Here is a 72,089-nt window from a genome sequence, read left to right on the forward strand (position 1 = left end):
GTTGAACCATGGATTTCGTGACCACAACACCACCACTACGTGATAAGAAGTTTGAGCAGTCCGATGTTGCTATGGAGAAGAAACATAACATGTTCCTAAAAGTTGTTCATGTTGTGTTGAACCTTGAGGACAAGATTCTTTGGAGGGTGGAGCAATGATAAGATCATGGTCAAGGTTGGGATAGAGATATGGAACGTGGGGCTCATATATTAGTGGGAAGCCTCCGATCCCACTTGTATAACATGTTTCTTATTTGCGTAGTTGGAAGTTATTTAGTTGATCCCTTTCTTTGTATATTCACTAGTAAAAAAATTCCGCATAGCCACGGTAGTACCACTACAAAACCGTGGCTAATTTAAAAAAGCCACGAAATAACCACGTTTAGCCATGTTTTTAAAAAATAGCCACGATTACAGAAAAAACGTGGCTGAACCGTGGTTAAAATAGTCATGGACTGGCCACGAAAAAATACTGTGGCTACAATAGCCACGTTTTAGCCATGAAAAATCAGTGGCTAAACAACTAGCCACGCCTTTGCCACATTTACTTCCGTGGTTAGCGTGTTAGCCACAGCGTAGCCATGAAAAAAAATAGTGGCTATATCGAAGATCCTACTTTTATCCCCAAAACCCCAAACATATACCCTAAACTTAAACCTATCTACAAAACAATAAATCTAATTAAAATTTATCTAAGTTACCTAAGTCTAATATCCAACATTTCTTTATACCATACACAAATTTTAAAAACATTAACCTCATACCATATATCTAAACCTTATCACTTTAACACACCAAACTCTAATTTCACAACTCCATATTATAAAATTCACTTTACAAACTTATTATTTTCAAACTTCATTCTCAAATTCATATTCCAAACCTTATCACAAACACTAAATTTTAAATCAAACCTTTAAATACATGTATACTTCAAGTTTTAAATTTAAATTCAAAATCTAATATTTTCAAAATTTAATTTCAGATCTTAAATATAAACCCCAAACACTATAATTAAACCCTATCTCTTAATCTAAATCTTATACCCCAATTCATGTTCTATTCATATCAAATATTAACATTATGATTTAATTACAAATAAAAATACTAGTTGCAAACACACAAAAAAACTAAATTAAAATGTGTTTGAATATCTTTTTTTGGTCAAACTGTCTAAATATCATAAACACAATAAGAAAGGAGACATTTCTATGTGTTGTCGTGTACTCACTCCCATGTGTTTTTCCATTGGCTGATAAAAAAATGCAAAAGAGAAGATAAATATATGATTGGTCGATAAAGAAAGACTTGGATTGACTGAAATTACTCTCAACCGTTAATTGTAACATCCATCTAATGGACACAATCATATGTGTTTCTTTCTTCTTCCTTTTTTTCTCCTTTCCTCTCTCCTTCCTCTGATTTTTCTTCTTTCATTCTACTCATTCTCTGTAACAATCGACTTTTGGCTTCACCTTCTCATAGGTTTTACCTACTCACCATAACCACCGCCCACAAGGCCACCTCTCTTCGTCTTCCTATTCTCTGTTTTCACCTCCGCTATTTTTAATTGATTTGTTTTGTTTTGTTTATAGATCTGAGGAGCAGTGATGAAACCTTAAGGAGAAGGTGGGTGACGGAGCAGACGGTGAAGAAGACGATGGTGAAGACGACAATGTGACGGAGCAGAAACTTGACGGCGGTGGATAAGAGATCTTGACAGTGAAGAAGACGACGGTTAAGACAATGGTGTCACGGAGAAGACGCTTGACGGCGGTGGTTTAAGAGATCTTGACGGTGAAGAAGACGATGCAGGGGAAGCTCCACAGCTTTTTAGGCGGAGGAAGGCGGTGGTTGATAGAGGAGGACGGTGGTTGAACTTGACGGCATATATACATATATGGATGTATTTATGTATTTATTTATGCATATATTTTTGTAATATATACTTTGTTTTCTAAATTATAAATAATTAGTTTAATAATTTTTTTTTTGTTTTTTATTTTGTTATAGCTACTGTTAAATAGGGGTGAAATCGTGGCTATGTGTAGGTACCACTAATTTGTGGCTCAACCGTGGCTAAATTAGCCACGAAAATACAGTGGCAAAACCATGGCTATTTTTTGTATAGCCACGATTTTTAGCTTTATAGCCACGATAATGTAGTGGCTATGCGACAGATTTTTACTAGTGATTTGAGCAACAATTGTTTTATGGAATGATATGAAAAGAAAATTGTTGTTACTTGTTTCTTAAGTCTTTGGGCTCCATCACGTACTTGTTCTAAATGACATCGCATGGTAAATACAACATATGTAGCTGTATATATCATATGGGCCAGTCCTGATAACCGCTTGAAATTTGTTGGAAATTTTGTTTAAAGTGTTAGAATATTCCCAAAATCCCCTTGATTGATATATTATTAACTCCTCTGTATATACTCTTTCCTTGTATTCTTTCGCTACTCTTGTATATAAGTCTATGACTTCTCTATCAATAAACCTATCTTCCATATTCAACATGGTATCAGAGCATTGACTCCTAAGACCTAATTTTTTTCTTTTTTCCTCCGCCACCATTCTCTCTTCTTCTTCTTAGTCCTTTTCTACGCTCCTCTATGTTTCTCTGCATCCTCTGTTTTCCTTTTCTGTTCATCTTTGCGAAACACCATGAACACTACAAGCTCAGCATCCGTTGAACAAACTTCTGTGTTCAATGTTCAAAACCCTCAAAGCACGTTGCTTTCGGTGAATATGTCGAGTGTCACCAAACTCACCAACGTGAACTATTTAATGTGGAGTAAACAGGTTACTACTTTACTTGAAAGTCATGAGTTACATACCTTCCTTGCTGACACAGATCAGGAACGATCACTGTCGACGGTCAATCCACCGTGAATCCGGCGTTTGCAGCTTGGCGCCGTCAAGATCGTCTCCTCTTCAGTGCCATGATAGGATCCATCTCTTTACCATTGCAGTCCATCGTCTCCAGTGCCACCACATCAACCGAGATCTGGAGCCTCTTGGCTACTGCCTTTGGAAATCCGACACGGGGTCACATCCGACAACTCAAACACCAGATCAAGAGCTGCACTAAAGGCATCAAAACAATATCGGAGTGCTTACGCACCATCAAAGCTAAGGCTGATGACTTAGCTCTACTAGGGAAACCAATGGATCCCGAGGATCTCACGGAGCAAATACTTGCAGGACTTGGTGAAGAGTATAAAACTGAGATTGATGTTGTTAATGGCAGAGATCAACCAATCTCGTTCTCTGAACTACATGAACGCCTACTCAATCGAGAGGCTATGATCCTCTGCGCAGAAAATCCCCCGCCAGCACCCATCGTGGCAAACGCAACTGACACTCGGTCATGGAGGCCGAACAACAACCAGCAAGCACGCGAAAATCAACAGTATCGCTCCAACAACAATCGAAACCACTATCACAACAACAATCAACAACGTGGAGGTCGTGGCCAGTATCATGGGAGATGCCAAGCTTGTGGCGTTCATGGTCACAGTGCCAAGTTTTGTCCTGAATTTCGTATGGTCCGTAGCTCCCAAGCTTCTCAGTCATGGCAGTCCTTTCCTTACCCACCGCAGTGGCATTCCTCTCCACAACCATGGCAGCCTAGAGCAAACGCAGCCATGCTTTCCGACTCCTCTACTTGGCTGCTTGATTCCGGTGCCTCGCACCATATGACTTCTGATCTCGGAAATCTCTCTCTCCACTCACCATACAGTGGCAACGATGACGTGATGCTTGGAGACGGTTCGGGTCTCCAGATATCACACACGGGTTCATTCTCTACTCCAACTTATTCCCGTCCATTTTTTATTAACAATGTTCTATGCGTTCCATCTCTTGAAAAAAATCTTATCTCTGTTTTTCAACTATGTACAACTAACGGGGTTTCTGTGACATTTACACCGACTTACTATCAGGTGAGAGACCTTCAAACGGGGACTCTTTGACTGGAAGGCAAGCCTAAGGACGGCACATACGAGTGGCCAACTCCGAGTTCATCACCACGCCCATCTCTTGCTTTTGCTTCCACCGCCAAAACCAACCTATCGGATTGGCATTCTCATTTAGGCCATCCTGCTTTTTCGATTTTAAAGCACATTGTTTCAGCTTTTAATTTACCGGTTTCATCAAATGTTTTACTAAACAAGCCCTGCAATGCTTGTTCTATCAATAAGATGCATAAGTTACTTTTTTCTACTTCAACTTTGCAATCCAATCATCCTCTTGATATTGTTTTCTCTGATGTTTGGACCTCACCAACGGTTTCAGTAGACGGTTTTAAATATTATGTCATCTTCGTGGATCATTTCACAAGATACATTTGGTTTTATCCATTGAAGCAAAAATCTCAAGTCTTTGATGTTTTTACAAAATTTCGGTCTTTGGTTGAAAACCAGTTTCAGTTCAAACTTAAGACCTTATATTCTGATAATGGTGGTGAATATATTGGTCTTTCGCATTTTCTAGCTACTCATGGGATTTCTCATTTTACAACTCCACCGCACACACCTGAGCACAACAGACTAGCTGAGAGACGCCACCGACATATAGTTGAAACTGGCTTATCTCTTCTGTCCCATGCTTCAATGCCTCGGTCATAGTGGACCTATGCATTTGCAGCAGCGGTTTACTTGATCAACCGCATACCCACACAAGTTCTTCAGCGCACATCTCCTTTTCAAAAACTGTTTTCTCGCAATCCAAATTTTGAAAAACTAAAAGTTTTTGGCTGTCTGTGCTTCCCTTGGCTTAGGCCTTATACCTCTAACAAGCTTGATGGTCGCTCCACTCCGTGTGTGTTCTTAGGCTACTCCATTACACAGAGCGCGTACTTCTGTCTTGATCGCAACACGTCTAGAATTTACACATCTCTTCATGTTTTATTCCACGAAACTGTTTTTCCTTTCAGTGTTGCAGGCAGACTTACTACTACTCCATGTTCTTCTCAATTTGAGGATGTCTCGGTCACCACCTCCTCAGTAACTCCTACTCAGATATATCGACAACCAGAAGCACCACCAGCTCCATCACCACCAGCCGCACATACTGAAACTACTGCAGCGACAACGCCCTCTGGAGCACAACAAACAGCTGCACCTGGACCACCACCATCTCCAGCGCCTACTGCAGAAACCACAGACACATCGTCACCTGCCGCACCACAACAACAACCAACACGGATGAGCACCAGAAACCGCAAATCTGTCCAAAAGCTTAATCTTCATGCTACTGTACAACATCCAAATGAAACAATTCCAACATCAGTAGCAGAGGCTCTCAAAGATCCTCGCTGGAGGGCAGCAATGCAGGCTGAGATTGACTTTTTATTTCGAAATAAAACTTAAACTTTGGTCAAACCTGAAATTGCTTCTAATATTGTTGGATGCAGGTGGATTTTCACCATAAAAAGATTGCCAAATGGAGCTGTTGACAGATTCAAAGCGCGGCTGGTTGCTAAGGGGTTTCATCAACGACCAGGCATCGATTTTCATGACACCTTTAGTCCTGTTGTCAAACCTGCTACCATCGGACAAGTCCTCAGTGTTGCTGTCTCACGCCAATGGCCACTCAGACAACTAGATGTGAACAATGCATTTCTGCAAGGCAAACTAGAAGATGATGTGCTCATGACTCAACCCTCGGGGTTCCAAGATCACTCAAACCCAACGGCTGTGTGTAAGTTACACAAAGCCATATATGGCCTTAAACAAGCCCCACGGGCATGGTACAATGAGCTCAAAACATTTCTTCTCCAATCTGGCTTCACCAACTCCTTGGCCGATGCTTCTCTTTTCGTCTACAATCACAGCAACGTCCTTCTCTATATGCTAGTTTACGTCGATGACTTGATCATCACAGGGAGTAACACTGATCACCTTAATCGCTTCATACAATCTCTAGCAACTCGTTTTTCTCTTAAAGATTTTGGTGCATTGTCATATTTTTTAGGAATGGAGGTACAACGTAATTCACGAGGTCTCTATCTAACCCAGACTCGTTATATTGCAGATCTCCTCCACAAGACAAAGATGTCGGATGCCAAGCCTATGCCAACACCAGTGTTCCCATCGACAGTACTCACACTTCAAAGTGGCGACCCACTACCATCTGGAACAGAGTACCGCGCAGTCATAGGCATTCTACAATATATCTCCCTTACACAGCCGGACATTTCCTACTCAGTCAACAAACTCTCCCAGTTCATGCATCTCCCACGTACTGAACATTGGACAGCAGCAAAATGGATACTGCACTACTTAGCCGGCACTATCCACAAAGGCATCTTCTTCTCGTCCAACAACACACCATCACTACACGCATTCACTGATGCTGATTGGGCTGGAAACCGAGACGACTACACCTCCACTGGCGCATACATTGTTTACTTTGGCAAACACTCTATCGCATGGTCATCTAAGAAACAAACTGGTGTGGCACGCTCATCTACTGAAGCTGAGTATAGATCCATTGCTTCGACTACTGCAGAAGTATGCTGGATCTTGTCACTGCTACGGGAACTGGGGATCAAGGTGGCTACAACTCCTACCATTTACTCAGACAATAAAGGTGCAACATACTTAAGTGCCAATCCAGTTTTTCACTCTAGGATGAAGCACTTAGCCTTAGACTATCACTTTGTCCGCCAACAAGTTCAGTCCCGCACGGTTCGAGTTACACATGTCTCATCACATGATCAGCTGGCTGACATTATGACAAAACCTCTCTCCCGCGCTCGCTTCAACGATCTGGCTATCAAGATTGGAATCACCTCCGGTGCTCCATCTTGAGGGTGCATGTTAGAATATTCCCACAATCCCCTTGATTGATATATTATTAGCTCCTCTGTATATACTCTTTTCTTGTATTCTCTCGCTATTCTTGTATATAAGTCTATGACTTCTCTATTAATAAACCTATCTTCCATATTCAACATAAAGTTTTTCACTTAACTACTGCAGAAAATAACTTTAGGTAATTAAGAGGTAATTTAAGACATGATGTCCAAACCTCGTATGGTTTTCAGTGATTATCTACTATAGTACACAGACTCGTTGTTAACCATAGGCAATTTAAATCTTTAAAAAGATGAAAACATAAGCAGATGTGAAGGAAACCCACAAGCAAGCGATGTGAATTTTATGGAGTCATGCACTTTCATGATTCATGTTTTGTTTTTTTTTTGAGAAAGGTCATACTTCATGATTCATGTTTTGAAATTAAATAACAAAAAGCCGATCTTTTATCACTTGACGTTCGACCCAACCAAACACTGTCTTTTCCATTCTTTATCTTCTTCGTTTTCTTCTTGTGTCTTTCTTCACTAGCCATCTTCTATATAGTAAAAATAAAATAAAAATTGTATTATTTGGATTTAAAATGTCAATAAATACGCGACAAAGGGCAAAAAGAACAAATTATTCATTAGATACCTTCGTTGACAAAAAAAAAATTCATTAGATACCTTCTCCATCACGTGAAAATGCTGCCCAGCCTGCCGTAAAAGATTTTTAATCATGGAGTCTCACGTAGATCTTCCCAAATTCTTTTCAAAAATCAACTTTTTGAACCAAAAAGTGGATATTTCTGAAAGGAAGGGAGTACTACTTTGTTTTGTATTAGTTAGATGATGTTTTACCTTTTTTTTTTTTAGCAAAAAAAAAAAAAAACTTTTTGAACTGAAAAAATCAATTTATTCTTCTTTTTAAGGTATGATTAACCACATCCACGCTAACCATATAAAACACATATAATCTCGGGGTAAAAGATCCCATTTTAAAGAAGTACGTATTCCATTTGAGTAAAAATGTGACGAGTAAAAATGTGACTGGATATATTTTTGTAATTAAGAATCTTGTGACCGGGAACATAACAAATTGATTATTAATAGTTTCATGTTAATTCATATATTAGATGACTGAACATAACAAATTGATTATTAATAGTTTCATGTTGTTTCATAATATATATGATGTTTGCACAAATATAGATAACTTTAATTTTATCAAAAACTGTATAACTAATTATATTTTTAATATATTTTTAATATATTTTTAATATATTTATATTTAAAGTAATTAGTTTTAAATTATATTTAAATAATACTTTTGATTAAAAGTAGTCTTCTTAATATTTGTGTATTAAGCGAAAACATAGTATCGTCAACAAAAAAAAGGTAAAACATCATCTAACTAATACAAAACAAAGTAGTACTCCCTTCGTTTCAGAAATATCCACTTTTTACAAAAAAAATTGTTTCAAAAAGATACATTTTTTACTTTTTAATGTATTATTTAATGAAAAATTGTAAATTTCAAAACAAATAATGGTGTTTATTGGATTTCTATTGGCTAAAAGTTATAGAAAATTGTTATTCACAAAAATAGTGCATTTACAATCAAGTTTTAATATGTTTTTTTAATATGTGTGAAAAATATAAAATATGTATCTTTTCGAAACGGAGAGAGTAGAAACTAAACTTTTGAGCAAAGCGCTTGAAAGGAGTATATAAGATGACAATTCGAGTAAATGACGATAATGATGATGGTATGCATGAGACGCATATGCATGATAGAAAAGGTGAAAAAGTAAGGAATAAATTCGCCAAAACATAATTATGATTTGGGCTGGCGACTTGTAATTGTTTTCTTTATTAGCATCTAATCCACTAAATCAACTTTTACCAACCTTTTTACCCCAATGTCAATGTTATTGAATCGAACGAACTGAGATTTTAGCTGATATGTGTTTCAAATGTTTTTTTGTTGTTTACTAGTACTATTTAGTAGAATTTTAAAACATTTCCAACCTCATTCTTTTTTTAATTTTCTATCTTCGAATAGAATTTAATTAAAAATATTTTAATGGTATTTTATTTTTAATTTTATAATAGAATACCAATGAATTTATTTCATATATAAATTAATTCATTTATTTTTTTTCATCAGTTTTATTTTTCACTTTAAGATATAGTACATATAGAATAAAACTTAACTCTATTACAAAATAATTCTATTTTGAAGTAAAAAATAAAGTAAACCATTAAAAATAGTCATGTATCACACAGTCATGTATCACACTGTGATTCACAGTTTTACTACATTGATCTTGATAGATATTAGTATTGAAGTCACACAGTTCCACATATTTCTACGACAAAAGAAAATAGTGTTTTTTACATTGTATTGTCAACTTTTAATATACACAAAATAATAGAATAAAACGATATGAAAATTGTCTAAAATTTCTAAAATTTAACTAATATATATATTAATTTTAGAATAGTTAATTTTACCGTATATATATATAACTAATATATATATTAGTTAAATTTTAGAAATTTTAGAAAATTTTCATATCGTTTTATTCTATTATTTTGTGTATATATATATATATTAGTTATATATATATATATATACGGTAAAATTAACTATTCTTATTTTATTGAAAAAAAGCAATTTGAAAAACAAACTTTTCTTAACTAATAACTTTATAATATATTAATTTTTATAGTTTTTACTGTATATATACAGATACAAATGTTGGAAATTTTTAAGAGATGCGCATAGGTTTTTCTGCAGTATGTACGTACCTGGCCATCTTTGTTTTCCTACTTGAGCAACTTCTATGAAACATGTATTTTTGATGATTCAATCATACACTGTCACCTTCAGAATCCGAACCCAATTTTCAGTTTTTACTTTCATTATCACTGAATGCAAAAATCAAACGACTCAATCTCCACCAAAGACCTTGGTTGTTCACATATTTCTTCGTTAAACCCTATTTCATAAATATGAAAACCCAAATAAAAGACTACGTAGACGGGATGTGGTAGCTCGTTTGGTAAGGACCTTGGGAGCCAATTGTCATGCTCTCGGATTCGACGCCAGGCGGAGGGGAACTGCCCATCTTGTCATCAAATGCGGTACTGGGTGTTGGGCCTTGTCCCCAGCCCAGGTATAGCCCTCCCGGGTGAAGTGGACCGCTGCATAACCGGGCCCAGGGAATGACCCACGTAAGTGGGGAACCCGGATTATCAAAAAAAAAAAAAAAAAAAAAAAATAAAAGACTACGTACGCAACAGTAAGAGGAATTCATAGAAAAAAACATTGTTAAACATTTCTACCTAAAAAAACTTTTCTAGCTATCTATTACAAAGTACGAACATATCTCGTACATGGTTTTCATGCTTTGGAGATTTGTATATACTTCCCCCCTGTTCCACAAAGATAAACTTTTGGTATTTTCACACGTATTAAGAAAACACATTAAATTACCATAATAAATGTATCGTTTTTTGTAATTGTCAATTTTCAATAAGTTTTAACCAATAATAATTTAATAAAGTCAATTAATTTTTTTGAAGCGTACAATTTTTTCAAAGAAAACACAAAAATACATCTCTGTGAAATAAACTTTTTTTCTAAAAAATCTGTTTTAATGGAACGGAACGAGTAGTTTTAACTGTCAGACAAAAAGACATCCATTAAGTGTGTGGTGTAATTTGATAGTATAGGAAACACCAACAAAATTTAAGTTACCAATGTTTTAAGTGAACTCTTAACACTTAGAGCATCTTTATCGCTGGGCTCTTAAGTGGGTTGTTATGGTAATTGTAATTAAAGAAAAATCAAAAACATAAAAAAGTTAGAAAGAGAAGTTGCAAAGGTTCTTATTTTGCTACGATAGTAAACGTCTCTAACCCAGTTCTTCCACCTGTCAAGGTATGTGTAGCTTAGACATTTTATTTATATTTAAATTTTTTTGCTTAAACATAATCAACTAAAATAATAATATTTTGTTATTTAGAATAAAATTAAGAGACCTATTTAGAAGATGTAGGATAATGATGCTCTTAAAAGACACAAATTGGAGTACTTTAACAAAAGAAAAGTTTGGAGTAAGAGGGTTGATGAAAAAAGAGTAAAAATATAGTGGAGGGATAGACTTTGAGGCAGTAAATAGTGTGCATCATTATTATGAGTTGGTGCATTTAATACCTTGAAGTGTGCATCTGTTATTCACACGGAATTATAGCAACTCTAATTCCATTTTGTGGGAGTTTGTTCCTTGTTTTCTCGAAATTAAAAGGAAATGATTTATGTGAAAGTTCTTTGTAAACGAAAGTAAAGATATTTGTCAAAGCAAAATTGTCGAGAATATTTAACATACAAAAAAAAATGTCAAGAAGAATAAAGGATAATATGCAGGCCGTGGGAGTAATGAGTGCAACATATAGCATGCCCGGTCCGGAGCACAAACAAAGGAACCGGCTGTTTAGGACATCCCAATTATTTTACAAAAATTTAGTTGTATATAGGATTTTAAAAAAAAATTATACGAAGAACATAAATTTGTATTTTTGAGTAGGACATTACAAGTTTTTTCTAAAAGTTAGACCGGCCCTACATAGGAAAGAAGTTTTAACTCTCATTACTAATCTGTAATGTTTTCAAATTGATTAGTAATATAAACTGGCTATCTCTAGAAAAAAGAGAAGAGATTGACTCTTTTTAAACCCAAAGATTTACCCTTCTTTTAATGAGCCCTAGAGAGTTAATTTAGACGTCTTACCCTTATTAATGCTTTTTACCCTGTGCTTTGGATTCTGTAATCCACTCCCCTCTAGGGGACTAGTAAATGGACCCATCAACTGAAAGTTGTCTTGTACCGTCCGTCGCATGAACCAAAAGTGAGAAAATTGTTAAAAATGTTAATAACTTAATATAATTCGCCATATTGTACTAATAAATATTATGAACAAGACGTTTTCTCCGTTTCTTCGGATGTGTTCCGGATGTGTTCCGTAACTTCGGATTTATTAACGTTACAATTGATAATTTTAATAGTTTTCTTGTTAAGTAACGGTTGTAGTGATCACGGATCAACGTGACGACATCACGTGCATGGTACTCACGCAAGATTTTTCTTTTATTACAACTCACACAATGTATCATGTTTAGTTTGTATACTGATCAATTATTTTTTCTGTCAGATTTCAACGTTTATATAGCTAATTAATATTAAATTTCTAGTCACGCATATGATGAAATTGATTTTCAGTCTCAGATAAAAAATGTAGTGACTATTCGACTTTTAAATTCGATATATAGTGTTTTAAAACCCGACATATAGTTTAGATTCAAATATCTTATTCTGCCCTCGAGAATGAGCTTGGTGCTAACAAAACGAGTACGAGTACCAACTTGGTTGTAAGTCAAAAATGAAGTAAGCTAAACTCGTTATTCGTCCAGCACTATTGTTTTTAAGAAAATACTCATTAAAATTGGTAGAAAAATATGCAGCGGGTAGTGGTAATTATTTTTATTTCTGTTAGCTTTTGTTATATTTTAATTGATATTTTTGGGTCACACTGCATATATTGCCAACGTCATTACGTCAACGTTTATTTATCCGTAAAAAAGCTGAAAAAGAAACGGAAATGGTAGGCGCAAAGGTGAACCCCGTTGAAAAGTTGCTAACTATTTTTGGTGAGAAACCAAACGAAATAAAGAGCTCGAGAAACAAAACTATTCACTGTCGTTTTTACAAACAAAAATGAGTTTATTTTTCCGAGAAAGCCGCAGATATATTTTCTTTTCTCATCTGCTTTCTTTTTGTTATAGTCTCTGTCTTCCTTGATTACCTATTTTATGTAGTCTTTTTAATTAATTCCCAATCCTATCGTCTTCTCTTATTTCATCACAACCCATCTAGGGTTTTACTTTTATGTAGTCTTTTTAACCAATCTGTGTCTCTCTCTCTCTCTCCAATAAATATACTTCCACCTTCCCCCTCTCACATCACTGAACCATTATATTTACAAAACCCTCTTGTGTATCTCTCCATCCTTGTGGTGAATACAAATAGAAGAACGGAAAACAAACTGAATCTTAATTTTTCTGTTCTTTTCCTTTCACGAGGGTTTGGCAAAGAGTTTCTTACAGATTTCTTTGGCATTCTGTCCACCTCCTTTTGTATATAAATGTATGTATATCGGTTGTGTGTGAAAGAAGGAGGTGGTCATACTGCCAGTAGACATCTGTTAGGGTTTCTTTGTAAAACCCTCTTGATATACATATCTTTCAATGTTTGGAATCTGGTAAGCTTGATCTGTCACTTATAGCGATGACAAGCCTCCTCTTGATTCTATCATATCTTTGGTTATGTTGCTCCTTCTTTCTTTGAATTTATACATAAGGTCGTTTTTAATATTGATCCTTGATTATATATAGATATGTTGATCTAGATCATTATATTACATTGATTTTTTTTTTTTGTAAAAGCTTCTGTAACCTTTGGTAATTTTCCTAGCTCCTCTATCGTGTAGAAACGTTGACTAGTGCGATGTTTTGATGTTTCGTCTTCTAGAAAAGGTTAAACACAAAGAAAAAGAGAAGGTCCCAGAATTCCCAAAAGGTAACAGTTTTTTTACTTTGACAACGTAGTAATAGGGAGAAAGGAGAAGCATCTTGTTTTGGAGTCTACGATGTTATTATGATGTTACCTTAGAGCATCAGTATCGGGCGTCCTTATGGACGTCCTTATTAATTTAGGCCCAAAAAGAAAATGAAAAAGGGAGTTAATTGTTAAGGATTGTGTAAGTCCCATAATAGGAAGTTTGTGGGCTCGTCCTGGGCTCGTCCTTCGTCATACGTGGCGAAAAAAGATTGGAGAAGTGCGGTATAGGACAACACACGGTTTCGTCTCATCACAACTCTCTCTCTTTCTCTCCTTCTCTCACGAAACTCTCTCGACGGCGATAAAGGTAGATGGCGATCCTCCCCTGATTTGAAGAGCCGATCGATTATTTCGCGATCTCGAGACCGATATATTGTCCGACCGAAAGCTTCTCCGCCGATTAGAATCAGAAAGGTATGTCTTTCTCTACCCTAAACAAGAATGCGTTAGAGGTTTATGTCGTTGTTTGGTTGTTGTTGTTGTTTGTTGTTATTGCATGATTGAAGGAGATTATAGCCATTGTTAGTTGTGCTTTCTTAGATTGGCCGATGAATTTTGATGAATCATTATAAAATTGTTGATGAAAGAGTAGTTCTTATTGTAATATGGCCGACGAACCTCTGTAGATTCATTTCCAATTAGAGTAGTTGTTATTGTCTTAGCAAATACTCTTTTGCATTGACAATTGTAGGTTATGGTTACTTGTCATGTCAGGGAACTGTAAGTATTAATGGTAAAATGAAGGAAACCAAATACTCTTTTGCATTGCCATGATTGATTGTGAATAGTTGTTACTTAAATGCCTAGTTACAACGATGTGTTCGTAGTTATATTGATTTGTAACTAAACTGCATTGCCATCTCTGATTGTGTAACGAAATCTCTTAATAATTTAATGAAAATGTAACCGAGAACGCTTCACATAGCTTTGTACTTGTTAGATGGTAATAACTCTTGATTAGACTTAGGTAGATAATGGTTAGGTGGTTGTGAGTTATTATTCCTCCATCAAATGTGAGCTATTAAATCCCAACCTTATGTCAGCTTTGCTAATTATCTCCATACTCTTCTTTTTCTCCATACTCTTCTTTCTCTCCTATTACTTGGTATGGCTTCAAGGAAACCTGATATGGATTCAACGAATCCTGATATGGATTCAACGAATCCATATAGCCAGTATCGTAGTTACGTAGGGCTTCTTAACTCTCAGAATCAACAAACCTTTCCATCTACTGTAAACATTGGAGCCTCACAAATCCCTTCTTTTGGTTCCCAACAAACTGAGGCTCCTGCTGTAGGTTCAGTCACACCAGTGGACCGTTGGGGGAGAAAGACATGGACCCCATCTGATGACGAGGTCCTAATGAGCGCCTGGCTTAATACTTCTAAGGACGCTGTAGTTGGAAACGACCAAAAGGGAGGAACCTTCTGGCAACGGGTAGGAGATTACTACGAAGCAAGTCGTAATGTTGGTGAGGGTGGTGATGCGAACTCTCATACCCATTGGAAGCAGCGGTGGTCAAAGATCAATGATCAGACCAACAAGTTCGCTGCAGCATACGCTACTGCTGAGAGACAAATCAGTAGTGGACAGAATGAAAACGATGTTCTAAAGTCGGCTCATCAGATCTTCCACTCCGACCACAACACAAAGTTTACACTGGAGCATGCGTGGTGTATCTTGAGGCATGAGCAGAAATGGTTGAGTCTCAACACTGCTGCACAAAAAAGAAAGGCAACTGAGTCCTTTTCGCAAGCTACAGACAACAATGTTGGTGACCAAGAGATGTGGCCTGAAGGTATTAAGGCGGCAAAAGCAAGCAAGAACAGTGGTAAAGGGAAGGCTTATGGAGATTATAAGAGCATGTGGGATCTGAAGATGGAAGATTTGGCACAGAAGGAGAAGCTATCCAAGCTCGCGATTCTTGATACTCTCCTAGCTAAGAAGGAACCACTTAGTGAGAGTGAAGAAGTCGTGAAGAATAAACTCCTTGCCTTGTATTTTTAAACTAAGCCTTTGATGTTTTAAATTTGATGTTTGAACTTGTTGTTTTTTTTAATTTGCTGTTTCAACAACTTGCTTCTGTGGTTTATGAAATAATATTCCTTGTTTTAAATCATGGGAGTTTATTTACTTTGTTCACTGTCATAATGTATGCTTGATGTTATGTGACATACAAAACTTACGTGTGCCGTTTTTATTATTGACAGGTTATGGGTTTGGATTATAGCTACACGCAGCCGTCTGATTCGGAGGATTATGGTTTACGGAACTCAGCAGACAGTGGAAACAGCTCGACAGAAATGAATATCATGCTAGACCAAGCAGAGATCGAAGCCGCGCAGAATCAGTACCCTCTGCAGCCTGAAGTGGAGTTTGGCTTCCCCAAGGAATGCTACTGTGGCCGCGAGCCGCTTTTAGCTACTTCTTACACAAGAAATGACCCGGGGAGAAGGTTCTACACCTGTGACAACATCGACGACGGAGACTGCCATGTATACAAGTGGTGGGATGTCGCGGTTACAGAGGAGATCAAAGCCTTAGGTACACAGTATGCTCAGCTTTCTGATAAGGTAGATTACCTTTTGTTTCTAAGTGACGACGACACCCATATGCGCGAGTTTAAGGATCTGCAGTTTGATTTAGAGCAGAAGTTGTTAAGGGCTGAGAGAATTGGTTGTGACTTAGCGAGAAATACATCTAGGTTATTCAGAATTGCTTGTGTTATGGTTGTTGTCTTAGTGCTAATAGGCATTGGACTAGCTGCTCGTATGTAGGTTTTATGGTTCTTGTTGTAGGTGTTACTCATGTGTTTTTTAAGTGGAACTGAGCAAGGATTTACTCATGTGTTTTGTAATATGCACTTCTGAATTCGTATTTTAATATGAACTCTTGTAGTTCTACCTGCTCGTTTTGTAATTTTAATGTGATATCGTATTCTATTATCAACCAAACAAGAAAGTATAATTGTTTCTTTCATCACCAACCAATGAAAACGAATCAATCACATGTATCTCCAACACGCTTTTCTTAATAACCCGTGAATACATCCTCCATCAAAAGTCTTTCTTTCTTTCATCACCAACCAAAGAAAAGTATCACACATCTAAATCACAACCTCACGGACTTTCACACGGGTCTTGTTTCTTTCTCAAATTCATTTCTATAAATATGAGCTTCTCTTGTGTTTACAAATACATAAATCTTTCCTCTCCTTATTTCCTTAACAATTACACTATTTCTCCCTTCTCGATATATTTATAATGGCATCTTCATCCCATTATCATTACCACAAAGATGATGATGATGATATTGATCTTGATACCCCTTTTGAAGATTTTTTTAATAACTATGCTCCTATTCCAGAACCAAAAGAGAGAAAAAAACGTATTGTGATAGAGAGAAACTGGGAAGAAGGCCACAACCACCTTTGGAATGATTATTTTAGCGAGAATCCAACATACTCTTGCAGTTTATTCCGGCGACGGTTTCGAATGAACAAATCTTTGTTCCAGCGTATTGTGCATCGTCTCTCCACAGAAATACAGTATTTTCAACAATCAGAAGATGCAACCGGACGGTCGAGTCTAACTCCGCTCCAAAAATGTACCGCAGCAATTCGACAATTGGCATACGGTGGTGCGGCTGATACAGTAGACGAATATGTCCGAATTGGTGAAACAATAGCTCGAAAATGTTTGCACAATTTTGCCGCGGGAATAATCACCTTGTTTGGCGATGAATACCTAAGACGGCCCACACCGGAGGATCTAGAAAGACTACTACATATCGGAGAAGAACGTGGATTTCCGGGGATGATTGGAAGCATCGAATGTATGCATTGGGAGTGGAAGAATTGCCCCACCGCTTGGAAAGGAATGTATTCACGGGGAACCGGAAAACCAACAATTGTGTTGGAGGCGGTAGCTTCCTATGACCTCTGGATATGGCACGCATTTTTTGGAGCTCCAGGTACTATGAACGATCTTAATATTCTTGATCGATCACCTGTTTTTGATGACGTTATTAACGGCATCGCGCCACAAGTAATCTTCTATGTTAATGGTAATCCATACCATTACGCATATTATCTCATGGATGGTATTTATCCGAAATGGACGACTTTTATTCAATCTATCCGACTACCACAAACTCAGAAGCATTCATTATTTACTCAAACCCAAGAATCAGTTCGAAAAGATGTTGAGCGTGCCTTCGGAGTCCTGCAAGCTAGATTTGCCGTTGTCAGAAATTCGTCTAAGTTATGGGATAAAGAGAAAATAGGAATATTATGAGAGCATGTATCATACTCCATAATATGATTGTCGAAGATGAACGGTCATCATTCAGTCAGTTTAACAAATTTGAGTTTCAAGAAAGAGAAGAAGTGGATACATATTCCGTCAACATGCCTTCGAATCTCGGCAGTACAATGGATCGTCGAACGAGCCTTCGTAATAAACAAGCCCATGAACAATTAAAAAATGATCTGATTGAAAATATATGGGGTAAATTTGGACATTTTCAATGATTTGAATAAGTTGTTTGTTTCCTTTTATTTCAGAAGTTTGGAAGTTTTTTTTTTATGAAATGTAATAAAATGTTTGTAATTTTCAATTAAATGAATAAATTTGTTTTTCTTAATAGTTATTCAACTTAAAATGGTAATATGTTTTATCTTATATATGTTACTATTATTTCAAAAAAAATAATAATTACCTAAGGACCAACAAAAAGTTCCATCTATAATCACCATTTTCATTAAAAGTCCTTAACAATGTCCTAATCTACAAATAACAATATAAAACTCTAAGAACTCTCAAATAAGTCCTATTGATAATCATGCTCTTATTCTATTTGAAGTTTAAGAAACAGTAGTAGAGTTTACTAGTATTGCTTCATTTGGCATCATTTCTGACGTGACGTATATACAGTGTACAGGTTCGTAAGCCATAGCTTGCTTGCTTCCGTTTTTTATCATGCATGAGTTGAAAATAATTCATAATTTTCTTGCGTTTCCGCTAAGATTTGTTAATTGATCAGAGTTATTTATCATCATTCTAGAGAATAACACGCTAGTCGTACAGTTCTTTATATTTTTGTGTATTTCATCGATATATCCGATAATTGCATTGCTGATTAGTAGATGGATGTACTTTTGAGCACTCTTGCTTAAGCCATAAATGATAAATTAATTAGTCCAGGAGACCAAGTTTAAAGAGATCTAGATAGTTTTTTGGTATGTTCGGGTTTGCGTGAGGATATATTACAAAAGATCATAAGTCTCCAGACGATCTGAGTTTAAGAATTCTGATTAATGAGCTGCCCAACAAAAGAAACATGTTCTAAGCAAGTAGCTTTTGCATTGTATAGAAATAAGTGTTCTCAAATTAACTCATATCTAAACTTTGTTATTTCTATAGGCCAATGCTACTATTGATCAAAATATAATATTGCAGCCTTCGATCGATGAATCACTCGAACTAACCTGTCGAATTCTTTACATAAACCGAGAATGATGTTGCTCTCCTACTTGACAGAGGAATAGGTGAAAAGTGAAGTGCGGTGATGATCTCATAGAAATCTCACTTATCAACCCTTGAAAATCATCGACTGTTGTCTCAAGACTATGAAAAGTTGCAAACGGGTATTTATCGCATTCAACAATCTGGTAGAACCAGTCTGCGGGTTTAATGCATTGGGGACTCTAGGGTTCACGTAAAATATTTTAGTACTGACTTTATTCGATACTATTTTTCAAAATCTTGTAGAAGTTACGAAAACGAGATCAATATAAAAACTCAAACTCTTGGCTCTTCCTATCACTTGACCACTCTCGTTGTAAATTTTATCTGGAAATAAACTCCAATTTTCTACAGATTTGGTACACTAATACAGGATTTCCCTCCAGGTTTTCTTGACAACTTTTGTATAAGGAAATGAATTTGTGTTGACAGAGAAAGAATGATTTTTATTTTTGTTTCGAATATAACGTTAGCTAAGACACAAAACACGTAATAAAATCTAGACAAAAAAATTTCTCCACAAAAATAATAATTTTAAATATAAATATAAATTATTCTTTAATTTTTTTGAAACACGTAATAAATTTGTTTCGAACTTTTTTCAATTTTTTTTTCAATTATTCTTTTTGAAATTTGAAAATGCCTTTTGAAACGATTTTTTTTTTAAAATTAATTTTAATTTTTTATAAAAAAATTTCAAACTTCACCCCAAAACCCACCATTTAACTCTAAACTCTAAGGTCTAGATTAATTAACCCTAGAGATATAAGTGTATATTTACCTATTTAATGTAATATTTTGGTTATTTTGATCCTTATGAACTATATTTGTAAATTTTCAGGACTATCTAAGTATTTTTTTTGTAAAATCATAATAGTAGAAATAAAAATATAATAATATTATAAAATTTTCCAATATTATTTAATTATATTTTTTATTACTAAAACAATTTTCTAAATTTTATGCAGTTTTTTTGAAAAAATTTAATATTCTAATTCCAATAAGATTAGTTTTTTTTAATATCGATAATTTTAGAAATATTATTTGTTTTACGTTTTGATAGTTATATACCTAAAAATGTCTTAATTTTATAGAATTTTATTTAATATTTTTTAACCAAAAAACTAATTTTTTTCTAATGTTATAATTTTAAATATATATATATATATATATTAAAAATATACATTAAATTAAAAATTAAAAAATTGTAAGCAAACAATAAAATATCATTGATATAAAACCTATCGACATTATCATTGATATAGAACCTATAATCTAACTATAAAAAAAATATTCCGCAGCAGGGGGTTGAACACGGATTTCATCAATTGAAATTAACGGTTCTCGCCATTGCCATCGCCATGATTAACAGATCGCCATCGCCGTCTTTGTTAATCTATGGTTTTGTTAATCAACCGGTTAATTTCAATTGATATCAATAAAATAAACTATCGACGTTATCATTGATATAAAACCTGGGAAAAGTGTCAATTTCGACCCCAACAATTTCGGTCGTGCCAAATACGACAATTGATCAGTACCAAATATGACATCAACTCAATTATAATTAAAAAGAAAACTACTCGAACTTCTTAAAACGTGCATAAATCTACATTAACTCTAACAAAAGTTAGTCAACCGTTAACAAGATAAAACGACGTCGTTTTGATATACGAGGAAAAATGTCAATTTCGACCCCAACGATTTCAGTCGTGCTAAATAGGACCCGAACAAATGGTCAGTAGCAAAAACGATCTCAACTAAATTATAATATAAGAAAAACTACCCAAACTTTTTTTTGTCACGAACCCAAACTTTTTAAAGCATGCCTAAATCTACATTGACTCTAACAGAAGTTAGGCAACCGCTAACAGGATAAGACCACATTGTTTTGATATATATATTTCTTTTAAAATATGTTCATTCTGGGACTCAAACCCATACCTGGATACCTTTTTAAAGGAGCACACTAACAACTAGACTAAAGTAACTTTTTGAAATATTATTACAGATTGAAATTCTCCATTTTATAAACTATTATTCTTCTTCATCTTATCGAATTTAAAACTTTGGTGATTGCTTTTACATATTTTAGTTATTGATTAATATGTCTGATATTTTGTACAAAATATCTTAGTGAAAGAAAGGTAAAAGGCCTCTTAACATTTTTAAACAAAATATTAAAAATATATAATACTAACTTTGAAAAATAAAAAAATTTCCACTTAAGTTTAAAAAACTAAAACAATTTATATAAGAAAAGTTTATAAATAAATTCAAAGTTTTAAGTATATTTAATATCGTATAATAATAAATATTTTACTATTTATATTTTCGTAAGATATAAGTTTATTAAAGATATGATAAATAAAAAACTTGTTAATGTATTTATATAAATCAGAAAAAATTATCACCAAAATTTCAAATTGGATAAGATGAAGAAGAATAGTAGTTTATATAATTTCAAATTTGTAATAATATTTCAAAAAATTACTTTTATCTAGTTGTTAGTGTGCCTCTTTAAAAGGGTATCACAACACAACACGGTTTGAGTCTCAGAATGAAAAAAAATTATATATATATATATATATATCAAAACGACGGCGTCTTATCTTGTTAACGGTTGACTAACTTCTGTTAGAGTCAATGTAGATTATGCACGTTTTAAGAATTTCAGGTAGTTTTTCTTAAATTATAATTAAGTTGAGGTCTTTTTTGGCACTGACCATTTGTTTGGGTCCTATTTGGCACGACTGAGACTGTTGGGATCGAAATTGGCACTTTCCTCGTATATTAAAACCACGTTGTTTTATTCGATTGACTAATTTATGTTAGAGTCTATGTAGATTTAAGCACGTTTTAAGAAGTTTGAGTAGTTTTTCCGAACTATAATTAAGTTGAGGTCGTATTTGGCAATGATCAATTGTTCGGGTCGTATTTGGCACGACCTAAATTGTTGGGGTCGAAATTGGCATTTTTCCCTATAAAACCTATAATCTTACTATAAAAAAAAATATTGCACAGCTATGGGTTGAACCCAGATTTCATCAATTAAAATTAACCATCTTTTACCGGGTAACTTAGGGTTTGAACCAAGATTTCTAGATGGATGGGTTTGAACCAATGATTCGAAGCACTTATTTTTACACTATTTCGGAAACACCAGAATATCAAACCATGAACGAAGAAAAGCATGCGAGAGGCATTTTCTCTACCCCTTCTTACCCTGAAAAAACAGGGACACCTTGCGTTCTTGAACCGATAACCATCTTTCGGCTAACCTAGCCTCCTCCGTCCCTCGGGACCAACAAGGGGTAGTACAGGAATATTCACCTGTTGTCCATCGACTACGCCTTTCGTCCTAGTTACTCTTCGGGACGGAGTGGAAGAAGGGATGGAAGAAAGGAGGCGATTCGTGAACGAGGAAAGGGACCCAATGACTTCGAAAGAATTGAACTCTAATTACATTACAAAAAAACTCTTGATTATTCTACAGCGGAGCCATTGGAAATGTTACAAATAACATTTACTAATACGATTATTAGTTCAAGTACAACAACCCCAAACATTTAATTTAGTGGGCTTAAAGAAGTTTGCAACCCATTGTAATACAATGAGCTAAAAACGGGTCTTACACGTGAACCGTTATCATAACTTCATAAGGTTCAAAGTGGTCTTTCATGCATACAATTACAAATATCATGTTTTAACTCGATTCAAGTTCTGTTGTTACTTTTTTGATATATGTAACCACAAACTTTTTTTTTTGCTAAATTGTATATCATATAAATGAAAGAAAGAGCTTGCAAGCAAACATCTTAAGTCTGAACCATCTTAACAAAAAAGAATAAAAACAAGATGGATCACCAATAAAAACATACAAGATCCTAAAGTAATTTTATAAGATCCATATCACCTCAGCCACATGGACATGAGAGACCTGAATTGTTTCCTCCCTTTCCTAGCAGATATAATGTTTCTCAACTCCTTGTCAATGCAATGGAAGATAGATGAAACAGATAGAGAAGTGTGATTGTGAATCAGGTTGTTTCGTTGCTTCCACAGATGAAAAATCACAACTTGTGTGGCTAATTTCCGAAGAAGTTTCAGCTCTGGTGTCGCAGCTGAAAGGATCCAAGACAACAGTTCAGACCAGTCCGTGAAGCTCAACATAGGCGGTTGACATCTGATGAAGACTTCACTCCAAACATCCTGGCCGTATTCACATTTCAAGAACAGGTGGTCTCTTGTTTCAACATCACTAGAGCAGAAAGGACAGTCAGTAGCAACCATCATTCCCCATGTAGCAAGTCTGCTTCTCGTTGGAAGCATGTCGTAGTTCACCACCCACATCGTAAATGAATGCTTAGGGATTTCTCCCTTGAACCAAACCACCACTACAAGAAAACACAACATTAACGACGGCGAAATTCGTTGTAAAACCAACTTTACGAGGAATTAGCGAGGAAACACGTTTCGTCGTTATTCGTTCGTCGTAACGCATATTTCCACGCAAATCCATCGTAAACTAGCGAGAAACACAATTCGTCGTAAAGACAAAGCACAGTGTTCGTCGTAAAAACCACGTAACTATTACACGTAAGGAGGACGCTACATTTCCTCGTAAATACCTCGAAAGCAATTCCTCGTAAATTATACGTAAAGCTTTCCACGTAATATACTCGGTAAGCATTCCTCGTAGTGTTGTCGTAAATAATTTCCTCGTAAATTCCTCGCAATGTTTCCACGTAATGTGCTCGTAATTTAGCTACGAATTTACTTCGATTTTTTATTTTCCAGAATTAAAAAATATAATAAAAATTATTTAATTTATATAAAAATAATTTATAAAAATATAATATTAAAATAAACGTAAATAGGAAAATATTTTATACATAAATAAGTTTTGAATTTATAATACAACCAACAAAAAGAAAAAAAAAAGAACTAAAGGTCGTTCATCGCCCGGTAGAATTCATCACTCCTCCTCTCTACATCTGACTCGTCATGTGTACCGGATTACTCGCTTGGAATGGGAATTTTTCGTCGCATGTTCCTCAACAAGGACTCCCATTCCGGATCTGTGGATGCTACAACGTACAAGAAGCCCTCGACTCCACCCATACGAGCTGTGAACGCAGATCGCGTCGAGTCCAACTCGTTACGCAGCTGAGTGACTTCATCATCCCGTCGAGTCCAACTTGTTACGCAGCTGAGTGACTTCATCATCCTGTCGCTGACCATAAAACGATGTTGCTCTCGGAACATCGTTGACGGAACCAATCCCCAACGTCCGACCCTTTTTCTTAGGGACAACCTTAAAACAAAAAATAAATATTGTTAGTAAAGAGTTAAGGTTAAATTAAATGAATAATAAAAAAATTTAAAATTTTAAAAAATTTACCTCCTCGTAAATCCTATCCACTTCAAGTGTGGATAAGGTGACGGGTAATCCGTCGGTGGACTCATGGGTCAGCTGGGTCTGGCGGTCTTCAACCCGACCAACCAATTCGTTGATGATCTCCGCGGACCTAGCATCTACAAATTGGTCCGCCTTGTTCTTGTGGGTCCTCTCGTAAAGTTGCAAAAGAGACGGGAGTTCTCCCGTCTCTTTGGCCTAAAAAACATTTAAGAAAGTTAGAATATATATATATATATATATATATAAATTAATTAAATTAAATATTTAATTACCATATCGAGACAGACACCGGCGTGGGGTTTTTGACCCGTAGAGTGAAGCATCGATCCGTGGCCGTGCTCATCTACCGTCTGACGGGAGGCACAGCAAGATTCGGCAACTCTAATGGCGTCAGGATCCCGCCAATAACGGATGAGGCCATCCCACACATCCGTGGTGAGCTCAGGGGGTTTGCCACACTCATATCCCTTCACGATCCAGTCTCCCTTCCAGTTGGAGACCGTGTCCAACAAGTGAACTTTCGCCTTCGCGTTAAACGCCTTCTTCACCCTCTCATTGACCCCCATGGACCAATGGTATTTTTGCTGTAACAGAAAAAATTAAATTAAGAATTAGTTTTAAAAAATTAAAAACTCTAAATAATAAAAAATTGAAGTATATATAATTAATTAATTATTTACAGCGAAAATTTTGAACCACGTCTTTCTGACGTAGATCGGCGTCTTCTTCCAGTTCGGATGTGGCTCGGAGAAGTAACCTTTCATCGTCTCGGTTACGTTCCGAGCAACACAATTGTCAACCCCAAACCTGAAAAAAACAAATTTAAAGTATAGATTATTTATTATTGTTATAAAAGAATTTTAAATGAATTTAAAAAAAAAATTTAACATACAACAAAGTTCCGTCCGGTCGGTCGGGGTCTAGGACTGATAAACCTTCTCTGTCTGGCTGAGCGAGAAAGTCTTCGACAGTGTACTGCGAGTAAGGAGCACTCGGCGGCACCATCAAATCGAGATGAATCATGGCCATCATCGGAGGAGCCATCGGAGGAGGCACAGGAGGAGGCACCTCTGGGACATGAGCATGAGGAGCCGGTAGTGCAACGAATCGAGGAACCGATGGTGCACCAGAAGGAGGCGACCGAGAGACCTCTGAGAAGACTGAGTCTCGGGGACAGTCTCCAAACCCGAAGAACCGGGAGCTGAAGAAGAATCGGGAGCTGAAGAATACGGGTATAAACGACTACCAGGCTCACCGAACATCTCTCTGTAATGGGAAGTAAGTCTGTTCTTTCGAATCGTCCGGAAAGAAAAATTAATTTTTAAAATTATCATCAACAGTAATTAACAAATTTTATAAATAACAAATTCAATAAATCTGGCTAACTTCCCTACATTAACCACCTAATCAACACTAATTAACATAAAATCAGTAAACCTATCTAAATTCCCTACACTAACCACCTAATCTACCCTAAACTAATCAAATTAGAGAGGAAATAAAGAGAGTACGTACCATTGCTACGAAAGAGAGAGGAAGTTGAGACGAATGGAAGTGAGAAGCTCGCGTGTATATATAAGAAATTAGTACTCGTCGTAATATCCTCGTAAAGTTACGAGGAACTCGTGAGGCCCGTGTTTTTCTTTACGAGGAATTAGCGAGGCCCGCATTTTGTTTCCTCGTAATGTCCTCGTTTAGTTACGAAGAATTAGCGAGGTCCGCGTTTTTATTTACGAAGAATTAGCGAGGCCCGCGTTTTCCTATTACGAGGTCTTTATGACGAATTCTGCTTACGTGGAATTAACGAATCCCGCGTTCTTTATTTTAGTATTCGTCGTAAGCTCCTCGTTAGTTTACGAGGAAATAACGAGGATTAAGTTTAAATCCCTAAACTCCCAAACCCCAAATCCCATCTTCTTTATCTTCTACTTCATATATTCCAAACCCCAAACCCATCTTCCCTTTCTAATTCCTTAACTTATAATCTAAATCTCTTCTTTCTAATTCAAACCCCCCATTACCTTACACAAAATCAAATTATATAAATAGATTTTCATGATTAAATCCATCAAATCACATGCATTAAGTCTGAAAATCAAACATATTAAAAACAAATACATCAGTCTGATACATCGACATTCTCGTCATCACTAGAAACATCATCTTCAACAGCTTTGTCTGTGGCATCATCGGTAAGATCTTCGTACTCATGATTATGCGGATCAATGAGAAGGATGTCATCAATTTGACTTCGTTTATCTGTTCTTCTTGCAATGGTGGTTCTTCTCCACTGATGATTCGTCCACGAGGTGTAACTTTGATCACGGCTAACCAATTTATTCCCGATTCTCTCATCCGAGGGTATGGAATTAAGCTAACTTGGTCTGCTTGTGAAGCTAAGATGAAAGGCTCGAATTTGTTGTACCTGTAAAAATAAAGACAACGTAGAAATTAATCATACTGATCATGTATGCCAAAAAAAGAATTTGTTGTACCTTCGTCCACCATTGACATCAACTACACCGAATTTGTTAAACCGAACACCTCTGTTGACGATGGGGTCGAACCATTCACATTTGAAGAGGACGCATTTCAGCTTCAATAACCCTGGGAATTCCACTTCAATAATCTCCTGCAAGATCCCGTAGAAATTTGTTTCGCCTTTCACACATATTCCATAGTTACTAGTCGTCCGCTGTTTACCATACTCATATGTGTGAAAAGTATAGTCTCCTGTGAAATACATTTGTGATGTGGAGACCTTTGCAAGTGGAGCTTGAATTACTTCGTGAAACCACGTAGGATAATCTGCGTCGTCATCATAATCAACATGCAAAAATAAAGAGAACGTTGAAATACAGATCATGTATGAAAAAGAGTTTGCTCGAACAACCTGCAAAAATTAAGAGTTTGAGTTAATACCTGATTCTTCAACTACTTAATAAAGTGTTGATCTTTCCTTCTGTCTACGTTACTTTTGGATATACCTGGGAATGTTTCTTCGACTTGAGACAAATAGGCTGTAAAATCACATTTTATATTAATTAATCTTTGAAAATTTTATAATTTGTACTTATATGTGTTTAGAAGTTTCCATAATATATGTTACCTTTCAAAATAACGCATCAATGGATCATCGCAATTGAGTAGAATATAGATGTGTCCACTATGAGCGTCTTCTCCACTCGACCACCAAACCTCTTTCGATTTCCCACCGATTCGTCCAATCTGGCTAAAGATGTCTGGAACACCAGCAACTGCATATGTTGGCGTGACACCACCATCATCATATCTTCTTGGAGCTCTTTTCCAGGTACGTACTTTTGACGCAAAGTAGTACGATATGAAGTGAGAAGTTTGTTTCGTCAAACTTCCAGCAATTATATAACCTTCAACTTTTGCGAGGTTTTTTGCTTTTCCCTTCAAATATGTTATGGCTCGCTCATAGTGATACATACATCTGTAATGTACAGGTCCACGAAGCAATGCCTCATATGGGAGGTGGACAACTAGATGCTCGATGACGTCAAAAAATCCTGGAGGAAATATCTTCTCGAAGTTGCACAATAAGATGGGAATGTTCTCGTGAAGTTGTTCCACGACTTCTTCTTTAAGAGTGCGTGTGCTCAGATCCCTGAAAAATGCTCCAATGCCTTGTATATTCCAAAAACAATTAAACACATTATTAGTTATATATACATTATTGCAAACTAAACCATTATAAAATTAATGCGTTATAATATACTACCTGCAAGTGCTTCATGTACGTTTGTTGGAAGTAGCTCCGCAAATGCAAAGGGAAGTAGTCGTTGCATAAAGACATGACAATCATGACTCTTCATCCCAGAGAACTTTTGACCCTTTTCAACACATATAGAGAGATTTGAAACATACTCATCGGGGAACTTCACTTCTGATGCCTCCCAGTTGAACAACACCGACTTTTTTTCTGAAGACAATCTGAATATCGGAACGGAGAATTGTCCATTGCTTTTTATATGTAACTCACTTCTTGAGAAAATATCCGTCAACTCCAATCTTGATTTTATGTTGTCTTTGGTCTTCCCTGGGACATTCAATATTGTATTCATGATGTTCTCAAAGAAATTCTTCTCTATATGCATCACATCGAGGTTGTGGCGTAGAAGAAGATCCTTCCAATATGGCAACTCCGAAAATATACTCTTCTTGTGCCAGTTGTGCCGAACACCGTAAAAATCAGGCATATTACCGGGGACATGCCAATTACCACCACAATGAAATATTTCGTTAGCTCCGTAGTAATCGATTTGCGCTTCAATTTGTTCTCCAGGTAGATATGGTGAGGAGTGTCTCTCACAACCCTTTTGTGCCTAAACAATTTCTTGTTTCTTCGGTACGGATGGCCAATGGGAAGAAATCGACGGTGACAATCGAACCAACTTGTCTTCCTACCTTTCTTCAGTTGAAACGCATCGGTCGTTCCATTACAATATGGACAAGCTAATCTCCCATGTGTAGTCCATCCAGACAACATCCCATAGGCAGGAAAGTCACTTATGGTCCACAAAAGCATCGGTCGCATCGTAAAATTCGTCTTCGTTGAGCACTCATACGTCCTCACCCCTGTTGACCACAAATCCTTCGACTCTTTTATCAGTGGTTGTAGGAAAACATCCAGAGACCTTTTTGGATGGTTCGGTGGCAGGTTGTATGGCGTAAGAAAGACTGGCCACAATGAATATTGTCTCCTTGACATTCCGAATAGACTAAATCCATCTGTGCATAATTCGAGATACACATTCCGGCTATTGCTAGCGAATTCCGGCTATTGCTAGCGAATTCCGGATGTACTTTGTTAAAATGTTTCCAAGGTCTTGCATCTAATGGATGAGTCATCTCACCATCCGTCTGAGTATGCTCGGCATGCCATCTCATCCCTCCGACAGTCTGCTCAGATTGGTACAATCTTTTCAATCTGTCTGTAATTGGTAGGTACCACATCCTTTGGTACGGTACCCTATTACATCCTCGTCCTTGCTGCTTGAATAGTGGCTTCTTGCAGAATCGACATTCTTCTAACTTCTCATCATCTCCCCAGTAGATCATCCAATCGTCGATGCAAACGTCTATCATCTCCGAAGGCAACCCAAGACTATAAACCAGTTTCTGAATCTCATAATAAGAATCAGCAGACACATTGTTTTCCAGAAAATACTCTTTAAACAAGTCTGCCCATTCATTCATGCAACTTTCAGGTAGATTGTGATCAGTTTTAATATTCATCATTCTAGCAGCCAAAGACAATTTAGAGAGACCTTCTCTACAACCACTGTAAAGTGGCTGATTCGCAGCATCTAACATTTCATAAAACTTTTTTACATCCATGTTAGGTTCTTCATCTTCATCATGAGCTACGAATGCATCAGCTACCATATCATGAACCCTATCATAATGTACCATCTGCTCTTCCTGGTGGTAACTATGTTCATTATGCAAATGATGATCAACCGGTTCTTACTGAAAATTGCTATTACTATTACTAGCTTCATTTATCTCATAATTATAACCTTCTCCATGTTGAAACAAGATATAGTAATTTGGCATGAAACCTCTATTTATTAAATGCTTCCAAACATTTTCACGATTTGCCAATTTCGAATTGTTGCATTTCCGACAAGGACAGAACATCTTACCGCTTTCTTGGGCGAATCTGCTTGATGCATAAATGTCTCCAGCCCTTCAAGGTATTATTTCTTCACTCTCCCGTTAGCATCTCTGTGCATATACATCCACCTCCGCAACTCGAAAATATTCCCGGAGCCTGCCATTTTTTTTTCTTTCACGTTTTTATTTTTTTCTTGTTGGTGTGTTTAAAATGATGTTCAAACGTCCATATTTATAGGGAATTTTCGAATCTAGTAGTTGAAAGTTTACTTGGAATTTACGACAAAATTTAGTTAGGTAGCCGAAAAAAAAACGTGTTACAACTACAAAGTTGGTGGACTCGAAATTCTGTCGTTAAGTAAACGTAAAATATTTCCTCGTAAAGTAGACGCTACTTTTACGTCGAATTTACGAGGAAACTATCTTTTCTCGTAAAAACCACGTTATATTACGTCCTTTTTACGAGGAAATCCTTACGTCGTTATTTTACGACGACTTAACGTTGCTTTTTAATTTCCTCGTAAGATACTTGTAAAGTCGACGTAAATTCATGAGGATTAAATTTCCTCGTTATTTTTCCTCGCTATAGTTATGTTTTCTTGTAGTGCACATCGCACCAGTCGACCTCCTCCTATCTTGGCCTGAGAATTTCCCATGTGGTTGATGACCTGAAAGAACGAGAAGGAGTATCACCAGCAACCCATTCATAGACATCATCAATATCAGGGGTCAGAGGCAGAGAGATAGTTGTAATATAAGAGTAAAGATCAACTTCCTGCTCTGATCTTGGATGCGGTAGCGACCAAGATGAACCATGTATTGCATCAGCAACGACTGCTTTTCTCCTGATACGAAGAGCTCTCTGCCCTGAAGCTCCAATATAATTGATAAGCTGACCCAACGGGGACCAAACATCGAACCAAAAACTAGCTGAAAGCCCATTTCCTATCGAGATTTTACAGAACTGAAGAGTAACTGGGCGAATCTTGAACAATCTTTTCCAGGCCCAAGAGTCAGTGGGAGAAGGCTCAATAGTCCATAAGGACTTATCTTGTAAATGTGTGTCCCAGTGCCAATCTGCCCAAAGGGAGGGTGCTTTAGACAGTAAGATCCAAATTAATTTTAGGCATAAAACCTAGTTCCAAGTAGTGAAGCTACGGAGACCAAGACCTCCCTCCTCTTTTGGCACGCAAACCATTGACCATGAGATCTTAGCAATGCCACATTTATCAATGTTTCCAGTCCATAGAAATCTAGAGCATAGAGCCTCAATGTTCTTTATACAACCCTTGGGAAGCATGAATGCGGATGTCCAAAAGTTGACAATACCAAAAATGATTGTTTTCAGCAATTGTAATCTTCCTGCAAAGGAGATCAGCTTAACCGACTAGGACTGAAAACTCTACGTGATTCCATTTATTAGAGGAGCATACTCAGAGAGCTTGAGCTTCCGGCACATCAGAGGGAGACCAAGGTACCTGATAGGGAGTTTACCGGAGACAAACCCATATCTCGCAATGACTGTCGACTCACTATAGTCCAGGCCCGTGGTGAATAATTCAGTTTTAGAGGCGTTGATATGAAGACCTAACCAGGAGGCAAAGTCATAAAGACATTTGGTTATGTCGTGCAAGCTACTGCTGCTACCGTCGAAGAAGACCATAACTTCGTCAGCAAACATCAGGTGAGAAACTTTCAAATTCACAGTACCTAGGTGATACCCTATACTTCCAGCTTCATATCTAGCCTTGAGTAATCTGCACAGGCACTCCATTGCTAGTACAAACAGATAAGGTGATAGCGGATCGCCCTGACGGATCCCTTTAGTACTATTACAGAAACCACCCGAGAATCCATTCACATTAACAAAGAATGAGGCAGTAGAGATACATTGCGAGATCAGTCTGATATAGGATTTCGGGATAGCTAGCGCATGAAGGGTGGTAAGGATGAAGTCCCATCTTACACAATCGAAAGCTTTCCTAAGATCCACCTTCAACATACCACGGGGAGAGAGGGTATGAGAGTGATAGCCATTAACCAAATCTGTAGCCAGCAACACATTTTCGGTTAGTAATCTTCCAGGAAGGAATGCAGAATGAGATTTGGAGACCATAAGCGGGAGAATTTCCTTCAGCCTTGAAGCCAGCAATTTGAAATAACTTTGTAGCAAGTGTTAAGGCAAGAAATTGGTCCGAAGTCGGTCATAAGAGAAGCGTTTGGCTTTTTGGGAACGAGGACCAAGGTAGCAGAGTTCCATTGCTTAAGAAAGCTACCAGATTCAAAGAATTCATGTATCGCAGCAGTGACTTCCGGACCAATGATAAACCAGGTAGCAGTAAAAAGTTATGATAAGTAACCATCAAGACCTCCAGTCTTGTTCTTCGGAAGAGAGAAAAAAGCATTCCTGATTTCCTCCGACGAGAATGTTTTTAAAAAGTTAGCAGATTGCTGATCAGAGCACTTAAAGTCAAACAAAAGGTCGAGATCACTCTGGACAAAAAGGGGTTGAGAAACCGGGCTTTCAAGAAGGTCCGAAAAATAACCAACACATAACTTTTGAATACAAGACTAGGAGTCGATCCTCTCCCTGGAATCAGAGATCTCTACAGTGTAACCACAAACTTAAAATAAATAAAAGTTCGAAGCTACAATGTTGATCTCTACATGAGAGAGTTCATGCATTAGTTTAAAATGAGTTTATTGTTGATATGTTGGAAAAATCACTGTGGCTCAGTTACAAAAAAAAAACTCACTCTGGCTACGCATAGTTTATTTCTGAACAATCAATCAACCTTGCGGGAGGGATAAAGTTTTCATAAAATGGTTCCAAATCAAGTATAGCAAAAAGGGCAGCTTCAAGCATGACTTACACATTCCTGTTCCGACACTGTAATTTTGTTTATTCATAACAGTAAAAATGGGTATAGTTATATAAAAAAATGTCTATTCGAAATTAGACGTGCTGTTATAAATCAATTGATGGATGTCCATAACCGGTCCATACACTTAGAGAGAAAGACGGCCCAACCCTAGAGAGGGAGAGAGAGGCGGCCATGACCTTAGGAGAGAGAGAGGCGGCGTATGCTTTGGAGAAAATGAAACTCTATTTCCTTTTCCTTGTAACTATTATCTTTCCATTATTATGTATTAGTAGTTTTCCTAATCCTTATTGTTTTAGGTTTTTGGATACTTTCCTTTTCTATGACTTGTAATCCTTATATAAAGGAACTCATGTTATGATTAATAAAATACAGAAACATTCAGCTCTAAATCTATTGTTTCACAACACGTTATCAGCACGAGTCTCTAAACTCCCTGAGCAAATCGAAAAACTCCTAAACCTAAAACCTAGCCGGCGCCCTTGAACCCTAACCCGACGAACCCTAATCTGTTCTTGCAAGCGTTCCAGCTCGTGTTCATCCGATCAGCCTCAGCCCTAAGGTGTTTCTGATACTAGACGAACACAGCCTCAGCTCCATCCATTCTCAGCTTGCATCCCGGACAGCTACAGCTCACGGTCCCCGATCAGCCAGCTCGCGACCCGGCAGCGATCAGCTCGCGCGACTTCAACTCCAACTCGTTCTAGCTTGCTTCCGTTCGAGGTTCTCTTGGTGGTCCGGTTTCTACAATCTGCAAACAAAAGGTAACCCTAATTCTAAGAACATGAGAATTGAATTTGGATTGTTTGTAAAGATTGAAACCCTAAAAACTAATCTCTAAGATAAAACCCTAGGATAATAGATCAAACCCTAAAAGAGTAAATCGGAGCTCGAATAATTCCGATCCCCTAAACCCTAAATCGAGATTGATCCATTGATCAATTAAAATCATAACCTTAAAGGTTTTGAATCTCAAATCAAATCCCTTTGATCAAAGATCAAAATTTCGAAATCCCTAAAACCCGAAATTGGAAAATCGATTTTAATTTTGATTTGAAACTTAATTGTTTGTTTGATCACCTAGAAATATTGATTAGGATTGTTTAAACCTGAATCTGAATTTCTTGACTTGGTTAAAACCCTAATGACCTTGTTTTATCACTTTGAAATCAAATTAGATTGTGGTCGTGTGGCCTTAATACATTCTAGGTTAAATTGTTCTAGATCATCATCAGTGGCCGTGTGGCCTTGTTGCATCCATATCCGAACCTGATCACTACTGATTGATTGCAATTGAACTTAGATCTAATTCTAGGGATGATGTTGAATTGAACTAAATAGCCGTGTGGCTTGTTCTATTACTTGGCCGATTGGTTTGTTTGTTTGTTTTGATTGAATCATGAACTGATAGAAACCAACCACCTTAGGATTGCAATTACATGCAAAACTATATGCATTAACCATAAATTGAATCTTGGCTGTGTGGCTTCTCTTTCTTGGCCGTGTGGCCTAACCATTCCGATGCATTGTTCATACTCGCGGCCTTGTGCCCTTGATAGATCACATTGTTTGCATCATTTGATTGAAAGCTGTGTGGCTTAATGCATCATAGCTTGGCCGTGTGGCTTAGAGAGACACCATATCTGAATGGTCGTGTGACCTTGCTTGCATATCTCATGAACCGATCTCTAGGATCGTTGTATCACATTACATGGCCGTGTGGCCTAAGCATCACATATAGACCTAGCATTCTCGACTTGTTTCGCACCATGATCGAGTAGTAAAGTGTTTTGGTCGAGAGACTTATGAAATCATATGCACTGATTATTTTGAATTGGTTGCATCCTAAATCATGAATTGATTGATAATATGGTTTCAGATGCCGAGATTTGAGCCTTTGGATTATGCCATTCTAAATCCCTCCGGAGAAAATTATCTAGAATGGGCAATGAACACTTCAGTTGTCCTGAAATCAAGAGGACTCGGTAGGAGTATCATTCAGGGTAATTATGCAACTGAAAGTAAAAAGTTTAGGGCCATAACAATTATGCGCCATCATCTCACTGAGGATCTAAGAAATCAGTACCTAAATATTGAGAATCCTCGTGACCTTTGGGCAGAATTAAAATCCAGATACACAATGGTGTTATTACCAAAGGTCAGGCATGAATGGATGAGTCTCAGATTCCAGGATTTTGAGTCTGTGGATGAATATCATTTTGCTTTGTCCAAAATCGTTTACAAACTGAGACTATGTGGTGAAGTGGTAACTGAGGAGGATTTACTGGAAAAGATCTTCCTCACAGCTGATCCAAGAGATCTATTGTTACAACATATCTATAGAGAAAAAGGTTTCACCACCTATAATGATCTGCTCTCATGCCTAACTGAGCAGAGTAATCAGTTGCTAAAAAGAAATAGTGAGATGAGATATCCTGAAGCAAATAAGACTGATATGGATCAGAATGAATCCAAGACAGCCGTGTCCAATGTAACTGATGGTGTGGCCGGCATGTCTATTGACTAAAGAAAGATCTCGACATGCTAATTGTGTTTTAAGTCTTTGATTTGTGTTTTGCTTTAAACCTAATTGTCATTCACGATTTTATATATAATAATAGAATTGATTTGAGTTCATTACTATTATATCTTACCCGATCTTACTTGATAATATGAATAATTGATAAAGAAATCGCCTAAAAGGCATTATGGTACGGTATAGTAGCCTAGTAAGAAATCTATGGCTAAGGCATTGCCTAAAGGGCATTATATACACCCAAGAATGTATGACCCATTGAGTTAATATGGTTTCCAAATAGAAACAATGGGCGAAAGGAAACAAGTTCCTTCAGATTTAAGAAAGAAAGAAAACGCCTAAGACCCTTTTAAGAAAGTGGTCAAGACTATACCTATGTAATCTACTGATCAAAACTATGCTACAGATCAGTATGATAAGAGGCAAGAGCCGTGGTGATCATACTGATATATCCCACGAAAATTATACACTTTATGGCAAGACCGGATTAGCCATCCTAGTCTAAACTTGATGCAAAGATTGATATTGAGAAGGCACAAAGAGTTATCCCATAAGATCTCACGTTGTGAAACATGTACACAAAGGGAAACTCATTAGGCTTTATTGTCCTAAGCATCACGAAATTATAGTATGTTCATGAGGGGGAGAGAGGATAAACCCGTGATACATGATCAATACTACAAATTCGTGAACCATGGTCTATGACCATGATATAAACGGCTTGGCCGTGCAGTCCATTACCTATAAGGATCGGACACCCATCCTAAAGCTTAGGGACATCATGGATTTACATGTATATAAAGTAAAAATATATCAGGCCATATAAGTGAGCATAGATATTCCCATCTCAGATTGAATACGGGTCATAAACCAGACATACACCATCTTAAGAGACTTTGAATAAACCACCACAGACATATGTGCCGTCTAAGATGGAACCTCACAAGAGGATTGGGAATATATGTTGGATAAGAGTGTGACTTTCTCCCACGACTTCTAAGAGACCTTGAGCCAAATATGGGTGATCAGAACGTGGCCAGGTACACGGATTGCATGATCAATGAATCCGACTATCCAACATTAGAAGGAGAAAGCTATAAGCTGGTAAAGAGTAAAGAATGATAAGAAACAGAATGGAATCAACCATCATTTGTCTTGGCAAAGATCCTCGGATTAGAATTATAGACGTCCAAAGAAAGAAAATATTATACATAGCTAGCTAATCGAGATGCCAGACACTGACCCGAAAAGAAAAGAAAAGAATGACTAAGTCATAACCAGCTTAGCACCAAACGAAATCTGATGTCCTAAAAAGAGACACAGTCAAGTTACTATAGAGTCTATACAAGATAGACCAAAGTGTTCCATAAGGTAAGGAACCTCGGAAAGAAAAAGAGAAAGGTGCATAGAATACAAATCCGAGGTCATAAGGAAACCAGACCAGACATTGAGAAAAGGCAGCGCAGCTAAACATCTAAGGTACCAAACCATGTAGTTTGGGACGCCAAGCTACTAGGTAACAAAGGTCCTGGATAATGAAATCTTAAATCGATTAGATCATGTCTGGAACACAATGGAACCATATATAAGTGTCGACACATAAAGATATATTTGTACATAAGAGAGTAGCACTTGAACATAAAGATATAAACGAGGATCAGAACCCATGAAAGAGTACTCATAAAGAATAAAGATTAGATTGAAAAGATAAACGTGGGGTTTAAAGTATCTATAGAGAAAGATATGCGTATTGGCCACATACATATATACAGAAACGCCATCTGATATAAACCAGTGAAATAGATGGGTCTTGTGAGGGAAAAGAAACCGTGAGATATGGTACATGATCACGAGGTCTAAAGGTGTTCATGTTTCCTACTAACAGCATTCGATCATAGTTTGTTACACAAGGATACTCACAGAGACCATGGAACAGATTATAAGGAGATAAACTCCTATGTGGTGGATGCTGCTACACAATTTCGAAATTGACAGGGGTCTGGTCATAAGAAAGAAATTAGATTGACATATAAAGATGTAGTAAGCAGCATATGGATCACTGGATAAAGGACATCATTGTTCCTAAGCTGTTCATGGACTGAAACAAAGTAGCTGCATATATTATGTAATACTAGTAAAGAAGGTCTATAAGAACGATCAAATTCAGTCCATATGTAAACTAATAAAGAAATTTGAATTCCTTGTGTTTATACTAAACCAACCTAAAGAGAGGTTAAAAGGTTTATACAGATCTATGACACTAGCATGGACCGACTAGATTGTAGTACGGGCTAGTGGAAAAGAAAGATCACCCCAAAGAAAGGTAATTTGGATTGCCTCAGCTTGCTACCTCGGATAGCATGTTCTCCGAATAGACCAATCCAACATCAGATCCCTTAGATAAGGATCCGGCATAGCAGAACAGTCTGCTGCTGCTGTGAGGCTGAGTGGAGACATTTAATCTATCCTTCTCGATCGGATACCAATAGGTTGCAGTCCATAAGAATGTGTGATCGAAGTCCATGACCTAATATATATTCATTGTGTGATATGATCCACAGCAACAGAGGTCATGAGACGACATCAATATAAGGATAGGACTGCAATAAAAAATGAATATGGCATTGCCTAGGGCAATAGAGATCGATGACCACATGTGAGATTCATGAGTGTATTTGGCCACAGTGCCATAGTTAGATAAGATTGTAAAATTCATTACAACAATGATCATTGATCAAGTCATGATCTTGGACACTCATGAGACAGGTTATGAACTTGTATAAAAGAAATCTATGACTCAACATGGATCGATCAGATTAGTGCATAGTCGATGGTAGTATAGAGAAAACTCATACAGTCTGTTACCTATCAATCAGCATTTTAACATCGTCATAGGCGGCTAATAGCCAAAGAGAGTATCCGTGAGGATGTTTTTGGTCGAGGACCATAGTCCTACATGTATGACCAAAGTATAGAGTGGTCGATAGCAAAGGTTCACTTCTTGACCATGTACACACGATGTCAGAAGACATGAGAAAAGACCGGAAAGATCAAAATGGTCCAATTACGGTTCAGTAATAAACTTGGTCGATTTGATTACTCCCTTCCTGCACGTCCAGGAAAGATCACGCATCAGATGCGTAGACTAAAGAACCTACACTGAGGTTCACATCAGGGGGAGCAGTACGTGTTGTACTCTTTTTCCTTCATCATGGTTTTGTCCCACTGGGTTTTCCTGATAAGGTTTTAATGAGGCAACATTAAGCGTATTACAATCCCTGAATGGTTATGGCATCCAAGGGGGAGTGTTATAAATCAATTGATGGATGTCCATAACCGGCCCGGTCCATAACCGGTCCATACACTTAGAGAGAAAGATGGCCCAACCCTAGAGAGAGAGAGAGAGAGAGGCAGCCATGACCTTAGGAGAGAGAGAGAGGCGGCTTATGCTTTGGAGAAAAGGAAACTCTATTTCCTTTTCTATCTTTCCATTATTATGTATTAGTAGTTTTCCTAATCCTTGTTGTTTTAGGTTTTTGGATACTTTGACTTGTAATCCTTATATAAAGGTATTCATGTTATGATTAATAAAATACAGAAACATTCAGCTCTAAATATATTGTTTCACGTGCTAAATTTTTAATATATATATTTGGAAAATTTGTCCCAGTCTTATTGTGTAATGGATGACATGTATAACAACATGATTCTATATGCATTTACACTTGGATTCGATTTTCGTATATGACAAGAATGAAAACTTAAAGCAGATTAAGAGGATATGCGAATCTACGTGCCACTACATTTGTCTCTTCTGATTAATTTTAGTGAAACTCTTGTAGAAAGAGTTGAAATCATAAATAAATAAACTAGAACTTTATCTGCGCAACCGCTCGGATGTTTGTTTTCATTTTTATATACGTACAAATTTTTTTCTACATCGTTAATGGTATATATTCTTAACACTAATCATATCTTTAAACGTTTATGGTTTTTTGAACAAAATAATGTTATAGTCAACATGTATGGTTTTCTTCTTCCTTTACTTCTTCTACCATTTTTGTAGATAATTTCATAATTTTAAACTCATTTATTTGTTTGCTCTTACTCCATAAAGCTTTGTAGTATATATTTTAAATTATTTTTCACAACCAAAAACGTATATCCCAAAATAAAGTTGCACTTTATATTCATAAATTTAGATCGAAAAGTAAACTATGCAGTTATAACAAAAAAATAAAATTTTAATTTTAAAAAACTATTCAGATATAAATTTTAATTATTCATACTAAAATAATATAGGGTTGGGTCATAAATCTTTCTAATTCCAAAATTTTAGCACCCCTTAAAACAAATAAAATATTTTTTTTTTGGAATTATAATTTCTATTAAAATAAATTTGTTAAAAAAATTATTCCGCTCTGTTATTGTTTATTCTTAGAGTTTGACATGTGACCGTCTGAATATTTGTTTTTACTTTGAATTTTTTTTGTACTAAAAGGTATTATATATATATATATATATATATATATATATATTTGTAAATAAAAATGTATTAACTAATTGTTAGAATAACAATTTAAAACATAACAATTTTATTTATTACTTTGAATAATAATATTTTTGTTACTTTAATTGTTTATTATATCACAGTGTTTCATAAATTATTGGTACAATGTTTTCATATATATTATATAAATTTATTATGATATATGGTTTTACTTTATTATTTATTACTAATAAATATCAGAAAATATTTATACGCTAATATAAAATATATTAGGAAATCTATTGAAAAATCTATTTTGGTTAAGATTTGATTAAAGAAATCCATAATTTGAATTAGAAAAAGACTAACATACTTAAATATCTGTTCAATAAATATCTCAATGGCATGTCATTGTAAATAAGTAGTAAAACTAAGAAGTAATCTAATTTTGTATTCTCACTTTAGTAGATCAGATAAATAAATAAAAATAGCTTCCTTGAATATCAATCACACACTCAACTGTTAAAGTAGAATACCCAATGAAAAGTTTATAGTAATGGAATTGGGGTGGCTGAACATAGCAAAATGCCAAAGCATTAGGATTTAGGAGTTGATGGATAGTGTACTATTGTACTATACATATATTGCACGACTCGTTAACATGAAAAAAGAAACTATAGTGTACGATATATGATGGATTAGTTTCTACCAAAAACCTAAAATAAAATCAATGGTAAGTTTGGTTGCTTACATTGTTACATAACATTATTGACTAGTCAACTGTGTTGACAGATGTTGTAGTTGGTCAGGGACTGAATCAGAAATCAACAGTCAGAAGAAAATAGTTAATCTATATTATAATAGTTAAGTTTTTGTTCACTCTTCAGCGCGCCACGTCAGCGTTTGTGGACCCCACGTTTAAAAAGTGTGAAAAAGTGTCAATTCGAACCCGGGTTATTGAGATATAAACACTAACATTTATACCACTAAGCGAAATGATACTTTGTACATTGATGGCCGAACCTAATATATATTTATGAAGATCGGAAGTCCTTGCTTCTTCGGCTTCTTCTGAGGATCGGGCCTACAAGTGTATTATGGGTTTCATTTCTAAATGAGATTCATCACGTTATATGAAAAAAAAAGCTCAAGTTTCCAACAATTATAGTTTTTCCATATTGTAAACCGTTGTCGTTTAACATGAGTTTAGGTTCTTTTCATCATTGTCTCAAACAAGTCTGAGTTACAGAATTGCGCTGTATGTCTTTTCGTAATCTATTTTTTCACCGATGAACTCTTCATGTCCCCATCTTAAATCGCTTGATCATAAATGTTCATGATTTGTAATCCCTCTGTAAACCATATATATATGATTTTCATCTTTGATGAACCCAATCTGCATCTCCACAAAACTCATCTTCTAGAAAATGTTTCTTAAGGCAGAGGAGGTGGATGGAGTTCGTGGCTGACTACGGCTTGGACATTACTTACTATCCGGGCAAGGCTAACCTTGTGGCTGACGCCTTGAGCCGGAAGCGAGAGGATGTCATGGTTGATAGCGGGACGAACGGACCGGATGAGGTGGGACGTTTCGTTCGTTTAAATGCTTTGAACGGGACGGACGGAACACGGGGTTTGAAGGCGGTGGATAAAGCCGACCTACTTGCCCGGATCCGGGCGGCCCAAGATCAGGACGAGAACCTGAAGACGGTTGCTCGGAATGACCTGACTGAGTATCAAATCGCCAAGGACGGTACGATCTTAGTTCATGGTCGGATCAGCGTACCCAATGATATGAGTTTAAAGGATGAGATCCTTAGAGAAGCTCATAAGTCTAAATTTTCGATCCATCTTGGAGTGACCAAGATGTATCATAATCTTAGACAATACTATCATTGGATACGGATGAAGGTCGATGTGGCCGAATGGGTGGCCAAGTGTCCTACTTGCCAACTCGTCACGGCCGAACAACAAGTTCCGAGTAGACTGCTTCAGAGCCTACCTATTCCAGAATTGAAGTGGGATCACATCACGATGGATCTCGTGACAGGATTCCCCACAACCAGGAATAGGAATGATGCTGTCTGGGTAATTGTGGATCGACTAACCAAGTCTGCCCACTTCCTGGCCATCAAAAAGACTGATGGAGTCGGCCGGATTGTAAGTAAGTACATTGATGAGATTGTGAGGCTACACGGAGTACCCTCAAGTATAGTTTCGGATAGAGATCCGAGGTTCACTTCTCATTTCTGGCAAGCTTTTCAGAAAGCGTTAGGAACGAGAGTAAACATGAGTACAGCTTACGATCCCCAAACGGATGGACAGTCCGAAAGAACTATACGGACGCTGGAGGATATGCTTCGAGCATGTGTCCTCGATTAGGGCGATTCCTGGGAGCGGCATCTGCCCTTGGTGGAATTTGCCTACAATAACAGTTTCCACTCAAGTATAGGCATGTCGCCATATGAAGCGTTGTATGGACGGCCATGCAGGACACCGTTATGCTGGACCCAAGTGGGGGAGCGCAGCATGATCGGCCCCGAGATCGTGGAAGAAACCACAGAGAAGATTAAGTCCGTGCGGGACAAGATGAAAGCTGCAAAGGACAGACAAAAACATTACGCTGACAAACGAAGGAAAGAACTGGAGTTTGCAGTGAATGATATGGTCTATCTCAAAATGATTACCTTTAAAGGTAGAGTGCGAATTTCTGGTAGAAGGAAGTTAGATCCGAGGTATCTGGGTCCGTTCAAAGTCATGGAACGAGTGGGCAGCGTGGCATACAAGTTAGACTTACCATCTGCGATGGAAGCCTTCCATAACGTATTCCATGTCTCCCAACTTCGAAAGTGCTTGGCGGATCAGGACGTCTTCATACCAGAAATACCATCTGATCTAGGTACGAACTTATCTTTGGAGACAAGGCCGGTTCGGATCTTAGATAGGATGGAAAAAGCAACGAGAAAGAAAACAATCCAGATGGTTAAAGTCATTTGGGATTGTAGTGGTCGAGAAGAAACGACTTGGGAAACGGAGGCCAGGATGAAGGCTGAGTTTCCAAAGTGGTTTGACCAGTTTGTGTTGGATGAAACACATGACTCGGATTCGAGGACGAATCCATTGCTAGTGGGGGAGACTTGTAACATCCTCGGGACGACCATGGTTCGAGGAAACAAACCAGCCAGTCTTAGGACATAAAGGCAAGCGTTCCATAGCCAAGTTTGAAGGTTAATAACATAAGGAAACTTACACTTAACCTTAGACAAGTCGAGAGTCAGCTAGGACGAGTAAGACGGTAACTGGACGAAGTGAACGGGTAGCTCGACTAGCTCAACGAGGCTAGGTTAAGCTCACTCCAGCTTGGCCACTACTAAGTCAGCTCCACTAGCTGGACTTCTAGCTCACTCAGCTGGGGCAACTTGGAGTCAGCTCATCTCAGCTCAACGGACTGTTTGGGTTTCGGGCCGATGGTCCGGGTACGGGCCAGTGGCGGGCTGTGAGGTCCAGTCATGGGGTCATGGACCATTGGGGCTTGGGACATGGCTGTGGGCTAAGTCCAGAAGTCTTGGGTAAGGCCTTGGGCTTATGACCGACCCCAAACCCAATCAGAATAGGCGATGGGATGCAAGTGGCCGAGAGGGTGCAAACCTTGGCCGATGGTGCCCATCCGCTAGCAAGTCATGCCTGTTCGTGGGGCAAGACTTACCCCCTCGTTTTCTATAAATATGGGGTCTTCTCTGTTGATTTCATTCATCCAATCCAGAGTAAAATAACTCAGAGAAATCGTACAGAGAGAGAAAGAAAGAGAGAGAGAGTTTCCGGCCAAAGCAAGGCCGATTGTATGGTGGTTAGATTTCCGGCGATCTGATCATTTGTGAAGCAACCTCCGATCAAGTATGGGAGACCGAGACCAGGAAAAGAACATGGAGAACCCTGACACGGTTCAGAAGGTACGTGGTGGGCTAGGGCTCCATCAGACCGAACGGACGGTCCTTGTGATCGCACCACGGCTCTGGTCGGCTCATTAGACCTAACCGCTTCTCGTCTTCCTGTTTCTATCCGATCCCTTTCTCTTCGTTCTGTTTATACACGAAGGGTTGTGTTGGTTCAGTCCAAGGGACACGTCCCTAGACTTGGCCGTTCATAACCGAACTGCTAGCCTTGACACGGGTCGGCTATGCGGATGGTTCGAATCGCACCATGGACTGGGCGGTTGGGCTAAACGGTTGGTCATGTCCCAAAAGGCACGAGTTGCCAAAGGTCACGAGTTACCAAAGGTTGTGAGTTGCCAAAGGTCACGAGTTGCCAAAGGTTGTGAGATGCAAAAGGGTGTAAGTAACCAAAGGTTACGAACATCAAGAGGTACGAGGACCAAGAGGTACGAGGACCAAGAGGTATGAACATCAAAAGGTACCAAGGACCAAAGGGGTGCATGTTCCAAATGGTGTCTGTTGAGACAGCTTGTTTCCGATCCTTATGGATCAGTCTATGACTTGTTAAGTCAAGACAGGTTCACGGTTTGTCTAAGCCAGGGTAAGAGTCGCAAGGTCTGATCGGTTGCTAAGCCTACCGGATTGGGCTTGAGGCTTACTCGGCCATTTGGATCCAGGCCCAAGGACGGATCAGGTAAGGAAGTCCGTCGGGCCATTGAGCCGGACTTCAATTGGGCCGGTCAAACCTAGATCTATCCGGTTAGACGGATTGGTCTTCGGAGCGATCCGGAATTGTTCGTGTGTTCTGTTTATCTATTCTGGACTGTCTATCTGATTCTAAGTGAAGGGGTGGTTGGTTGTATGACTTAGGATACGGTAGGCAGGTTCATATCTTTTTATAATTATGTTGTCTGAGGTTTATCTATGTTCTAGGAACCAAGCCAAGCATTGTAGAATCGACCAGTTCTATTCACGGTTATGATTAATGCTTATCTGGTTGTGGTTTCAGGAACTAAGGATGGTTGTGGTCAAGCCAAGGAGCCGTGAAGGCTCGGTCAGTGAGAGGCTGTGTAACGTGTGGTTAGATGATGCTAGGGATGAACTAGTGATTGTCTATGAAACTGTTAAGAAGTTCTGTATCGGATCTCATGTTTCTAAGTAATACAATTTATACACATTTATATTCCGCTGTGCTATCTGTTTATTTGTTTTAGAACCTCAGATTCGAATATGACTTAGACAATGAAAGACTTAAAATGAATCAAACAAGCAAAGAAATTAATAAGTAGCAAATGGATCCAGTTTGGTCGAGAGGCTGGATTCGGGCGTTACAAGTTGGTATCAGAGCATGCTTGATTCTAGGATAGTTGGGTTATGTAGTCCACACACACACAGCTAGCTGACTAGGTCTCACGGTGAGGTTTGATTTCTTAGGTCTAGGGACTGTTTGTCTCGGTTATATTATTGTTGTACTAACAATGTCTGAATCCTTAGGCTGGGAAAAGCAAATCAGGAAAGGTCCGAAAGATTAAGAGAACCGCTGGTCAGTCTAGTCAAGGGGCCGCGGACGGAGCTGGTCTGTCCGGGTTACCAACCGATCCGGTTGAGACTAACACCAGAGGTGTGTTACCGACTGACCCAGCAAACCTTACCGGGATGCAACAGGACGGTCAGCAACATCAGGAGCGTGATGAGGAAGTGGAATCCTCGAACTCTAACCGTGATGGTGACCAGCGTGAGAAAGTGGCCGATGGTACGGCTAACGCGCCCACGGCACTGTCCAAGGAGGACTTGATAGAGGCCATGAAGGTGATGGGTGACCAGGTGGCGGCTATGACTCAGCTGTTCACACCACTAGTGAATTCATCAGTTGGTCAAGCTACACCCGAAGCTACAGCTACACCTATCGCTACTGGTCCAGCTGTGGACGCGGTTGAGGTGATCGAGATCGATCCACCGAAAAGGTCTGTAAGAATGGTTGATTATCTGAGTCTGCTTCAACATCTATCCAGATTGGGTACGAAGCATTTCTCAGGTAGCACCGACCCTATTGAGGCAGACGAGTGGAGGAGTAGGCTGGTCCGAAACTTTCAATCAAGTTGCTGTCCAGAGGATTACAGGCAAGACATTGCCGTTCACTTCCTGGAAGGGGACGCGCATAATTGGTGGCTTGCAGTGGACTAGCGCACCAATGGAAGTCTCGAAAGTTTTGCGGATTTTGAAGCTGAATTCAACCGCAAATACTTTCCTGCTGAGGCTTGGGACTGTCTGGAAGCTAAGTTTCTAGATTTAGTCCAAGGTCGCAGAACCGTACGGGAGTACGAAGAGGAGTTCAACCGACTCAGACGGTTCGTTGGAAGGGAGCTGGAGGACGAAGCAGTCCAGGTTCGTAGGTTCATCCGAGGCCTAAAGCCGGAACTGAAAACCCACTGATCGATCCGCACCATCAACACCGTTGGCGAACTGGTTGAACGGGTGGCTTTTTTGGAGTCTAACTTGGCTTAGGAAGCTAAGCTTAAGACTAAGCCACAGTGTGGCCCATCGGGCAGGACAAATGATAAAAAGAGAAAATGGGACCAGGTGGACGGAGGCAAGACCTCTGGTGGCCGACCTGAGTGTTCCAAATGTGGACGGAACCATCCTGGTGAGTGCTGGAAGTCCATGGGGGCTTGTGTTCGATGTGGCAGCATGGACCATAGAGTCCAAAACTGTCCTCGACCGAACCAGTCTGGTAGAAGCGGCTCGATGACTTGTTTCCAGTGTGGCCAGAAAGGACATTTCCAATCGGAATGTCCCAAGCTGCAAGGAAGTCAGGGGAAGGGTCGTGGAGACACAGGCAAGGCGTCCCAGGGCAAACAAACCACAACACCAAGGGTGTATGAACTGTCACGAGACGACAAAGCTTTCGGATCATTTGATTCGATCTCTGGTAATTTCTAAATTTATCTTTTTACATTCAAGTAGAAATGCTTTGTCTGGAACCTAGAATTGTCTAAGGGATTCAAATGAGGGGTCTCTGGTAGGAACCCTCATGGTCGGTGGGATAAAAACCCACGTACTTTTCGACACAGGGGCTACACATAGTTTTGTGAGTCCGGGACTGGTCGGAAAGGGTATGTTCTGTCTGGATGCTGGTGATAATTTTGGGATAGTGAGGGCAGCCGGTGGGCAAGCCATGAACTCACTAGGTCTCATGTCGAATATCCCAGTACAGATCCAGGGGAAGGGCTTCCCTGCGAATCTGGTATGTGTCCACCTAAAGAATCAAGAAGTGATCTTAGGTATGGACTGGTTGGGAAAGTATCGGGCCACTCTCGATTGCCATAAAGGTCGTGTGCAATTGAAGACTGGGCTGTGTTAGGGTCAAAAACGGTAACGAAAAAGTTAACGTCCAAATCCCCGAAGAAGAAAAAACGTAGAAATATTCTTCGACAAATATATTTTCGAAATAGATTCTTCTTTACAAAAAATCTTTGCGGAAGAAACGCGAATCATCGGACAAGAGCTCGAGAAGGATCGTTACGCAGCGACCAAACGCGTGCTCTGCTCGGTCGCTACGTAGCGACCGAGTTCGAGCCAAAGCTCATTCGCTACATAGCGACCAAACGCCCATTCCGCTCGGTCGCTACGTAGCGACCGAGCTCGAACCAAAGTTCGGTCGCTACGTAGCAACCGAGGTTTCCCAAAACGTCGATACGACACTAGTCCATGCATTCTCGTCTACCCTTCGATGCTATCTCCCGAATACCGTAGCGAACCCATCTCACGTTCCCCGCCATTTCTATGTTATCAATCAAACTTTACCGTAAAAACTGCGGAAAGTTCATTCTTTATCGAAAGAAGCTATAATAAACGCTTCGAGTCGAAAGACGGCCCAAAGGGACCTAAGACACGACTCGAGGCCCAACTTACGATTTCTTAACCAACAGCCCATAAACCGCATGTCGGTTTACGCTTGGTCCGCAAGGGAAGATAAATGTCAAGTTTCCGCGGATAAATACGAAATTTTGAAGATAATTACGAAGATCGGAAAAAATGGAATATCCCCATTTTTATGCTATGGCGGCTTAAGGGCAGAAGAGAAAAGGCGTAAACCGACCTTGGAGCCAGTATATAAGGGGTCCTAGGCGAGACACATGGAAGGACGTTTTCAGAGCAAACTTAGCACTTAGAGCAATTAGGCATATTTCCGTTTTTGTTATTCGAGCTGCGACTCAACTAGGTTATTGCCGTCTTAGGGTTTTAGAACTAGGAATCTAGCCGACAGCTCTCGTAGCCCAGGCTCTTACCTTGTTGTAACGCTCAAACGCGAATTTCGAAATAAGATCTACTTTGCTCTCTTTTCGATTTCTTATACTTTATCGTTGTCATTATTGTGTTCTGATTGCTTGGCGTGTGGTAATAGCAGATATCCGGGACCTCTGGGAAGTTAGGGTTTTCTTAGTTTCCTTATTTAAACGGAAATCGACAGTGCGAATTTCGGTTCCCACAGTTTGGCGCTAGAAGGAGGGGGGGTACGGATCAATCTAACTCTCAACCACATCACGCTCAACCAGACATGTCAACTGACGACACGGATAACGTGCAGACTCCTCTTAACGGAGGCAGCGGCACTGATCTCCACACTCCCGCAGCGGACGTATCCGCGGCCAATGCACCAACCAACGCCGCGGCGCTCGAGGAGTTTAAAAAGATGTTCGCCACCTACGAAAAACGGTCGGAAGAACAGGATAAGCTCGTGAGCACCTTAACCAAACAAGTTGAAACTTTAACGGCAAGGACTCGAGCAATCCGCCCCCGTGGAACCACTAAAGTCCGCGGGAAAAGACTTGACTTTGCGACCCCACTCAACAGGCCTGGAGCCGCCCAGGAACGACCTTCGGGTCAAAACCCTAGCGAGAAGCCTCCCGTCAAAAAGGGAAATTCCGAAAGCCCTCCGCCTCCCGCGAAGCCTTCAGAGGACAACGGAGCCGAGCAAGTCGACCTGGATCCTAGCGATGTCTCCAATAATACTGATGAGGACACCGACAGACATCCAAGAAGGACCAGAAGCCGATTCACTCAGGAAATCTCTCTGTTCGACAAACCAATGACAGAAGAGGAGGAAATCCTCTATTGGAACGAACAGGAAGAGCTGGCTGAAAAACAAACCGAGCTCACTCGCAGTAAACGCCGACAGGCGAGGAAAACTGCTGACGAGACATCGGATATACGCGATCTTCGTGACTATATCACCAAGACTGCGGCAGAAGTAAGAGCCATAAAATCTCAAATCCATCATGCTACGAGCGCGGCCCCCGAGATCGACAGATTGCTGGAAGGGGCTCGGAAGACCCATTTCACCGCTCGCATCTCAGATACGAGGGTATCCGATCCAGGAAAAATCAAAGTACCGAAATATGATGGTACATCCGATCCGAGAGCGCACCTTCAGGCTTTCCACATCACTATGGGAAGAGCGAGGCTGAAGGACGGCGACAGAGATGCCGGCTACTGCCCTCGAATGGTTCGCGCGCCTTAAACGAAACTCTATCAGGAGTTTTCGACAGCTCGCATCGGAATTTCTCAAACAATACACTATGTTCATAGATAGAGAAACTTCCGATGTCGATCTCTGGAGTCTGTCCCAGAGGGAACAGGAACCCATTCGCGAGTTCATCAGCCGGTTCAAGTTGGTGATGTCCAGGGTCAGCGGGATAAGCGACAAGGTGGCCATCGACGCGCTCAGGAAGGCGCTCTTGTACAAGTCGAAATTCAGAAAATGGATATCCCTCGAAAAACCGCGGACGATCCAAGACGCCCTCCACAAGGGGACGGACTACATTATGATCAAGGAAGAAATGAAAATCTTATCGCAGAAGCATAAGTAGGCAAGATCGTCCTCGAAAGATGTAGACCCAAAAACAAGGAAGAAGAACCCTCGTAACGACAAGTATGTCCATCACGAGGGGGAAGAACTCCAAGGAGCACATAATTACGTGATCGGCTCAGACCAGGGCCGAACCACGGGTAATACGTGGACTCGCAACCAAGGATATGACGAAAACACCTTCTGCGAGTTCCACCAATCCCGAGGACACTCCACGACTAACTGCAAGGTCTTGGGAGTGAGGCTGGCCGCGAAGCTACTAGCCGGAGAACTCTCGGAAGTAACCAGCGTGAAAGATCTCATCCTCAAGACCGATCGCCCCCCGAAGCCGGACAGAAATCCCCCACGGAGAGATCTCCTCAAAGAAACCAATCCGGGGATAAACGCGGCAGGAGGCCAGACGACAAGGGGAACGATAACAATCGTCGTAGAGTCAACATGATCATCGGAGGATCGCAGTTCTACAACGATACGGTCTCCGCCATCAAGGCTTACCAGCGGAAGGCGGAGTCGAGCGCAAACTGACCTACATGGTCTCCTACCAAAGATGATCAGAACTGCTCAATCACCTTCACAAAGGAGGAGGCCAGAGGGATTGATCAGCCTCACAGCAATCCGCTCGTCATAGACCTCGTCATACGAGAACTGGAAGTCGAAAAAGTACTCATTGACACGGGGAGCACGGTAAATGTAATCTTCCGTGATACTCTCAATCGGATGAGCATTGAACTCGGAGAAGTAACTCCAACTCCAAAACCGCTCACAGGCTTTTCTGGCGAAGTATCGATGACCCTCGGATCAATTCAGCTACCTGTCATGGCCAAGGAGGTCACAAAAATCGTAGAGTTCGCGGTAGTCGATCATCCTGCCATCTACAACGTGATCATGGGAACCCCGTGGCTCAACGCTATACAAGCCGTTCCGTCGACATACCACCTGGGCGTCAAATTCCCGACCCCAAACGGAGTCGCAGCTATCTGGGGATGTCAGAAACAGTCGCGACTGTGCTTCCTCGCAGAACACAAGTTAAGACAGATGACAACCTCTGCAATGGCAAATCGCAAACGCACGAAGATCGATAAATCTTCAACCAACAAAGTTTCGAGAAAAGACGATTTCACATCGTCTGCCGATGCAGACGCTTCGGGCGTCGAAACTACAATTCAACCGGAACATCCGGAAGAGAACACTGGCCCTGCCACGATCATCTCGATCAAGGCGGTCAGCACGGCGACAACCGCCGAGTAAAAACGCTCGCGGCATAAAACAGAACTACGAGATGGCTTGATCCTCGAAAGGGGTACGTAGGCAGCTCGTCGATGGACGAGTTCAGCTATCCCCCTCTCCAAAAAGGGGGGGGGGGAGTGGGTGCGTATACTCGTATACTCCCACATAGGAAAAGATGCGTTATTGTAATCGAATTCTATCAAGATTTCAAAAAAATTTACGAAGTATTCGTCGCTCTTTTTAAGACAAAATCGCAAAACAATCTCACTTCAGCAACATACGTATAGTCTTCGAAATAACTGCGAGACGTCGCCAAGTTAAAAATCGAGATGATACGAACAAACTGTCCGAACGCGACCACTACAAACCTTACACTTCGTTCGTCGATTTGCCCCGACGAACACATCAGCCGTCTTAAACAAACGCAACCTGATCACTCTTTTGATCTTCAAACGTCCAACACAAGGACGAAAGCGCGCTACAAAAAAATCTGAAATTTTGGTCTACCACTTCCAGTTGGCTTAAAAATTGTCTCTGGAAAGATGCTTGATTCGTACCATACAAGTCGTATAAGTCGAGAACCTATCGTGGACTTTAAATCGGTACGAATCAGGTAGAAATCGCAACAGGAAAACCGATAGCCAGCTAGTCACCGCACAAACCTTAAAACCGAGAGTAAACCTAGGTCTTGCCTTAAACCCATCGCATTGGTCTCAAACATCTCAAAGACATGATATCTAAACAATACGAGATTCCTAAAACATGTCTCTTCGTTCATAACTCAACGTTCCCGAAAAATCGTAAATGATTTCTACGAAAACTCACCTCTCGAACGAACTAACAGATTGAACGCCTCAACGAAGATAAATATGAGACGACAACTCATGTTCACTTCAAACCCACTCTAAATAAAGTAAACCCAAACAGACATCCATTATATAAACCGCATAGCGGTAGGGGTTCAAGGCCACACTCGGCCAGACATATCTGAACAAAGGCCACACTCGGCCGCTAAATACTAGATAAAGGGAAAAACTCCTTCCCGCCAAAACACTCACAGTTCAAAGTTAAAACTCCCGGACAAGGAAGCCCTGAATGCATCCGCGGAAAAGTTCACTTCCTCATCATCACCAGCAAAATCAGTCGTAGTCTCTACGGTATCAGGGGAAACCGGGATGGGATCCCAGAATCCCTGGATCTTCCAGTCGATCGAAGGAATGGTCGCCTCAGCGTGAGCATGATCCTTCATGCCACCCTTCATTAACTCCATCTCCCTCTCAAAAACGTAGTCATCTTCCTGCGTCTTCCAAAGGCTCCCGACGGAGCCGCGACACTCACGGAAATCGCCCAGCGAGTTGAAAGAACCCTTAAGATTCCCGTACTCAACCTGAAATTGGAAAGCGCGAGTCTTCATCACCTCGACAATTTCCCTCTTGCCCTTCCGTTCCGCCCTGCGAACAGCCCTGGCATGATCACGAGCGAGTTGAGCGTCTCGCGCAAACATCTCGTCTCGCATGCGAGCAAGATCCTTTTCCGCCTTCTCCGCTTTAAAGCGATAGATCATGGCCTCTCTATGGTTCGCCTCAATGGCCGATCCAAGCAAGTTCAAACCCTGTAAAACCGATTGACACGTTATAAGCAAAAAATAATAATAACGATCGTTGGAATTCTTAAAAATTATACCCCGTTAATGATGCGAGATCCTTCCGCAACGACTCTCGGCCTCCCTGACTCGCTCGTGGCCTGAGGAGCGTCAAAACCCGATGGAAGACCAGCGAAGAAATCATCGTACCACTTCCATCGCCGAAAGCAAGGTTCGGATCCCATCCTGGAAGCATGCAATCGTCCACCGAAAACTCCAGGTCGCCGAGATCAATATCTTTCCCCTTCGAAGAATTCGGCCCCGTCATAATAGTGGGAGCGGCGTTGGGACCGGCGTTGGGACCGGCGTTGGTACCTTGGTCTTCAGGTTCAGAATCACTCCTTGTTTCTCCGCCCGAAGCAGGACCAGGATGCACAAACCTCAACGCCTTACGAACTCTCTTCGGCGTAAATGAAGTCCAGAAAAAAGGACCATTCCTGAGCAGATCCCTCATCGCAATAATGTTCTCAGGAAACGGAGCAAGAGGGTTGATAGAGGGACGATCGTTCGGCAACCTCCGAAACAGTGGGATACAACTCTCCTCAACGGACACTGCGTCTACACGAATGAAGAGGAAAAACTTCCTCCACGAGTTGAAGTTAGAAGTGAACCCACCACTGACATGAAGTTCCGAGGAACCAGCCTCTACGTGTCCGTTTCCCTAATGATCTGTAATCGAAGAAGCGCTTCGAAGTGATCAACGGTGAGAGAAAGACCATGCTCGTAGCTCAGGACCAGGATCCCTATGAGGTGCTGGATGCCAAGAGGATTCAGTTGGCTTATCGCCACCCCGAAGCGACCCAACACACGGACGATGATCTCAGGGATCGGAAACCATAAACGGCAACGCACTACAAATGCCTCGTAACAAGTAAAAAAGCCCTCCGGGGGACTACTAGCGCACTCTCCTTGACAAGGAATCCTGAATTCCACCGTGTCCAAAATATGGTAGAACGACCGCATGACCTCGAGAAATCCGCTAGTGCTCCTACTCGGTGCACCTGCCTCCACCGGACGATGGTTCATGACCGGAAACGATTTTTCTATGGGAGGCGTGATCGAACCGTAACACGCCACCCACCATGCCTCGTTTTTGGCGGGGTCTACCGAATGAGGAACGAATTCCATCTTCGGCACTCGAAGCTCTTCAGAAACATTCGCGGGCAAAGACCCTTTCTTCGAACTCCTCTTCTTACTCGACATCTCGTGTTTTTCTTTTTTTAAAAAATCAAGGAGGAAATGACAGAGAAAAAGAGAAAGAACTTTTTAAGAAAAACCTCTCTATGAGAATGAGTGTGAGAATGAGTAAGTGTGAAGGTTATGAAGAAGTTACCTCCCTTCTTATAGGCATGAGAAATTACTATTTACTTGCGGATTTTTGGACACGAAATTCGCCCAAATACACCAATCTCGTCCAAACTCGCCATACCACGCATTGGGACCTCGCTAGAAATCCACGTTCCCAATGTGCTGGGGGTCAAAAATGGTTACGACGAAGTTAACGTCCAAATCCCCGAAGAAGAAAAAACGTAGAAAAATTCTTCGACAAATATATTTTCGAAATAGATTCTTCTTTACAAAAAACCTTTGCGGAAGAAACGCGAATCATCGGACAAGAGCTCGAGAAGGATCGTTACGCAGCGACCAAACGCGTGCTCCGCTCAGTCGCTACGTAGCGACCGAGTTCGAGCCAAAGCTCAGTCGCTACATAGCGACCAAACACCCATTCCGCTCGGTCGCTACGTAGCGACCGAGCACACCTCCCCTTGGGGTGCACCAGTCCTCTTTGTGAAAAGAAGGATGGTAGCATCCGTCTGTACATCGACTATCGAGGGTTGAACAGGGTAACTGTGAAGAACAAGTACCCGTTGCCAGGATAGACGAGCTGTTAGATCAGCTAAAAGGAGCTAAGTGGTTTTCTAAAATCGATTTGGCCTCAGGATATCATCAGATTCCTATAGAGCCAAATGATATTAGGAAGACAGCACTTAGGACCAGGTACGGCCATTACGAGTTCGTAGTGATGCCGTTCGGTCTGACAATTGCACCTGCTGCATTCATGAAAATGATGAACAGCGTGTTCCGAGATTTCTTGGATGAATTAGTGATCATCTTCATTGATGATATCCTAATTTATTCCAAGGATGAGGAATCTCATCGGAAACACTTGAGAGCTGTGTTGGAACGATTACGAGAACACAAACTTTATGCTAAACTCAGCAAATGCAGTTTTTGGCAAAAGGGTATTGAGTTCCTCGGTCATATTGTTTCCGACCAGGGCATCTCAGTGGATCCAGAGAAGATTAGGGCAATCAAGGATTGGCCCCGACCACGCAGTGCCACGGAAGTCAGAAGCTTCCTAGGGCTGGCAGGTTACTATAGAAAGTTTGTGAAGGGATTCGCAAGCTTGGCTCAGCCTATGACACGGTTGACTGGGAAAGACGTTAAGTTTACATGGTCTGAAGAGTGTGAGAGATGTTTCTACGCGCTTAAAGATATGCTGACTAGCGCACCCATTCTAGTTCTTCCGAAGGCAGACCAACCCTACGTGGTCTACACGGATGCGTCCATTATTGGACTCGGTTGCGTGTTGACTCAACATGGGAAGGTAATTGCTTACGCGTCAAGGCAGAAATATTAGGGAAACTACCCCACCCATGATCTTAAAATGGCTGCGGTAGTGTTCGCCTTAAAAATTTGGCGGTCATATTTATATGGGCCCAAAGTTCAGATATTTACAGACCATAAAAGTCTGAAGTACATATTCACCCAGCCTGAGTTGAACTTAAGGCAGAGGAGGTGGATGGAGTTCGTGGCTGACTACGACTTGGACATTACTTACTATCCGGGCAAGGCTAACCTTGTGGCTGACGCCATGAGCCGGAAGTGAGAGGATGTCACGGTTGATAGCGGGACGAACGAACCGGATGAGGTGGGACGTTTCGTTCGTTTAAATGCTTTGAACGGGACGGACGGACCACGGGGTTTGGAGGCGGTGGATAAAGCCGACCTACTTGCCCGGATCCGGGCGGCCCAAGATCATGACGAGAACCTAAAGACGGTTGCTCGAAATGACCTGACTGAGTATCAAATCGCATACGATCTTAGTTCATGGTCGGATCAGCATACCCAATGATAAGAGTTTAAAGGATGAGATCCTTAGAGAAGCTCAAAAGTCTAGATTTTCGATCCATCCTGGAGTGACCAAGATGTATCATAATCTTAGACAATACTATCATTGGATACGGATGAAGGTCGATGTGGCCGAATGGGTGGCCAAGTGTCCTACTTGCCAACTCGTCAAGGCCGAACAACAAGTTCCGAGTGGACTGCTTCAGAGCCTACCTATTCAAGAATGGAAGTGGAATCACATCATGATGGGTTTCGTGACAGGGTTCCCCACAACCAGGAATAGGAATGATGCTGTCTGGGTAATTGTGGATCGACTAACCAAGTCTGCCCACTTCATGGCTCTGCCCACTTCATGGCCATCAAAAAAAATGATGGAGTCGACCGGATTGTAAGTAAGTACATTGATGAGATTGTGAGGCTACACGGAGTACCCTCAAGTATAGTTTCGGATAGAGATCTGAGGTTCACTTCTCATTTCTGGCAAGCTTTTCAGAAGGCGTTAGGAACGAGAGTAAACATGAGTACGGCTTACCATCCCCAAACGGATGGACAGTCCGAAAGAACTATACGGACGCTGGAGGATATGCTTCAAGCATGTGTCCTCGATTGGGGTGATTCCTGGGAGCGGCATCTGCCCTTGGTGGAATTCGCCTACAATAACAGTTTCCACTCAAGTATAGGCATGTCGCCATACAAAGCGTTGTATGGACGGCCATGCAGGACACCGTTATGCTGGACCCAAGTGGCGGAGCGCAGAATGATCAGCCCCGAGATCGTGGAAGAAACCACGGAGAAGATCAAGTCCGTGCGGGACAAGATGAAAGCCGCACGGGACAGACAAAAACATTACGCTGACAAACGAAGGAAAGAACTAGAGTTTGCAGTGAATGATATGGTCTATCTCAAAATGATTACCTTTAAAGGTAGAGTGCGAATTTCTGGTAGAAGGAAGTTAGATCCGAGGTATCTGGGTCCGTCCAAAGTCATGGAACGAGTGGGCAGCGTGGCATACAAGTTAGACGTACCATCTGCGATGGAAGCCTTCCATAACGTATTCCATGTCTCCCAACTTCGAAAGTGCTTGGCGGATCAGGACGTCTTCATACCAGAAATACCATCTGATCTAGGTACAAACTTAACTTTGGAGACAAGGCCGGTTCGGATCGTAGATAGAATGGAAAAAGCAACGAGAAAGAAAACAATCCAGATGGTTAAAGTCATTTGGGATTGTAGTGGTCGAGAATAAACGACTTGGGAAACGGAGGCCAGGATGAAGGCTGAGTTTCCAAAGTGGTTTGACCTGTTTGTGTTGGATGAAACACAGTTTGTGTTGGATGAAACACATGACTCGGATTCGAGCACGAATCCATTGCTAGTGGGGGAGACTTGTAACATCTGCAATCCTAGATAAGGATTGTCGGGACGGCCATGGTTCGAGGAAATAAACCAGCCAGTCTTAGGAAATAAAGGCAAGCGTTCCATGGCCAAGTTTGAAGGTTAAGAACATAAGAAAACTTAGACTTAACCTTATACAAGTCGAGAGTCAGCTAGGACGAGTAAGAAGGTAACTGGACGAAGTGAACGGGTAGCTCGACTAGCTCAACGAGGCTAGGTTAAGCTCACTCCAGCTCGGCCACTGCTAAGTCAGCTCCACTAGCTGGACTTCTAGCTCACTCAGCTGGGGCAACTGGGAGTCAGCTCATCTCAGCTCAATGGACTGTTCGGGTTTCGGGCCGATGGTCCGGGTACGGGCCAGTGGCGGGCTGTGAGGTCCGGTCATGGGGTCATGGACCGTTGGGGCTTGGGAAAAGGCTGTGGGCTAAGTCCAGAAGGCTTGGGTAAGGCCTTTGGCTTATGACCGACCCCAAACCCAATCAGAATAGGCAATGGGATGCAAGTGGACGAGAGGGTGCAACCCTTGGCCGATGGTGCCCATCCGCTAGCAAGTCATGCATGTTCGTGAGGCAAGACTTACCCCCTCGTTTTCTATAAATATGGGGCCCTCTCTGTCGATTTCATTCATCCAATCCAAAGTAAAATAAATCAGAGAAATCGTAGAGAGGGAGAAAGAAAGAAAGAAAGAGAGAGTTTACGGCCAAAGCAAGGCCGATTGTGTGGTGGTTAGGATTCCGGCGATCTGATCGTTTGTGAAGCAACCTCCGATCAAGTATGGGAGACCGAGACCAGGAGAAGAACATGGAGAACCCTGACACGGTTCAGACGGTACGTGGTGGGCTAGGGGTCCATCAGACCGAACGGACGGTCCTTGTGATCGCACCACAGCTCTGGTCGGTTCATTAGACCTAACCGCTTCTCCTCTTCCTGTTTCTCCTCTTCCTGTTTCTATCCAATCCCTTTCTCTTCTTTATGTTTATACACGAAGGGTTGTGTTGGTTCAGTCCAAGGGACACGTCCCTAGACTTGGCCGTTCATAACCGAACCGCTAGCTTTGACACGGGTCGGCTATGCGGATGGTTCAAATCGCACCATGGACTGGGCGGTTGGGCTAAAAGGTTGGTCATGTCCCTAAAGGCACGAGTTGCCAAAGGTCACGAGTTACCAAAGGTTGTGAGTTGCCAAAGGTCACGAGTTGCCAAAGGTTGTGAGATGCCAAAGGGTGTAAGTAACCATAGGTTACGAACATCAAGAGGTACGAGGACCAAGAGGTACGAGGACCAAGAGGTACGAACATCAAGAGGTACCAAGGACCGAAGGGGTGCATGTTCCAAACGGTGTCTGTTGAGACAGCTTGTGTCTGATCCTTATGGATCAGTCTATGACTTGTTAAGTCAAGACAGGTTCACGGTTTGTCTAAGCCAGGGTAAGAGTCCATTTGGATCCAGGCCCAAGGCCGTATCAGGTAAGGAAGTCCGTCGGGCCATTGAGTCGGACTTCAATTAGGCCGGTCAAACCTAGATTCTATCCGGTTAGACGAATTGGTCTTCGGAGCGATCCAGAACTGTTCGTGTGTTCTGTTTATCTATTCTGGACTGTCTATCTGATTCTAAGTCAAGGGGTGGTTGGTTGTATGACTTAGGATACGGTAGGCAGGTTCATATCTTCTTATAATTATGTTGTCTGAGGTTTATCTATGTTCTAGAAACCAAACCAAGCATTCTAGAATCGACCAGTTCTATTCATGGTTATGATTAATGCCTATCTGGTTGTGGTTTCAAGAACTAAGGATGGTTATGGTCAAGCCAAGGAGCCGTGAAGGCTCGATCAGTGAGAGGCTGTGTAACGTGTGGTTAGATGATGCTAGGGATGAACTAGTGATTGTCTATGAAATTGTTAAGAAGTTGTGTATCGGATCTCATGTTTCTAAGTAATACAATTTATACACATTTATATTCCGCTGTGCTATCTATTTATTTGTTTTAGAACCTCAGATTCGAATATGACTTAGACAATGAAAGACTTAAAATGAATCAAACAAGCAAAGAAATTAATAAATAGCAAACTGATCCAGTTTGGTCGAGAGGCCGGATTCGGGCGTTACAAGTGACTTCCGGACCAATGATAAACCAGGTAGCAGTGAAAAATTCCGATGAGTAACCATCAAGACCTCCAGTCTTGTTCTTCGGAAAAGAGAAAAAAGCATTCATGATTTCCTCCGACGAGAATGTTTTTAGAAAGTTAGCAGATTGCTGATCAGAGCACTTAAAGTCAAACAAAAGGTCGAAATCACTCTGGACGAAAAGGGGTTGAAAAACCGGGCTTCCAAGAGGGTCCGAAAAATAATCAACACATAACTTTTGAATACAGGACTAGGAGTCGATCCTCTCCCTGGAATCAAAGATCTCTACAATGTAACCACAAACTTAAAATAAATAAAAGTTCGAAGCAACATTGTTGATCTCTACGAGAGAGTTCATGCATTAGCTTAAAATGAGTTTATTGTTGATATGTTGAAAAAATCACTGTGGCTCAGTTACAAAAAAAAAAATTCACTGTGGCTACGCATAGTATATTTCTGAACAATCAATCAACCTTGCGGGAGGGATAAAGTTTTCATAAAATGGTTCCAAATCAAGTATAGCAAAAAGGGCAGCTTCAAGCATGACTTACACATTCCTGTTTCGACACTATAATTTTGTTTATTCATAACAGTAAAAATGGGTATAGTTATAAAAAAAACGTCTATTCGAAATTAGACGTGCTAAATTTTTAATATATATATTTGGAAAATTTGTCCCAGTCTTAATGTGTAATGGATGACATGTATAACAACATGATTCTATATGCATTTACACTTGGATTCGATTTTCGTATATGACAAGAATGAAAACTTTAAGCAGATTTGTCACTACATTTGTCTCTTCTGATTAGTTTTAGTGAAACTCTTGTAGAAAGAGTTGAAATCATAAATAAATAAACTAGAACTTGCCCAACCGCGCGGATGTTTGTTTTCATTTTTATATACGTACAAATTTTTTTTTACATCGTTAATGGTATATATTCTTAACATTAACCATATCTTTAAACGTTTATGGTTTTTTGAACAAAATAATGTTATAGTCAACATGTATGGTTTTCTTCTTCCTTTACTTCTTCTACCATTTTTGTAGATAATTTCATAATTTTAAACTCATTTATTTGTTTGCTCTTACTCCATAAAGCTTTGTAGTATATATTTTAAATTATTTTTCACAACCAAAAACGTATATCCCAAAATAAAGTTGCACTTTCTATTCATAAATTTAGATCGAAAAGTAAATTATGTAGTTATAACAAAAAAAAAATTAATTTTAATAAAATATTCAGATATAAATTTTAATTATTTATACTAAAACAATATAGGGTTGGATCATAAATATTTCAAATTCCAAAATTTTAGCACCCCTTAAAACAAATAAAATAACTTTTTTTTGGAATTATAATTTCTATTAAAATAAATTTGTTAAAAAAATTATTCTGCGTTGTTATTGTTTATTCTTAGAGTTTGACATGTGACCGTCTGAATATTTGTTTTTACTTTGAATTTTTTTTTTGTGCTAAAAGGTATAATATATATATTTGTAAATAAAAATATATTAACTAATTGTTAGAATAACAATTTAAAACATAACAATTTTATTTATTACTTTGAATAATTATATTTTTGTTACTTTAATTATTTATTATATCACACTGTTTCATAAATTATTGGTACAATGTTTCCATATACATTATATAAATTTATTATGATATATGGTTTTTACTTTATTATTTATTACTAATAAATAACAGAAAATATTTATACGCTAATAAAAAATATATTAGGAAATCTATTGAAAAATCTATTTTGGTTAAGATTTGATTAAAAAAATCCATAATTTAAATTAGAAAAAGACAAGCATACTCAAATATATGTTCAATAAATATCTCAATGGCATGTCATTGTAAATAAGTAGTAAAATTAAAAGGTAATCTAATTTTGTACTCTCATTTTAATAGATTAGATAAATAAATAAAAATAGCTTCCGTGAATATCAATCACACACTCAACTGTTAAAGTAGAATACCCAATCGAAAGTTTATAGTAATGGAATTGGGGTGGCTGAACATAGCAAAATGCCAAAGTATTAGGATTTAGGAGTTGATGGATAGTGTACTATTGTACTATACATATATTGCACGACTCGTTAACATGAAAAAAGAAACTATAGTGTACGATATACGATGGATTAGTTTCTACCAAAAACCTAAAATAAAATCAATGGTAAGTTTGGTTGCTTACATTGTTACATAACATCATTGACTAGTCAACTGTGTTGACAGATGTTGTAGTTGGCCAGGGACTGAATCAGAAATCAACGGTCAGAAAGAAAATAGTTAATCTATATTATAATAGTTGAGTTTTTGTTCACTCCTCAACGCGTCACATCAGCATTAAAAAGTATCAAGCCCATGATTCGAACCCGGGTTATTGAGATATAAACATTAACATTTATACCACTAAGCGAAATGATAATTTGTACATTGATGGTCGAACCTAATATATATTTATGAAGATCGGAAACCCTTGATTCTTCGGCTTCCTCTGAGGATCGGGCCTACAAGTGTATTATGGGTTTCATTTATAAATGAGATTCATCACGTTATATGAAAAAAAACTCAAGTCTCCAACAATTATAGTTTTCCCATATTGTAAACTATTGTCGTTTAACACGAGTTTAGGTTCTTTTCATCATTGTCGCAAACAAGTCTGAGTTACAGAATTGTGCCGTGTGTCTCTTCGTAATCTACTTTTTCACCGATGAACTCTTCATGTCCCCATCTTAAATCGCTTGATCATAAATGTTCATGATTTGTAGTCCCTCTGTAAACCCTATATATATGATTCTCACCTTTGATGAACCCAATCTGCATCTCCACAAAACTCATCTTCTAGAAAATGTTTCTCTCTGCCTCTCCAGTTCCTCAAACCGGCGTCCCGGCGTCCGTCACTCAACCTTCGAGTCTCTTCGTCTTGATCGTAGTAGTCAGAGCATCGCCTCTGGCTTCCTCCTCTTCTGGGATTCCCTGAAGAGGAGGAAGCCAGAGGCGATGCTCTGACTACTACGATCAAGACGAAGAGAGTAAGTTAATCTTTGATCTATCAAACTTATTTAACATAATACAGGGAGTTTATGGGAATCATGGTTCTCTTCCTTGATGAAAAGGTAAGTTAATCTTTGATCTATCACACTTATTTAACATAATTGTTTTAATTGGTTTCCTGATTCTTTGTTGAATAATATTATTTGCAGATTCTGTGATTCATGGGTTTACTCCCGTCGGACGTACTAATTATTACATCCTATCTTTGAAAGCAGGTTCCACTGTGAAAGTCGATCGTTTTGAGATTGCTAGGTGCTCAATCATGCACAAGATAATTGATCATCCATTCCTCATTTGTTTCATCTCACTAACCATTATTAATGAAGTCATCACAGGTGCTCCTGAGATCAATCCTCAGTCAAGATTAGATTGTTCGACAATCTCTAAGTGATTGCGAACACGAACCTAAAACTCTCAGGTATATTATCATATTGCATCTAGGTTTATATTATGTTTCGATATCATAACTGATATTTAAACTCGCAGATGTGGTTAGAAAAATTCGTTCTGTCCAGGGCTCTGACCTCACCAAAGAAACAACTCGAGTCGTTATCTGTCTTTTCATTGATCCGTAAGAAACAATCAACACATAATTCCCTTTATATTACTGTATATATTGTGCTAACATCAATAATCAAAAATATTTCATACCCAAGATTTGTGGTTGTCTATTTATCTCTTTTACTTATCAATCTAACTTTACACAAATTTTTATTTTACAGCTTAAAAGAAACCACAATAACCCAAACAATCAAAACACCAAAAACTATAATCCCAAAAAAGACGAATCATTAATGATCACCTCTCTTTTTGTCTAATCTTACAAATAAACTTCAAAACAAATATATAGCAAACCAATCAACTCAACTAAAATTCAACGACACATACTTTGAGCCAACTAAACAAATACAAACTACACGACCAGCTATTTAACAATTTACAAACTTACTTTCGCAGATGCTTACGAAGAAGACGAAGACGACAACCAAGATCAGTGAAATTACCTAAACAAAAAAGCAGAGTAAGTGAAAAACTCTGATAAATACAACTAACAATGATTATTATTTACATATTACCCATCAAATAAAAGAGAAACAAACACAGCCACACCAGGAGCTACAAGAGACAATCCCAACAGACACAAAGGCGGCAACAACATCTCCACCTGCTCACTTCTCTTGTCTTATGAAAATAGCTTACATGCTCAATGTCAACAAACCAATGTTATTTTCTTCTTATGAGAAATACATATATTCGTTTAAAACTCATTAAGGCTCAGATACTAATTGTCACTCATTTTATAGTTATTTCTACAACTCTTCATGTATTTGTTTTAAAGGTCCGGTAAAAACAACAAGTTTAAAAATAAAAAAACTTATAACCAACGTAATAAGAATAAAAAAAATTATTACTTAATACACACAACTTACACAACTAAACTGGAGAAAAAAATACAGAAACAAAAAGTACTCTCAACAACCTTAATATAATTTATGTAATCTCAATAGTACAAGTAACAAATTAAAAAGACAAACAAACAATAAGTCTCAGTGACACAACAAGCAACACCACAAACTATATCAATCACATTACTAACACAGTTTAGTCCTTCGTGAATGGAGAACAATGCATACACGGTTCATCATCACAACTCTAACCCTGTAACGATAAAAACTTGAAAAACAATGATCAACCCAAAACGCAAAGACTTTCCGTGGGTGGATGGGAGAACTTGGATCGGCGCCTGATTAGTAGCGACTAGAGCGGAACCATGTACCCGATTAAAGCTAGGAACGGATCTGTTTTTGAGCCAAACAAAGCTCCATCAGTCGGTCTTACGCTCAGGTTATTGGATAGGCCGTTCGGTTTGTGGAACTCAGGATGTTCGGACAACTCGATGAAAATCCAGGCAAAGCAGAATTTTCGGACAGCGATGGTCGGATCCGGACAAGTGTTGTTGGATTCGGACAAGACGGTTGAACTGGTCGGCTAGACAGCGATTGTCGGAAATCAGACAAGGCGGTTAAGACTGGCGGTTAAGCTGAGATGAGCTGATTTAGTAGTATCAGTCTGATTCGGACAAGGCGGTTAGAGTTGTCGACTGGATCAGTCAGCTCTAGCTCGAGTTTCGTCTAAGTAAAACTGGCGGGAACAGTTAAAGTCCGAAAAAGGGGAAAACTCGCGCTGGAACGCTTTGGAGCGCGGGGTGGCGGTTACGGTTTAAGAGCCGCGTGTAAACTAAGCAAGAACGGTTAACTTGGCAGTTTCTCGGGCCTAAACCACCCAACTGCCCATTTTAATCGTCTCCTTTGTCTTATTCTGCCATTTTCTGTACGGAAACGGGAAGAAAGAACCAGAGAGAAACTCAGAGAGAGAAAAGTTTGATTAAGAGAGAGCTTTCGATATTTGGCTAGATTGATCAAGTCCGAGTCAAGAACGATTGTCTGTGGGGTGAATCCGACTGTCTGAACGTTCGAAGATCCGACGGAAACCGCTCAAGAGGTGTCAGAAGAGACCGAATCAAACAGAACAAACCGACTCTAAGACAAATGTGAGTGCGTGACCGTGGCCTATCGTACTGGATCGTAGTCTGATTGATAGGAATGTTCTATGTATTGATTGCTTGTCTAATTCGAATTATCTGCTAAGTTCTGGCTTGGTCCGAACAGTCGGTTCCTTCCATCGACGCATCTGGATCAGATCATGCGCCTAGAGCCGTATTGCCCTGCTAGGGCTTGACTGAATCTGATGGCGCGCTGGCTTGGAACGATTGGGTCGGCTAAGTAACTGACTGATGATAAGCATGTTCGTTTATTGACTGATTGACTCGATTGCTTTACTTGGCTGAGTGGGACGGAATGACCGCTCTCACTAAGCATATTGTTTGCTTATACCTCCTTGTTTGGATGCAGATCAGGACCAGACCCAAAAGGGTAAAGACATGGCTTGAACGCGAGACAAAGGTAGGAAGGAAGGATGGTGGGTTTGGGTAGATATAGGACGAGTTTAACATGTAATAGCCTATAGCGAACTGACTTGTTAACTCGAACCTCAGATTATCTATTCAAATCGTATTATGCTTTACTTGAATGTCTGAAAAAGAACTAACACTCTGAAATAATTCTAAGTAAGGAAAAATATGAAAATGGCCCAAGTCTAATCGAGGAAGTTGAACCAGACTCGTACTGATGTTACGAAAAAATGGGTAGGGTCCTTTCAAGTGGTATCAGAGCGGAGTCGAGTTCTAGGACAATCTAAGTATAGTGGGTTATTGGGGCAAACTATCCTTCCAAGCCTTACGTCTCGTGGTAAATTATGTGTTCCGAGTCCTGATCCCAAATTAGTTTTGTTGCCTGTGATCTTGTTGCAGATGGCAAAAAGTAACCGTAACACAAGAAGGACTGTGAATGAGACCGCTGAGGGGTCTGCGAGCAAAGTGGCCAGGAATGAAGATGGTACGGAAGAGGCTCAGAATGCAGCAAATTTGAACAATGCTGCAGCGGCTGGTGTTCCTGCTGGAGCTGCTGCTGCTCCGATTGGATTGGAAGCCGTTTTGGCTATGTTGGCGCAAGTCTTTTCAAGATTGCCTGCTGCGGCGGCACCTCTAGTGGCTCCACCTGTTGCGAAGGAAGTGGAGAACGTGGTGCATGATGGAGAAGAGGCACACGTTGTTAGGAATATGTCTTACCTCAAGGTTATGGACCACATGCAGAAACTAGGAACAAAGTTCTTTTCGGGTGGTTCCAAACCAAAGGAAGAAGATCAATGGATTGACAGGATAGGGCGGAACTTTAAGTCGATCCGTTGTCCTCTTGCTTACAAGAAGGACATTGTTGTCCACTACTTGTACGGTGATGCGCACATCTGGTGGCGAGGTGTAGCGGCTCGGATTGGTGCTGAGAACTGCACGCGGGCCAACTTTAAGACCGAATTTCGTGGGAAATATTTTCCGTCGGAAGCATTTGACCAGCTCGAGGGAGCTTTTCTCAGACTGGAACAAAGATTTATGACTGTAAGGGAGTATGAAGCAGAATTCAACAGCCTTAAGAAGTATGTTGGGCGTGAGGCTGAGTCGGAAATTTCCTTGGTCCGCAAATTCATGCGCGGACTCAGGGTTAATCATCGAACTCGTTGTAAGATCCGGAACTATGATACTGTGGCCGAACTGGTGGAAAAGGCCGCAGAACAGGAAGCTGGAATCAGTGAGGAAGCCAAGGTGTTTGGCACAGTGGCGCATGTCCATCCTGGTAAGCATGCGGGAAAGAATCAAAAGCCGGTGAAGGCTGGCTCTTCCAGCAAGCCGAATGCAACAGGTCGCAGTGCGTGTTCGACTTGTGAAAAGATGCACTCTGGTGTCTGCCGTGCTGCTACGGGAGCTTGTCACCATTGCGGAAGTATGGATCACAAGGTGCGTGATTGCCCTGAGGAAGATCTAAGGCCGAAGAGCCAGAACAAGGGTGTTGGGGAACGTGTGTGCTACAACTGCGGCGAAACGGAGCACTACAAGAATCAGTGTCCGAAGGACGCGCAATCTGTTGGGAAGCATCCGAGTGATGGGCCTCAGCCGCCGGCAAAGGGGCAGGCCATCATGCCGCGGGTGTACACAATCGGTGATGAGTCAATGGACCCAAGCACGTCTCGTCCGATCACTGGTGAGTCATCCTATCTCTCACCTTTGCCTTAAGATTTCTGTGTGAAATTGCTTGCTTGTAGAGTAGGTCCTTAGTGTTCCGGGTGAAGATGTAGGGACCTTAGTCATGGGTGGAGTGGCAGCCCATGTTCTGTTTGATTTCGGTGCATTTCACTGCTTTGTGCAACCCGAGATGATTGGAATTGGGGAATTCCAGAAAGAACCAGAAGAAGAAGTAAGACTGGTTCGGGCGGCTGGTGGTCAGATCATGTACACTTCAGGAAAAATCCGAAACGTCTCTGTGATGATCGGAGGAGTGAACATGCCAGCAGACTTGGTCGTTTGCCCAGTGAAATCATACGATGTTATCCTTGGAATGGATTGGCTGAGTAAATACAAGGCACATCTTGATTGTCATCGTGGCCGAGTTCAGTTTGAAATCGGCAATGGAAAGCTTGTCTATCAAGGGGTCAGACCGACCAATGGGAGTCTGATCATTTCAGCACTTCAAGCAGAAAGAATGCTGGAAAAAGGATGTGAGGCTTATCTGGCTGCAATCACAACTGTGGAAGTCAGACCTGATGCTGAGTTGGAAGGGATTCCGATTGTAAAGGAGTATGATGACGTGTTAGAATCCTTGACTGGATTACCACCGGACCGTTCTGATCCTTTCACGATTGAGCTTGAGTCGGGCACAAAGCCAATCTCGAAAGCTCCGTACCGGATGGCTCCGGCTGAAATGGCAGAACTTAAGAAACAATTAGATGAACTGATGGAGAAAGGGTTTGTGCACCCAAGCAGTTCACCTTGGGGCGCACCGGTTCTATTCGTGAAGAAGAAAGATGGTAGCTTCAGGCTATGCATTGACTACAGGGGGATTAACAGAGTCACAGTGAAGAACAAGTACCCTCTTCCAAGGATAGACAAGTTATTGGACCAACTCCGAGGTGCTACTTGTTTCTCCAAGAATGATTTAGCTTCGGGATACCATCAGATTTCGATTGCTGAAGAGGATGTCCGTAAGACAGCCTTCAGATCGAGATACGGCCACTACGAGTTTGTGGTCATGCCCTTCGGATTGACCAACGCCCCTGCAGCCTTTATGAAGATGATGAATAACGTTTTCAGAGACCTGGATGAATTCGTTATAGTCTTCATAGACGACATCTTGATCTACTCAAAGAATCAGGAAGAGCACAAGGACCATCTGAGAAGGTTTTGGATAAGCTGCGGGAACATAAGTTGTTCGCCAAGCTCAGCAAATGCAGCTTTTGGCAAAGAGAAATTGGTTTCTTGGGTCACGTGGTCTCGGACAAGGGAGTGTCCGTGGACCAAGAGAGATCAAGGCCATTGCGGACTGGCCCAGACCAAGGAACGCAACAGAGATCAGGAGCTTTCTCGGACTGGCTGGATACTACTACCGACGGTTTGTTAAGGGATTTGCCAGCATGGCTCAACCGTTGACAAAGTTGACCGGGAAAGATGTTCAGTTCGTGTGGACAGAAGGCTGTGATGTGAGTTTCAACAAACTCAAGAAGATGTTGACGACTACTCCAGTATTGGCTCTTCCTATGGACAACGAGCCATACGTGGTGTACACAGATGCATCCATAGTTCGACTTGGGTGCGTACTGATGCAGCAAGGCAAAGTGATCGCGTATGCGTCTAGACAGCTAAGGAAACACAAAGGGAACTATCCAACACACGACTTAGAAATGCATGCTGTCGTGTTTGCGCTGAAGATATGGCGGTCATATCTCTATGGTGCTAAGGTCCAAGTCTTCACGGTGCATAAGAGCTTGAAGTATATCTTTACTCAACCAGAGCTGAACCTTAGACAGAGGCGTTGGATGGAACTGGTTGCGAATTACGACTTGGATATTGCCTACCATCCGGGAAAGGCGAATCTGGTCGTGGATGCCTTGAGCCGGAAGAGAGTAACTTCGGCTTCAGAGAAATACAAGGAGGAATTGGTTCACATGGTTGGAACCTTACGATTAGCTGCCTTGACTGACGAATTGGAACCGTTGGGTCTTGGTGCAGCGGATCAGGCGGATTTGTTGTCCCGAGTTCGCCTTGCACAGGAAAAGGATGAAGATCTGATCAAAGCTTCCAAGAACGAGAAGACGGAGTATCAGACTTCAAACAATGGGACGATTCTGGTTAATGACTGAGTGTGTGTTCCTAACGACAAAGGATTGCGGGATGAGATCCTAAAGGAGGCACATCAGTCAAAGTTTTCGATACATCCAGGAGCCAATAAGATGTACCGAGACTTGAAGAGATACTATCATTGGGTTGGAATAAAGCGTGATATTGCAAAATGGGTAGCTGGGTGCCCAATCTGCCAAATGGTTAAGGCAGAAAATCAAGTTCCGAGTGGACTACTTCAGAGTTTACCCATCCCAGAATGGCCTTGGGATAAGATCACGATGGACTTCGTGACTGGCTTGCCAATCAGGAACGGCAAGGACGCTATCTGGGTGATAGTGGACAAATTGACCAAGTCTGCACACTTCTTGGCTATCAACAAAACAGACAATGCAGCGGTGCTAGCCAAGTTATACATGGAACAGATCGTCAGACTTCATGGAGTTCCGGTAAGCATAGTGTCAGATCGAGACTCCAAGTTTTATTCGGCCTTCTGGAGAGCTATACAGAAGTCGATGGGGACCAAGGTCCATATGAGTACAGCATATCATCTGCAAACGGATGGACAATCAGAGAGGACAATCCGAACACTTGAAGACTTACTGCGATCTTGTGTTCTGGATTGGGGAGACAAATGGGATCAGTACTTGCATCTGGCAGAGTTTTCTTACAACAACAGCTATCATGCAAGCATTAGAATGTCACCTTACGAGGCATTGTACGGACGTCCGTGTAGGACACCGCTATGCTGGACCCAAGTGGGGGAGCGCAGCATATTTGACCGAGACTTTGTAGAAGAGACAACTGAAAGAATCCGAGTCTTGAAACTGAAGATGAAAGAGTCTCAGGATAGACAGAAGAGTTATGCAGACAGACGCAGAAAAAACCTTGAGTTTGAAGTAGGAGACATGGTATATCTCAAAACCGTCACCTACAAAGGCAAAGACCGATCCTCAATGAATGCCAAGCTGAGTCCAAGATACATGGGACCGTACAAGATCCTGGAAAGGATTGGAAAGGTCGCCTACAAATTGGAGCCGCCCTTATCGATGGCTCGGTTCCATAACGTGTTCCATGTATCTTTGCTGCGAAAATGCATAAGGAATCAAGACAATGTGGTTCCTAACCACCATCTGACTTGAGAGAGAACCTTACTGTGGAGGGACGACCAGTCTGGATCATTGGTAGAAAAACCAAACCTGAAGGCAGAAAGAATATCAAAATGATCCAAGTCGTTTGGGACTGCAATGGAGAAGAAGAAACGACTTGGGAGCCAGAGGCGAGAATGAAAGCTGAGTTTCCAAAGTGGTTTGACAAACTCACGGAAGATTCAGGAAGAAAGACTCGAGGACGAGTCTGAGCCAAGTGGGGGAGAACTTGTAGCGACCGTTTCCGAAGATCGATGTTAGGATGATCTGAGGACTGACTGGCCGAACTGTGAGAACGTACTTAATGGATTGGATGATGCTAGAAAGAGTTGATCAGAGTTCGAAGGACTTTCCGTGGGTGGATGGGAGAACTTGGATCGGCGCCTGATTAGTAGCGACTAGAGCGGAACCATGTACCCGATTAAAGCTAGGAACAGATCTGTTTTTGAGCCAAACAAAGCTCCATCAGTCGGTCTTACGCTCGGGTTATTGGACAGGCCGTTCGGTTTGTTGAAACTCAGGATGTTCGGACAACTCGATGAAAATCCAGGCAAAGCGGAATTTTCGGACAGCGATGGTCGGATCCGGACAAGTGTTGTTGGATTCGGACAAGACGGGTGAACTGGTCGGCTAGACAGCGATTGTCTGAAATCAGACAAGGCGGTTAAGACTGTCGGCTAAGCTGAGATGAGCTGATTTGTAGTATCAGTCTGGACAAGGCGGTTAGAGTTTCGAGGATCAGTCTCCTCTTCTCGAGTTCTAAAGTAAAACGGCGGCAGTTTTCCTCCGAAAAGGGGAAAACTGGCTGGCGCTGGCGGAGCCGGTTGGCGGTTAGTAAAATAGCCGGAACGTTGCCCGCCTTACCCCCAACCCCAATAAACTCCCCTTTTTCTTTTAAACCGCGCTTTTCCATTTCGGGAACAGAAAGACAAAGAGGGAACCAGAAGAGAAAGAGTAAGAGAGAGAAGTCCGATAATTGCTGGATTGATCGCCGAGTCAAACGATCCTGTGGGGACCCCGATCCGACTCGGTTCGAGATCCGACGGAAACCGCTCAGAGGTGAAGAGACCGAATCAAACAGAACAAACCGAAGAAAAAGGTAGTGCGTACCGCCTATTCTAAACTGAATCAATAGTGATAGATTACTGAATCTTGCTAATCAATTCCTTTCTGACTAACTGGGGGCACAGTCGGTTCCTTCCGTCTCATCAGACATGCGCCTAGCCGTATTCCTGCTAGGGCTTACAACTGATGGCGCTGGCTTGGAACATTGGGTCGCTAAGTGACTGATGGCATGTCCATTTATGACTGATACTCGACTGACGCTACTACGAGTATCCCCTCGATGCCTCTTGGAAACACTAACTAACGGATCGACAAACAACCCATACCCAGGCTTTTTTCGATCTAGCGAGTTTTGGGTCAGGAAACTAAGGCTGAAACGTCTGTTAACAAACTCGTTCACTCAACTCAGAGACAAGGAAGGGTGTAAAAAACTCTTATCGTGGACATTCGCGAACACTCGGGATGCGATCATTTAGGATCAAAGCGAGAAAACGTGTGTCGGGTTACGGAGATCGGATAAAGTCAGGTATGTAAGTAGAGAAGTTGACTTAGGTAGAGGTATCTGTGGCATGATAGACTGGATTTTAGAGATGTCATGTTCTCAGATAGTCAGCAATTAGCGTAAGTCGGCGTGCAGAGAGTTTAGATAGTCTGACGAAAGGTTAGAGTGTCGACTATCAGTGGAGTTGAATAGAACAGTTTCGAGGGCTGCGCTGGTT

At 40.3% G+C, this 72,089-nt stretch overlaps 5 protein-coding genes across 5 annotated transcripts; 3 read left to right on the forward strand and 2 right to left on the reverse strand.

Annotated features, from left to right (window-relative positions):
- Positions 1-9,699: 9,699 nt before the first annotated feature.
- Positions 9,700-17,800, forward strand: LOC106444864 (uncharacterized protein At4g04775-like). Its single transcript, XM_048756725.1, has 2 exons — positions 9,700-13,906; positions 15,703-17,800. The coding sequence occupies exon 2, from the start codon at positions 15,706-15,708 to the stop codon at positions 16,267-16,269; it is 564 nt and encodes a 187-aa protein (XP_048612682.1). The 5' UTR covers positions 9,700-13,906; positions 15,703-15,705; the 3' UTR covers positions 16,270-17,800.
- On the forward strand, positions 14,600-15,499 carry LOC106442056 (glutathione S-transferase T3-like). The gene has a single exon (XM_013883790.1). It carries the CDS (start codon positions 14,600-14,602, stop codon positions 15,497-15,499), a length of 900 nt encoding a protein of 299 aa, XP_013739244.1.
- A 5,129-nt stretch (positions 17,801-22,929) lies between the features above and the next one.
- On the reverse strand, positions 22,930-23,370 carry LOC106442058. Its single transcript, XM_013883791.1, has one exon. The coding sequence runs from the start codon at positions 23,368-23,370 to the stop codon at positions 22,930-22,932; it is 441 nt and encodes a 146-aa protein (XP_013739245.1).
- A 7,346-nt stretch (positions 23,371-30,716) lies between these two features.
- Positions 30,717-31,385, reverse strand: LOC106442060. The gene is made up of 2 exons (XM_013883792.1): positions 31,256-31,385; positions 30,717-31,162 (listed from the first exon to the last, which is right to left on the reverse strand). The coding sequence occupies exons 1-2, from the start codon at positions 31,383-31,385 to the stop codon at positions 30,717-30,719; spliced, it is 576 nt and encodes a 191-aa protein (XP_013739246.1).
- Positions 31,386-34,915: 3,530 nt separating this feature from the next.
- On the forward strand, positions 34,916-35,494 carry LOC125587081. Its single transcript, XM_048757217.1, has one exon. The coding sequence runs from the start codon at positions 34,916-34,918 to the stop codon at positions 35,492-35,494; it is 579 nt and encodes a 192-aa protein (XP_048613174.1).
- The last annotated feature ends 36,595 nt before the right edge of the window (positions 35,495-72,089 follow it).

This window comes from Brassica napus, chromosome C5 (assembly GCF_020379485.1).
Source record: "Brassica napus cultivar Da-Ae chromosome C5, Da-Ae, whole genome shotgun sequence".
Lineage (NCBI taxonomy): Eukaryota > Viridiplantae > Streptophyta > Magnoliopsida > Brassicales > Brassicaceae > Brassica > Brassica napus.

What these genes read in the sequence shown, in the direction of transcription:
- LOC125587081 (XM_048757217.1), top strand. Translation starts at nt 34,916, where the DNA reads ATGAACACTTCAGTTGTCCTGAAATCAAGAGGACTCGGTAGGAGTATC.
- LOC106442058 (XM_013883791.1), bottom strand. Translation starts at nt 23,370, where the DNA reads ATGTGGGTGGTGAACTACGACATGCTTCCAACGAGAAGCAGACTTGCT.
- LOC106442060 (XM_013883792.1), bottom strand. Translation starts at nt 31,385, where the DNA reads ATGCTTCCCAAGGGTTGTATAAAGAACATTGAGGCTCTATGCTCTAGA. An exon ending in CGTGCCAAAAGAGGAGGGAG is followed by an intron (nt 31,163 to 31,255) that starts GTCTTGGTCTCC and finishes CCCTTTGGGCAG; the next exon opens with ATTGGCACTGGGACACACAT.
- LOC106442056 (XM_013883790.1), top strand. Translation starts at nt 14,600, where the DNA reads ATGGCTTCAAGGAAACCTGATATGGATTCAACGAATCCTGATATGGAT.
- LOC106444864 (XM_048756725.1), top strand. Translation starts at nt 15,706, where the DNA reads ATGGGTTTGGATTATAGCTACACGCAGCCGTCTGATTCGGAGGATTAT.